General features: G+C 38.1%; 3 protein-coding genes across 3 annotated transcripts; 1 reads left to right on the plus strand and 2 right to left on the minus strand.

Moving 5' to 3' along the window:
- The first annotated feature begins 1,719 nt into the window (after positions 1–1,719).
- On the plus strand, positions 1,720–11,216 carry LOC139742876 (transmembrane protein 11-B, mitochondrial-like). The gene is made up of 2 exons (XM_071653387.1): positions 1,720–1,896; positions 8,223–11,216. The coding sequence occupies exons 1-2, from the start codon at positions 1,880–1,882 to the stop codon at positions 8,734–8,736; spliced, it is 531 nt and encodes a 176-aa protein (XP_071509488.1). The 5' UTR covers positions 1,720–1,879; the 3' UTR covers positions 8,737–11,216.
- Positions 11,217–26,910: 15,694 nt separating this feature from the next.
- Positions 26,911–35,611, minus strand: LOC139742877 (dehydrogenase/reductase SDR family protein 7-like). The gene is given in 8 exon segments (XM_071653389.1): positions 26,911–27,455; positions 28,846–28,998; positions 33,125–33,217; positions 33,625–33,850; positions 34,426–34,446; positions 34,448–34,503; positions 34,506–34,529; positions 35,425–35,611. Coding segments are annotated over 8 exon segments (927 nt in total). The 5' UTR covers positions 35,576–35,611; the 3' UTR covers positions 26,911–27,252.
- An 11,484-nt stretch (positions 35,612–47,095) lies between these two features.
- On the minus strand, positions 47,096–48,088 carry LOC139742866 (galanin receptor 2b-like). Its single transcript, XM_071653379.1, has one exon. The coding sequence runs from the start codon at positions 48,086–48,088 to the stop codon at positions 47,096–47,098; it is 993 nt and encodes a 330-aa protein (XP_071509480.1).
- Between the last annotated feature and the right edge of the window lie 12,887 nt (positions 48,089–60,975).

The raw sequence follows: 60,975 nt of genomic DNA on the forward strand, positions 1-60,975 counted from the left end.
TGTCAATTTTAATGTGCGCTTCGAGAAGAGCAATGGGTAGCAGCACCATTACTTTATGTGGCGCTTTAGGCCTAGTGGATATCTGCGTCAAGTGGTTAAACATGGTCATTTCCATGCATAAGGGTTATAATTTCCTTTGTATAATACAACCCCCGGGGAGGAGTCTCGTCATAAATAAACCACTGTTCGACAGCCTCTATCGCCTATTGACGAGACGGCCAAATAGGCTGCATGAGGATAAAAACTGGCCAGGGGTTTGGGAGCTATTATGAAGTGCATGGCTACTAAAGAGTCACAACTCCTATTGCCAAGATCCCTCTCCCCAAGGGGAGGGATCTTGGCAATATTCTAGGAGTTGTGACTCTTTGTTGTTCCTACAACACTGCCTTTGAAGATCATGTCACCATGCACTCATGACTTTTGGAACTTGGCAAACAGGCTTACTAGAGAAAGAAAAAAAAACCCCGAAGGACCATCATGCCCAACTTATACACCCTAAACCCGACGAGTGAATGCAGCATTCACAGTAGAACACGTATACCGGTACATCAGTTAAAGTTTGAGAGAAATTTATTTGTACCGTTCGAAAGTTATGAACTTTTAAAGCTTTGGTGCCGCCATCGCAGGATTATGAGAAGACTAATACAGTTCAAATTGTGACGTCACGTAGCATGATTATGAAGAAAATTATAACAATTTAACATAATTTTGCATTTATTATTGAAAACAAAACATTTCTTCAACTAATGTCTTGTTACTGATCAAGTGCTCTTTCATTATGCTAGAAAAGTGAGAAAAGTTGAAAATTGATTGAAACTTGTTTAACCAGAATACATTGTAGGCCCTATTAAATTGTCAAATGTTTTTACATCATTACTGTGCACGCACCTCAATGTTTCGTTAATGATGCAGTTATTCGGTTAAACAAACCCCATAATCGCGGCAAGACTTTTAAAAAAAAATCACAGAGCTTTACAGTGACAAAATACTTTAAATAATGCAATATTGTTGTGAAATTCAACAACCTAGCGCATAGGGACATTATCACTTTGTGTTACGCGCTCTGGTAAGAACTGTCAATTATTATTATGATTATTATTATTATCATTATCATTATTAGTTCAGAATCCCTATTGTAAGTGTGGGTTCAACAGTCATGATTAATCACGCACACTATAACTTTTCATACCCTGATCTTACATGGGAGATTATGACTTCAGTGTTCATTGCCAATACAGAGTACATAGTACATGACTATGGAGGACCTGCCCTTGGAGGTGGGAACAGATGTAAGTTGAAGATCAGGGGGAGCCACTGATCTGTTGTTATTATTCATTGCAGACAGAGAGATGGTTATGGGAGCCCCCAGAGATCCTAAATTCAGAGATGCATGTCTGTGGAGCGCACCAGAATGCCGTTTTGTAGCAATGATGGCGCTGTTGCAAGATGTGACGCAGTGCCGTATACGGCACTGATGTGACGCAGTGCCGTACGGCACTGATGTGACGCAAGTGACGCAGTGCCGTACGGCACTGATGTGACGATGCATGCTGTTGCTGCTGTTCAGCTGCATGCGCATGGTCATGGTATGAATGCTTTATCTGCAGGAGCCTATGGCTTGCACGCCAGCAGCAGCAGCCTGCTAGCTGCTGCACAACGAAACCGCTAAGATATCCGTACCACCAGTAGCATTGCATGGTGTGTAGGATCGGAGGGTAGTCGTCGGGACAATTCAAGTCGATCGCTGCTTCAATGGATGGATCCCAATCGGCTCTGACATACATCATTGAATAAGATTTGTTGTGCGTGTTGACTACCGTGTAAAGTGGGTAAAGTGCTAGTATAGTAGTGTGTGATCGTCTAGGATCAACTCACAACCATGGCGGAGACCGAGAGGTAACAAACAGTGTTAATCAAAGATTAACATTTTGTTGTTGAAATTGTAATTTTTGTTCAACAGAAACTCGAGCAGCAGGGAGGTTCGTTACTAGCGTTAGGTCCCTAGTACAGTTCACTATTAAACCGTTAACGTTTAGACACGATAGGTCTTTTTCTACGTGTCGTCGCTATGCCATGCATGGGCATGGCCTTTCAAGTGAGTTTGCATTCCGCAGGTGAGCAGTTGATACACTCATACAGTTGTACGTCGACTCTAACGTTAGACTGAGCTGTCTTAGTTCTAATATTGATAAGGAACATCATAAAAGGCCGCGTGTACTCGTACATATAGAACTACCTCACAACATTTAAAGCGCCAATTACATTCAATAAAGACAAATTGCAAACAACAAATGGCTAGATTTATGTCAGTCCGGGCATGAGGCCGAAGCGAGGGGTGCTCCCGCCGGGATGCTCATGAGGCTCCCTGTTCACTTCTTATCCATCTCACATCTGGATTCTGACATAGGGTGTCTATAAATTGTCGCAATTTCGCTCAGTGATTTCCTGTTACACACACATGTCCACTCTCCATGATGAAAAGAATAAAAGGCTATCCTGGGTGTTAGGGGTAGACTACTAACTAGTAGGCCTAGTTCTTCTGGTGGCGCTTTTTGACAAAAATCAAGTTTTAATTTAATCAACCCGTATTCCACAGCAGCGACCCACCGAAACATGGGTGCCAGTGCAGTGTGGAATTGCAAAATGCAGGGCTGCCACATCCCACACTAATTGAATGATAGAGTAGGTGGGTACTCGAATTTGTCAGCAAACTAATCACTTTGTAGGTACCGGTATTACTGTACTGATTCACTTTCTTCATGAATTCCGCCATCCACCAGCCTTTGGGCGCCTTTTGTACAGGCATGCAAAATATTAAAAAGCCGCTATGTACAGTTGCTGGCTTGGCGGAGGTCTGCTTCCTCCTTTGGAAGTGCTCTTCTTTTTTTTTCAGTTTTTTACCCTGGGTTATCAATAAAAATGGATGAAAGTAGGTTTTAGAGAACTCTGTTTTGAAGAAAATTTTGTCGCAAAGATGAGCTCAGCAGTGCAGTAGCAACAAAATATCAGCACTCTTCACACACACTACATCAATAAGCTCAGTGTCACTTTCAAACAGCAGCATCCCACTACATGTACTGTGTACACATTACCAGTCCACAGAAAATGTAAGATAAATAATCATGGGTCCCGGTTCATGGCTTCAAACAATCTCATTCTGAATTGCTGCTCAAAATTGTAATAACATGTCCTGAGTAAAATTACTTTATAAAAAGTACTTTCATTGTTATGATTGGAAAAGGAAAAAAAAAATGGCCACTGAGATCAATATTGCCAACTTCTCAAATTTGGTCGCCATGAATGATGGCAGTGTGTAACTGCACATCTATGAACACAAGATGGCACTACATAACACGGCACACTGGGATAGGCATAGTGCATCATCATAGATCACAATTAGATTGCAACTGATCTATTTGCTGTAGACCCTGGTTCAGGCTACGTACGGAGAGTCTTTTTCAATCTCTCTTGCACAATCATGCAGCTCGTGTAACCTGTTGAGGACGGGCTCCGCTGGTTTTGCTATGAATTTACTGACACACATATTTTCCATAGGGCCATAGCCACCTGCGTCTGCCCCGGTGAGTACACTCGGGACTGGTCCTCAACACCAACTGTTAAAAGGCCACAAAACTCAACTGTTGGGCCCTCGTGGTCTATACTCTACATCTAGATGTATCACATGTACTAAGCTGGGGTAGATCTACATGTACTTCTTCATGAGATTTACGATTCTAAATAAATTTGAAATTCTTCAATAGTGCACCCAACCCAATAAATGTAATGCGTTCTTGGAGTTGCAACATCACCAATTTACAATAATACTCTGCAAAGAGGACTGTACAGTAACGGAAGAAGGAGAAGGAGAAGAAGAAGAAGAAGGAGGAGGAGGAGGAGGAGGAGGAGGAGGAGGAGGAGGAGGAGGAGGAGAAGAAGAAGAAGAAGAAGAAGGAGGAGGAGGAGGAGGAGGAGGAGGAGAAGAAGGAGAAGAAGAAGAAGAAGGAGGAGGAGGAGGAGAAGAAGGAGAAGAAGAAGGAGGAGGAGGAGAAGAAGGAAAGAAAGAAAATGTGAGGTAACATCAGTGTGAAGAGTGCTGATATTTTGTTCAAAGAAGAAGAAGAAGAAGGAGGAGGAGGAGGAGGAGGAGGAGAAGAAGAAGAAGGAGAAGAAGAAGAAGAAGAAGAAGGAGGAGGAGGAGAAGAAGGAGAAGAAGAAGGAGGAGGAGGAGGAGAAGAAGGAGAAGAAGGAAAGAAAGAAAGAAAATGTGAGGTAACATCAGTGTGAAGAGTGCTGATATTTTGTTGCTACTGCACTGCTGAGCTCATCTTTGCAACAAAATTTTCTTCCAAACAGAGTTCTCTAAAACCTACTTTCACCCATTTTTATTGATAACCCAGGGTACAACACTGAAAAAAAAAAAATAGAAGAGCACTTCCAAAGGAGAGAGCAGACCTCCGCCAAGCCAGCAACTCAATTCCACCCAGACACGCGTGCAATTTCCCAATATAGAAGTCCTTTGTATATGTCATCAGCTTCCAGCTGTGGTGGCGCCTTGCCCGAGCAGAGCGTGCACTTTAGCTTTCATATGTAAACCTCCAGTATGGGCAGCTTGAACTCCCAAATTTATAGACCTTCTATGCCAAAAGATTAAAAAATCCTTCAAAAATCCATAAAAATTCCCGGACCACTACCAGAATTTAATCATCCGTTCCATGTGTAATTATCGGCTTTTCCTGCAAGTTTCATTCAAATCCGTTCACAACTTTTTGAGTTATTTTGCAAACAAACAAACCAACGCTGATGATCACTTAACCTCCTCCTTCCTTGGCAGAGGTAAAAATCAACAAAATGGCAGATTTTATGTTTTGGTACCCCAGGGTAACAAAAACTGTGTCATATCACAATTGGGGGAGAATTTTTGTTTAATAGAAAGGCTAGCCTGCAACAAGTATACCATACTGTATGTTCCCCCCCCCCCAAAAAAAAAAAAAAAAAGAAAAAAAAAATTACAACGGGACCCTCCGCAGTGATAACTTAAAAAATAGTGAACCAAGCCAAATACAATTTCAGGGTATGAAACCGTAAACTCATTGCCCCACATCTTACAGAAAAACCCCATTCGATTTGTTTCAGTGGTCACAGAGAAATGAGGAATTTTGTAGAGCATGTCGGAATCTCTTCCCTCCAAGTTCTGTATAAATATTGTGTTTATAGCACATTAATATGCAGTTCCAAGAACATCCAAATGCTAAACTTGGAAGAATCAGACTCATGACATGCTTTAAAAGAATCCACATTTCTCTGTGACAGCTTAACCAAAGTGAATGGGGTTTTCTGCAAAATTGAGCTAAGGTGTTATATTTTAAGACCCTGAAGTAGCATTTGGACAGTTAAATCATATTGGGTGTTATCAATGCAAAATTCTGATTGTAATTTTTTGGGGGACATACTGTATAGGTCTGTGTGTTGATTTTTAAAGACCTGGCAGTAAGTGATTCATCAATGTGGCATTCTTTACAGATATTCATGGGCATTTCCACGGTAACTCACGTTACATTTTGAACTCAAAATTAGGTCGTTGAGATCAATATCCTTAAAACCTAATTAGTGATATGAGTTACTATATGTGAATGAGTATCATGCACCTCCATCCTACCTCACAGCAACATTACATCCACAGACTCTTATGAGAACTATGAGAAAAAACACTACAAATGTCGGTAACTCACGTTACATAATTTGGACATGCAAAAATTTGGCATGTCTTATATTAAAAAGTTTCCTCAAACAAGAAACAGAGAGACTTTAAAGTCTATTGTGTCAAAGTCATGGACTAATAACATACATCACCGAGTATGGTAAAAATTCAAATTGTCTTACATTCTCTAGGTATCGTCATGTGAAGCGGTAACTCACGTTACGGTAACTCACGTTACAGTTTGTCCACATGATCACAAGACAATTTTTTGTCTTAATAATCCAAAGAAAACTTACCAAGACAACTTTTTTTTCACAAACAAACTCCATGAATAAAGAATCTAAATTGATTTGAACATTGATCTGACAGTAATTAATCCCATCTTATCCATGAGATTACCAACTAGCAGGAAACTTTACATTTAGAATACCAACTTGAAGATTAATTTCATTTTTAATTGAGTCGTTTTCCACGCTTTCATTTGTACTGAGACAAAAATTGTATTCAACAAAATGATATGAAACAGAGTCTATTTCATTAAATTACACTCTTTTCCAGTTAACAAATGCATCAGAAATTGAATATCTAATTGAGAATTTGATTTTATTGTTTTTTTATTTTACTAGATTTAAATGGATTTCAGGCTATCTAGATAAAACAAGTCATCCATATAAACTATTCCATTCACAGGACTAAAGACCTGTGTAGTCTGTGGAGAGTTTAAAGGTTCAGAAATGAATATTTCAATAAATCTTTTAACTTTTAAACAATGCAATTTATATTCCAATTATTTGATAATTGTATGAATTACTCAATAATCAATTGTTTGTATGTTTGATTTGTTTACAAATTCTTATACTAAACTGGTACAGAAATTAGACTTGAATTACAGAAACTGCAGATAAATTTTAGTTATCTGCTACCAGTATTGATCAGTTTAATAAAACATGTTCATAAATGTTTAAGCCTTAAAAAACAATGGCTTTGGTCCATGAAATGTCAAGTAGCCATTATTTAAATTGTACATGCATGTAAAAAGTATACCAGTATTTTCTAGAGTAATCAAGCAGACTGAAGCAGTAAATCCCAATGAAAAACATGAATGGGTGATCAGGAGGCTAACTATTAATATCACAAAATGTTGATAGTTTGCTTTAAGGTACATGACTGTCCAGCTCTTAAAGAAAATGTCTGATAATGAGGTTCACATTCAACAAGTTTTGGGTAATAGATCAGCATGTAAAGTAAATTAAAGTAAACATGGAAAAGTTTCATTGTAGGATTTTGCAATAATTTAGCTAAAACCTCAGCGTAGAATAGTATAAAACACATGTAAGCGTGTCAAATTCACAATGTTCAGTTCTCAAAAATCTCAGAAAAAACAGCAGGAATCGAGCTCCAATCTTAAAATTCTGTTCATACATGTAAATGTTTCAGCCTAATAAACAATGGCTTTGGTCTATGCAGGTAGGTATAAACTATGAAATGTCAAATAGTAATCACTTGAATTACAAAAACAAGAACTTTTCAAGAGTAATCATGCAGTGATTATCCCAATCAGGAGGCTATTAATAGTTATCACAAAATTTTGATAATTTGCTGGAACAAGGTCAATGTAGCTTTAGAAGAAATGTCTTTTAACAACTTTCGTAACTGATCAGTATACATGCACTGTAATATTAAATAGTAAATATGGAACAGTTTCTTTCAGAAGTTAACATGTGATGAACATGTGTAATTAATACATTGTACATGTAGACCAGTTGGTTTGGTGATAGAGAGAGACCAAGAGAATAACAATCTACTGGAAATAGAATCTTAATACAAGAGTTCAGTAATCATGTACTCATTGGTTACTTACAATCACAACCTTCATATCACTTCTTGGTATTAAAGAAAAATCATGTCGGTAACTCACGTTACATTGTGGTAACTCACGTTACATGGTAACTCACGTTACAATTTTAAGACCTCTGTTATGAGAATTTGAAGCAAAGACTATAAGTCCCATTATATTTCTTGGATGTGTGCTGCATAGTTATTTGATAATCCAAAATACCATGTCTCACTTGGGCATAGTAACAGTGCTAGTTTAAAAAGTTCATGTTTCGGTAACTCACGTTACAGCAGCTTCTCGAGCTATGTAAGAGCACGCTGGTGTCCGAAGTACATATCTTATATCGAGGTCTCCACTTTATTTACTGCAAGATTAATATATTTTTGATTTGTAAAACCAAACAAAGTTTGATTTGAGCCTCAAATATAAAAAATAATCACAAAGAGCAACAAAAATGCATTTTTAGGGATTTTCAGGTCAAAAAATGCTTTCTGGTTTCAAAAGGTATAAAAATGCACAAAAGGGAACTTTTCTTCAAGGTAAAGTTGGTTTCACACACTTCAAACTATGGCTAACAAAGTAAGATTATCAGTTGTCCAGAAATATGCGGGTAAAATTTTGGTGGTCATGTCGCACAACTCACGGAAATGCCCTCATATTTTTGTTTGTGCTGATCTTGTCTTGCAGGGACTTGCAGCCAGTTGACTGCGCCATTATCCATGAGATATACGACAATGGGAGTGCCCAGGAACGCTTTGAATATGAGCTTGACCAGGCCTTAGAGGCCAAGCGGAGCATCATCATCATTGAGCCCTCGCGACTTGGGGACGAGACAGCGCGCTGGATCATGGTGGGCAACTGCCTGCACAAGACGTCCGTCCTGTCTGGCATGGCATGCCTGGTGGCACCTGCCATGCTGCCCAGCTCCACAGTGAACTTTGTCATGGTGCCCACGGGGGCCGTCAGCGTGGTGTGTGCCCTCCTATATGGTGTGTCGTGGCAGTTTGATCCCTGCTGTAAGTACCAGGTGGAGTATGACACAAGGAACCTGTCGCGCCTCCCACTCCACTCTCTGACCACAGCCACTCCAGTAGTGCTAGTGCGCAAGGATGATAAGTATAGGAAAGCGCTCCACAACCTGGTTGCAGGTCTCGCAGCCGCCCTACTGGTCTACAAAGTGTACCATTGGAGCACATGTTAGTAACAGTCCTGTGTGAAAATGTCGCTGACTTCACCGACGAACATGTATTTTCAGGGTTTCTATTCCCCTCTGCCTTCAAGAGGAAGATTAGTAGCAGACGGCACATTTCAAGATGGTGGATGATGCCCTCTGAGTGCCAAAATTAAGGAAACAATTTGAAACAATCCTGCCATCAACTGCTATTCGAAGACCAACTTGCCACATTGATATCTATTTGTGAAAGAAGGTGGGGAATCCATTCTTTCTGTGGAGAAGCTGACTGAAAAAAGTTCTTGATGAAAAGTTCTCATATTTGTGCATTTTGTACCATCATACACATGTACTAATGTAAGTGACACAATCAATTGGAACCATATCACTACTGTATACAAATACAATGTAGTTTGACAATGGTATGTGATACACTGTAATATTTGCATTGTTACATCAATCATGCAAAGGGGCAGAACCCAGTATTTGGCTCCAACATGCATTCTCAGAGTGACCTAAACATACAACTTTGTACACACTTTGCCAAATGAAACAGTTTATCTATCTGCCTGGCATGTGCATGTGATAAGTAATGCCAAGCACTGAAACAGTTGGTCAGAGTTTGTAGAGTTAAAAAGGTGTAGGAATTGATGATAATTGTCTGTAGACTTTCAGATATTTCCCTGAATAATACATGAATGCATTGCCTCTACAAAAGCAAAGAAACCCAAGCAAAGATAGCACAGGGCTCCATACCAATTCAGTTTACTCAAGACTGAGTCATCACTATCGATCAATCCATACATTGCACTGTGTGAACAAGTGCTACATGTGTATATGTGGTTGCATCTAGCCAAGAGATCAACTGATCATCACTTTTTATTGTGTGTGTGTGTGTGTCCTTTCTCCTACCCCCCCCCCAAAAAAAAACCCAAACAAAAACAACAAACAAACAAAGAGAGAGAGTAGGTATTACCAGACCACATTTACTGTTGCAGCTTTGATTAAGTGTGTATGGTTTACATATTGTCACTCAGCATGACAGCATAGACTGTGGATTTTTGTTTTACTTCACCCTTTGTGGGAACCAATGAAATGTACAGTGTATCAATGACATAGTACATTAAATGATCCAGATGAAAATAATGTGTTTATGAAAACACAGCTTAGATCTGAAAGGGTTGAAAGTCTTCAATTACATTATTTGATTTGTTTGAAAAGTTTCTGGTTAGAATGCAGTACACCTTGGGGCAGTTTGATTCTATAGGCAGAGTGTGCAGGATTGAAAACCTTTGTGGTTGTTTACTGATTTTGAGAGTATGTGACTTTGCTGTCTATAAAAAGTAATGATTGGGTTGTGCTGAGTGATATTCTCATGGTTGAGTATACGTCACTTCAGGTGTAGCTCGAGTGAAAACAAACAATTAACGTGTGTTCTGTACATGGAGCTAGAGTGTGAATCGGTGTGAATGCTGTGCATGCACAAACAGACAGTGTACGAATCTACATGGTGACACAAACGATACAGTGTTGGCGTCCAGAAACCTCTATCTACCATTGCATTCTTTTATGTAATTTGTCAATAACATTTCTTGTGGCCATCAGAAATGTCAAAGTCAACTGACATTTCAAAGTCAGTCATGGAAGAAAAGTAGATAATTTTGTCTAAAAAAATACACCGATCGTGGGTTTACTTGATACTCAATCAGCCACTAAATACCCGGATATCCGAACATGAAAACTGTGATAACATGGTACACTCACATCAATTTGAATCTTGTAACCATGTCGCCCGAAAGAGGGTTGATCTTATTCGGCACGTTGCATGCTTGTGCCATAGAGATGTGAGTATTGATCCGTTCATTGATTCAGAAGGTCCCATGCATTTTCATTATGCTATGACATGTGGTATGATTAGCTAATCTGTGATTGGGCATGGTGTTCTGCTTTCAAATTGTGCATCATTAACCAACCATAAGAGTAGCTTCTTGATACAAGAAATGGTACTTAGAGCCAAATGATAAAGATATTACAGGGACCTGCAATGTAATTCAACACCTGGATGTATTCTTTCAAAAGGAAAACAACAGTGAACATGATAAGATGGTACATGTACATTTCTGTTGCAATCACCATTGTGCAGCACATGTTATACAGAGACACTTGCATGAGTCTTTTAGTCTTTTATAGAACTTCCCCATCACTCTTTTTCCGTATTTTTTTTCCGTATCTATTATGTCATGTTTGTCTTCCATAAATCTCCCCTCATGACAGAATTGCCAAAGTTGTGTAAGACAGGCAATTGTAAGTCTCAATCGTGTGTGCTTTCTCAGGGCTAGTATCTGTGTAGCTACACTATGCGTCGTACATCATTTTCAGTACATGCAGTACAGTTGTAATTATATTGCCAGTGCTGTGAATAACGTTATGCCTCTTAGCGCCTGACAAAGCAGTATAACGTATATAATTTACATGTATAGGTGTTTCGATCACAGTGCTGTAGTTTATACTTCAAGGAAAAAAGAAGACATTTGTTTGAGCCTTGAGAAGGCTAGATGTTTATGGAATAAGGCAAAATTTTGATGACCGTACTGAATTATTCTGTCTGTAATATTTACTTTTATGTTCTCCATTTTGACTAAAACTGGGAGACAAAAACTACTCTGTGTGTGTGCACTGCCTAGAAAGTTTGTGGTGCAATCTGCATTCAGTGCCATGCTTCATGCTTGACGTAGTTTGCATCGTGTGAATTTAAACCTCAATCAGCTGTGTTGCATGCTTGTTCAGCAGTAGGGAGGTTTTCCAGGTCATGACATGTACAAATGTACAAGCATGTAGCAGTGTACCAGTGTCATTAGTATTGTACACCTGTAGACTACAATTTGTAGGTTGGCAAGTGTTGTCCAACTTACCTAACAACACTAAATTTGGTCACGATTGGATTTTGTGCCAGTGAGTGACATTTGTGACACAGACTTTTCATGATGGATTTTGTGTTAGTCTGCACTTCAGTCAAGAGTTCAGTGTGGTAGACCCATGGTGGGAAGAACTTTTGTCCTGTCTCAAGTGATAGTGTGTCCTAGGGAAGTAGTCCTGTATCACAAGCTCTCTCAGCCTAGAAACATTGTAGATCATTTTGTCGAAATATTTCTTTTTTTTTTTTTTTTTTAAGAGCTCTCCTTGTTAAGAACTATGAAATCAAAATGTGTCTGAAATTAAATTTTTATTTCTTTTAACAATACCTTTCAGCTCAAAAGTTGAACATGGCAGGTTAAAAATTTAAGATAACATTTTGTTGTTGTTTTCATTCAACATTCAACATGATATTTACAATTGTACTACCTTGGATAGCTTTTAGTATATTTTGAATTGAAGCTACTCTTCGGTTCTCTCTTTCTGCCGTGTAATGTACATACATACATTTGTATGTATGTCAAAAGAATTTCACATAATTGCCTGTAGATCATAGGAGCAAGCCATGACATTGTCCTGTCATTGACACTGTGTTGAGGACAGCTACCAGTAGAAATGACATGGCTTGCAGTAACCCTTCCTACCTGCAAGGCAGACTGTTCTGTATTCCACTCGTTGAGGGCCTGTGAGAGCAGCAATGACTTCTGCTGTGAATTCCAGCTTTTTTTATTTTGTTGAATTATGGATGACATTTGTGACGAGAACAATATTTCTTTCCCATGTTTTCACAGGGCTGCCAACACTGGAAACTAGTTGAGAGTGAGACTCCCATAGGCCAATGCTATAATTTAGGAGTCAAAATGAGTGAGATCAATAGAAATGCATGCAAATGAAATAAAGTTTTAGAGTGAGAAAGGACCAAAATGCGTGAGTCTCACGCTCAATGCGTGAGAGTTGGCAGCCCTGTTTTTAAGATTACTGATTCATGGTTTGAGTAGGATCTGCAGGTTGTGGAGGCAGCTGTCATGTTTTGTATAGATCTGTTTGTGTGTGATTTGTGGTACAGTGTAGTCTTCACTATATGGACACAAACTGCTACTTGCGGGCACTGTATAAAGTGTAGGAGAGGAATAATAATCAGTAGTATGGAAGAAAATGGGGGGGGGGGGGGTGTGTAGTACATCTGAGAAACATCGTACACGTACACGCACACTTTTGAATTTTGTGACTTCTGCCTCTTTTGTGTTGTTTGATCAGCATGGTTGTCTTCTCTGTATGGATTTTAGTAACTTATGTGATGTGGTTATCAAATGAAAATTGATGATCCGTAACTTTGAAACATTATGCAGTGAAGGCTGTTCAGTGAAAGTTGTTAACGCCTTGCAATCTGTAATGGTACTGCCCTATAGCGCTGTAAGGCATGGGGCGTTCAATGAGGAAAGAGTAGATTATGAAACATCATTATATATACACGTAAAAGCAAAACAGTAACAGGTAGGGTTTTGTATAATCTCTTGACTTCTGGAGAGGCAAAAGTTTTTCCTGTTGTCTTTTGCTTTTTGTAGTGAATCTGCTGCACACAAGAGCCAATGACCTGTGAAAGTATGACAAAGGCTTTGCTTAGTCCCGTGATGTGTGCGACAAGTTGTTGCAATGGTGCGTAATGCTGTTATTCATGCAGAGCGGCTCACATGTTGCTCGAAGTTGTTGTAGAGAAATAAATGGCTGATCCACAGTGCAGAGAGAAAATAATGACTTGCCACTATCAACCATAGCTATCTGTAAATTCACAAGTGCGGAGTCCTTCTAAAAAGAAGTTGTTACCCCCCCCCCCCCCCCCCCCCCCCCATTAAAAAAACAAAAACAAACTACAAGAATAAAATTGAAGAAAAACCAGAAGAAAAAGAAAGAATCAAAGAGTTTACAAAAGCTAGAACCTTATTATGGTATGCAAGTTTAGAAAAGCTTATCTTTCACTGCATATACTGGGGAGAGCTGCAGGATTGGTGATGAATAATACATGAATGTAACACATGATGAGTCAGATAAACTGTGCCCTTCTCCACCCCCACCCCACCCCCCCCCCACCCCACCCCATCGTGAAGGGGGGAGGGGCAAAGGCAAACTGCTGGTATGTGTCTGACCCTTTGATGCACTCTGTCTAATTATATGTCATAGTGAAAAGTGGCATGCACGGTTCATAGATACACTAGTAAATTGTAACACCACCCAACCAGTATTAATGTGTGCACAGTTTTCTAGTGTATGCACGCTACCTTAATGAAGTACAATGTATCTGTGGACACTACACTGTACTCTGTTTACTGGGTGATCTATATGTTTACATTACATACAACTGTAATGCATGTATGTACTTACACAGAATATTAAACATGAAAAATGTCACCTCATTCAAAATAAAGAAAAAAAAAATCTTAATATTTTTGTTTTCACCACACCTCCAATTACCTGTAAAGAAATTGACATTTATTATGGTGTGACATTATGTATGTCTAAAGACCAACTACATTGTGTGTGCATTTTTTTCCTCTTGTTTCCCCTTGTTAGCAGCCACTGTTGAGACTCTATTAAATGTATGTCTGCATACCAGGTGCTTTTTGTGAAAGAAATTTAGATAAACCCATCGAAGAATGACTTTTCCCTTCTATCAGACCAGCTACTGAATGCTGTCAAAAATCTGGCTTAATTTCTCATTGAGCGAAATAGATTTTCTCATACAGTGAGTGAAAGGTGAAGTAAACTTTTGAATAATGATTCATGTGGCAATTTTTTCTCTTTTTTTTTAAAGGGAAAATCATAGCTGATGTCACCTCTTTTCTTGCATGATGCAGAGAAGAAATTTATGATATGAATTGTGGTTGTTACCTTCACAAAAAAGTGCTTTGTTGATAGTATCAACAAAAAGATGCATTGGAAGATAAGAAAACAAGCAAACATAGTGATATGACTGCTGCATTCAATTCACTTTGAGGCCACAACTTGCACAGAAACGTGTACTACCAAGCTTTAATACATGGTAGAAACACATACAGATACGTTGGTACAGTACAAACTCTAGAGCCACACACAAAAAAAAAAAAGCAAGAAAGTTTAGTAATTATTTTACTCCTGTTTTGTGTAACCTGACTTGTCAAGACACAGTTTTACACCCAAAAGCCTAGAGCTTATACACAAAATGCATGCTTATTACAGCAATCAAAGGCAACAGTGAATTGCTATAGACTGTAACGAAATGAATGCAACCATAACAGCCAGATTATTTCTCAAACATCAGTAATAAAAAAAAAACAAAAAAAAAATGTTGCTTTTTCTCTGATGTTGCGTGCATTGTTGCCGTGATTAAATGACAAGCATACATTTGATATTTTTGTATGTTTTTTGTTTTGTTTTTAATTCACTGACATACAGAGATCAGTAATGTGGGGCTATGAGTATGATAAAACATTTGAGAAACAGAGGAAGCAGTAGTAAGATAGTACGTGTACCTTCCACCAAAGTGCAATATTTGGCCTACTTCTGCTGGACATAAATCTCTTGTGCTCCTAATGTTTGATAAGGTAACAGAGATGAAGATAATTTGGCTAGGCCCCCTTGTTTTTGCAGCAACAATAAAATGCTGAAGTATGATATCACAGTCAAACAAATTTAATCCTTCGTTGTTAGAGTTTTTGTTTTCAATAATCTGATAGTTGATGATGAGGAATGAGTAATTGATGCATTGCTAGTCCACTTGATGATTTATGCAGTGGAAGGGGCTTAAATAGAAATGACTTGGTTTTTGTGAAAAGGGGGTATAAAAGCAAAAAAAGAAAAAAGAAAAGAAAGCATCAACATAATTTTAACATATCCATCTGCTATTTGAAGTAATCAGCAGTAAGGAACAGTAAGAAAGTCAGGCATGCACCAGCACACAGTGTGTGAAGGATTTATCTTCTCCCCTGGCTCATCTTTAGCTTTATAAAAACAACAACAACAATAAACCACCCATATACTTAATAGCATCTCCCGGTGATGTGTCATATTGATGACACATGTTGATGTGAATACTGGAAGAGTTTCTCGGCCACAATGAGCCCAAGCTGTTACTGTCTCTTGTGTATTCCAGTCCTGCTTTCCCTTGATTCATTGTGAACAAGAAAAAGTACTGGGTGTTCCTACAGATGCTAGGTTGACCCATTTGCAAAGGCGCAAATTACTCTTTCTCTGCTAGGGAGCTTTAGACTCCTTTGTCGCACTCAGCAGCCTGTTTGTGGTACATTGTCAATTTAACATTTCAAATACTGTAGTTCTATGATGGTAAAATTCATGAGATTTGAGGGTTTAGCTCGCATGATTCTGTTTCAGTGTTGAGTCACGCCATTGTCATGGATATGTGTACAAGTATTGAACTTACGTCGTGGGGCTGTGACGCCATTAATACAGAAGTATCGTACAGCCAGGGAATCCATTTGGGGATTAAATGCTCAGTGGTGGTGCTGGGGGATAACTGATCTTATCTGTAATTCATCCCTTCATTACTCGCACTCCACTAATTTGAAATATGAAGCTATAAACTCAGTGTATTGGAGCACTTTGATGATTGGAGTAAGGCTGTGATTTTCTGATATCGTTTGAAGTATTTTTCTTTTTTCCCTTTTTCTTTTCTTTTTTATATTACAAATATTCGTACTGTATATTGATGGAGGAATTTCTGGACATACACATTACCTCTCATGTGGTAATGCATTCTTGATGTGAGTGCACTGAATTTGTGGGACAAATAAATTATTCAGGAGTGTAGTGTTAGTGTGTCATTGCTGAATTGTACTAGTATCTTGCATGTAATTTGCAGGGCTGCCAACCTTGAATGAGAGTTTGGACTGAGACACTGCGAGGGAGCGGAGCGACCTCCTTGCTAGTGCCTGGTGGCCTGCTGTGCGGCCGTACGTACACAGTCAGTGTATGTAAAGCGATGTAAAGCACGTATACGTCATAGCCATACATGTACTGTAATTTGCCAAAAGTACAAGCTACGCTCACGTGGTATAGGTAGAAACCAATCGTAATCCAATAGCTCGTCTTTGTGTGCGAACTGAAAACGATTATTATTGGTTAAGCTTTATACCCGCGCGGGAAAATCTCGAAATTTTGGGCTTGGGCTTATTGATTTTCGGAATATCAGAGAATTTAGAGATATATTCATTTTTGTAGTCATGTACATTTTATTTTGGGGGTTTAGCGCGAGATTTCGTTTATCAGAGTGAGACAGTCAAAATTGGTTGAATTGCGTGAGTCTCACGCTCAATGCATGAGAGTTGGCAGCCCTGATTTTGTTGATACCGCATTTTACGATCCACACAGGTTACTAAATTACAATGTGATGAATAGTGAGAAGCTATCAAACCATTGATTATCTTATATCCGTCCCCCCAAAAAACAATGATGCATGGTGCTGAAATTCTTGGCACTATTCTCTGATCGTTCTATTTGTTGTTGTTGTGGAATTCTTTATACCAAGTATGGTGTTTGTATGAACTACGTGTACTTGTAGCAGGAAAGAAAAAAAGACTGCGGTACAACTATGCTGGAAATGCATAGCAACAAACTTGTGGCTGAGCATGGATTTGACCCGCCTGGATAATTGTACAGAGAGTTTTTAGGAAGGAGGGAAATACAAGGTACAAACTGTCATGAGTAATGAGATTTATTTCATGTGTGTGGAAAAAAACATTTGAAAATTCAAATTTGTATTGAAATAGTGAAATATTGAAATACTGAAATGATACAACTACAGTCAACCTTAAGTCGGCCTCTCATATGTCGAATAATGACCTAAGTCGAAGATCTTTTCAAGTCCTCTTCTCTTTATATTCTAATGATGTTAATCCCTCATAAGTCAAATTTTCTCTGAATTGAAGCTGTTTATTCAGTCCAAATAGATTCGACTTAGGCAAGGTTGACTGTAGTTTGAAAAAAAGAAGATTAATGCAAATAATAATTATGTAAATAGCTGTGATGTTGGTTAATAATTGTGTGAGGAATATCAGATATGCACTAGAGTTGAATTGGGGTCTGGCCAGAGTTGATGTTAATCTATACAGTCGACAGAGCCTGCTGTATGTCAACATGGCCTCACTACAGTAATGGTCAAACTGACCAGAATGTGACAAAACCCAGTTTCACAAAGTATTTCAAATCTCTGACTGTTCTAGCTGTAAAATGTAGGGTACAACATATGTATCTGGCAAATCAGTGAATCCTACAGACACAAAGTGATACACGTGTTGGTAAAGGTTGCAGAGAAGGTGTCAAAGAATGTGTAAAGGGAGTAGTGTCAAAACCTGTCGGAAGCCTGCTTGGACAAACCTATTATTGATGTCAGAGTTCTCATGTGAACCCTGTGTAGTGGAAGTATGCATGTGATTGTTAATTAAGTGTTAAATTGTCATTTCTGACGTGTAGTGTTAAAAAGCAGTCCTTTTGTTGATTGGGCTGCTACTACTGTCAAGGGAAGTAAAGTATGATCTCTGTTATGGATGACAATCTATCTCCCCGTTGCTTATACATGTACATCAATGTTAAACCTGCCTTCGGTCGTGGACCTGCTATTAACTACAATGTAAGTCGAAACCTGCCTACTTCTTTCCATCATACTTAAGTGAAGAACAACTTATGCAACCCATAAACTTCATAAGTGGGTAGGTTCTAGTTACATAAGAGTCATACTGTAATGGTGACCTACAATAATAGTAATACTGTGGCAACAAGCAAAGCTCTTTTTGAGCTCCTTTCCTGTTCCTCAGAGTAGGTGACATGGTTAGGTAATTTACTATTATTGTAAGTCTTCCTTGCGAAAACACTCAGTACATAGGCTGGAGGCATGCAGTCATGTAGATTTCTCGTAAGAGGGGTCATGGTCATTGTATGTACACATGAGGCTGCGTGTATCATGTGATAAGTATGTGTATTTGTGTGTGACTCAAGGGTTTAAAACACACAATCAACCAAACAAGCTGATAACCCAGAGAATTGGGTATTTCAGTCTGGCGATCAAATTTTGTAAAATGGTTTCTGTTACGGGAACTCTGTGATGTAATACTGGGATATTTGTGTTACAGGAGTGTTAAGGCAGTGTAAATAAAACACTCTTTTCATCTTCCAGATGCAGTTGAAGTGGTTACAGTTTCTGATCACTTTTTTCAGTTATGGTGCCAGATTTTTGCTACAAAGTAAAGAAATTGGCATTTTGTACTTTCGATGCACGGACTACAATCTTGTGCTGATCATTTTGTTAATCACACATACAGGGCATTTTCACTTATCTGGGTTATTGCATGATGAGGGTTCTTTCCAACTTTCCAAGTCCTGTCAAAATGTGGATTTTGTCTATTTACATATTTCTACCATCCTGTATTTTTTGTTTCTTTTGTCCAACATAATTGCACTCTTACTTCTAGATTACGATCTTGATATCAGACACTCATTCAATAATCTGTTCAGTTTAGGCTTGCATTATTTCATTTGTGAAGTCCCGCTATTCCATGATTAAATCCTCATTACATGTACTGGTATAGCTCACAAGCGACTGTGGTTTAGAAAAGGGTGTACGATGTTTTAACACAGTGTGTTCTTGATGTGCCCACTTCTGTTTGATTACCTTCACACTTCTCTACAGTGCATAATCAATCAAGTTTAACCAGGACAGTCTAACGTATCGCTGAAAATGACAAAACACTAGTTATCAAAATCAAGGTGGTATGTATGCTGAGCAAGTGACCAGTGGAGGGAGGGCAACCTTTTGTCATTCCAAGTAGAGTCAAAATTGTGAAATGTAATGGTTGAGAAAGGTCTGCTTAAGTGTGATAAACCACAAATCCTGCATCAGTCTTTTTAGCACTGCTTCCGAACATCAGGGACAAGCAATTGCTATGTCTTGGCCATACAGTATTTCACCATCAGGCCAGACAGGATTGTAACAAGTTACATGTATGTTAATAGAACTTGTCCCACATGTTGAGGAGTGAGCATTGTACTATTTTTGTTTTTTTTAAAGGATTCGCCGAAAGTTTTCAGGAGGGAATCCTGTAATGATTGCATTTTTTCTTCTGCACAGTAAGTTGCATACTGTAAGATGATGCTCATACGTACATCATTAGTGGAGGTTGGTGTGTGAAAGGTATTAAATTGTGGGTTTAATAAACTGGTACAATATCGTTGTAAAATCTAATTCAGCAGTACTGGGATGTTGACAGTGCTTGTAGGGATTCAAGTACTTTCAAGTTGTACAATGGCAGAAAAGTGAAATTTTGGGCCAACTCAAAATGACTTTAATGAATACAGCAGAAAGAGAAAACGTGCCCTCTCAAAAAAAAAGGAGAAAAAAAAAACAACAACAATGTCAAATGTTCCTTTGAACAATTTGACCAGAGCCCCATTTTATCAAAAGATAAAATTGATTTTAAATTTCCTAACCACACAGGCTGCCATAGACTTACAGTTGAAATCAACTACTGTATATAATCAATTTCAACTCTTCATAAAACATGGCCCAGGAGTTGGAAGGTTCTGGAATTTTACAATTTCATGTGATTTCCCAAGCAATGGTGTTTGTCACAACCACATATGCAAATTAGATGGTGACAATGTTATCACCTCCCCTGAGTTTCCCATTCACCTGCTCACATACACTATACATACACTATACATGTATTTGCTAAATGTTCTCCTTTTATGAAAAGCAATACATTAGACCCTTTGTGTCAGACTGTTTTAAACTATTTCCAGGGAGAGGGATGTTTAGCTGCCAAATTGTTGAGTGAAGCGTGTAGCTAATATGTTTTTTACACCTATCGACATAGACATGATCACTTCATTTAGTTTGCATAAACTAGTATGCATGTGTGATAACTGGTATTGCTTTGAGGAAAACATGAACGACATGTATTACACTTCTATGACTTTCTGATTTTTTTGTTTGATGTTGATGAAAGTGAATACCATTCAGTCTCTTTCATGCAAGTCTTTTCCTCAATGTGGCTATGAACATGAAACAGCTTTTTACTCTGAAGAAAACTTCATCAATCTTGCTTCGGTGGTCTCGTATCATAAAATTTGAATGAGCTCAGTGGTGTAAGGTGCTGTGATATTCTCAAGGGGCTCGATAAGGATAGTAAGCCAAAAAAAGAAAAAGAAAAAGAAAAAAGAACTTTTGAGAGTTCGCTGTTGCCCTTTGACTGATAACATGTAATTATTCGTTAATATTGACATATCATATTATACATTGTTGGATTTGCTTAATGAATTTAAACACAATTATCTTTCTTATAAAGCAGAGATACAAATTAATCTGTCACTTTGTACAGAGAGGAGGCAAGTGAGACTTGAAACAAGATTAAAATGAAAACATTTGAAAACAATTATTCACAATGACTCATTTTTGTTGTTTTTGTGTCTCAAGTATTTTAAAGGGGATGGCTAGTAATTGATCAGTGGGAATCAGTGGGAATGCTGGTGGATGATTGTTCCAATCCTTGTGGGATTCATTTAAGAGTACATTATATATCTATGGTTGTGTGAAAATTATTTGCTTCAGAACGATCTCATATTCAAGTAATGTGCGGTTTAATGCCCTGTCACTGTACAGGCATGCTAGCCTGGAACCGTAAGACTGCACATTACTTGAATATGAGACCATTCTGAAGCAAATAATTTTCACTCAACAATAGATAGATAATGTACTCTAAAATGAATCCCACAAGAATTGGAACAATCATCCCCCAGCATTCCCACTGATCAGTTACTCGCCATCCCCTTTAAGTGAATTCAGTAGCAGTGGACTATTGGTATAATAAATTCTGATAGAGTGTACTCTCACCATAAAGTAATTTTTCTCTGTGCTTTTGTCAAACCCTAATGGAATAAAATTTTCACGTAACAAAGTGTTCTATCATACTAGGTGTTTCAAAAAATATTTCCCACTTTTGATTCTTAATTATTCAAAAACTATATATCAAATAACACTGTCATTGACATGAGTGATAGCTGAATAGTGTACAATTTGGTTGAAGGTGGTTTAAATATGAAAGCATAAATCAGTTTCATGAAATTCGTGATTAATTTCACAGTAAGGCTCCAGATTTTGCTCTATTTTCAACCCTCTGTACAAAATTTCACTTCGCACAGGGGTCAATGGGTATGTATGGGAGTGTGTGGTTAACACCCTGACAATGGTCCTGAACAATGGCCAAGGTTTGAATGCTTCATTTTTATTCATGAGAAATTCCACTTCACAACTAGTCTTTAATCAGCCTCTGGCAGTATCTGTGTAAAGTCTATGCCTGCCGATACTGTCGTTGAGTCGCGACAGTGCTCTCCCTACTTCTGAAAAACGAAATTACAATGAATACCTTCTGCTCCATCGTAAACATGGTGACAGGAAGCAAAGTAAATCAATTAAAGTATGCACTTGTGTGAATGGAGCCTTAGTGATATGTGAAGCAAAATTTGAAAATGATCGCCAGCTGGTATGAAATGTGGTGTTTGCAAGCACATGGAAACATGTGCTTACTTTTTCCATGTGCATACATTTTACCCTTTACCATGCATGAATTCAGACTAGCAGTGCCACATGAATTATTGATTAAGCATTCATGCGCCAGGGAGCGCGGTAGACTGTCGCCTAGTCAACAGGTGGTTCAGGCATGTCCATTGCTCAGGGCCATTGTCAGCACACACTCACATACACATCATTGGTTCCTGTGCAAAGTTCAATTTTTGTACAGAGGGTTAAATTTGACCAAAATCTGAAACCTTACTTCAAAATCAATCTTAGATCTAATGAAACTGATTTATGCTTTCACATTCAAATTACCTTCAACAAAATTGTACACTATTCAGCTTTTACTCACATCAATGACAGTTTTATCAGATGAATAGTTTTTGAACTATTAATGATCAAAAGTGGGAAATGTTTTTTGAAACACCTAGTACCAAGGAGTTTACAATAGGTTGGATCCACTGTATACTGTTCATATATTAATATGAAAATGTGTATGTAGATGTATGTATGTGTGTATGTATGCATGCATATTACATATATATATATATATATATATATATATATATATATATATATATATATAATATGCTATTTGGGGGCATAGGGGGAATTACATAATTTGTCAATATTTTTTTATAATTCGGTAATTAGGGCGAATTTTATAAAAAAAGACAAAAACAAACATTTTAATGAAACAATTGATCCCATAATTGATGAATGAAAACTAGTAGCCTATCTAGACTATACTGTATAACAACAGGATATCATTTTCCTTGTTTTATGTGATTGATATTGCATAATAGATTTTTTGTACATTAACAATTGCCCTTAGTGCATTAAAATGTGCTAAGGTGAATTATATGACAAATCCATGTGGCAAAATACACTGTATAGGACACATTAGGAGAACTCTCCTATAGTGCGATATTCTCTGCTGCCCTATGCGTTTCATTTCGCGCAGTTTCAAGAGTTTAGAGGTACAGGAAAACTCGTAAACAAGCTTGAAAACACCAAGGGGAATTGAATATTTCGCCCGAAGGACGGATTCCCCTTAGGATACCTGGTTTTCACACGGAAATTTTATTCAAAATCTAACCCCCTTTTTTAATTTCTCAGGAGTCTCGGCCACAGAGAAGAGACACAAAACATCCCATGTCTGCGGGCAACAAATCACAATACACTGTATTATATACAATGTACGCCCCTATTTCCAATGCTTGGGCCAGATTTCATCTCGCAAAAGTGCCCCTGTGATGGTCAGGGGTCAAAGCTCCCCTCCCCTCATTAATGGAAGAATCTCAAATCTTCAGTTAACCATGCCAGATCATGTACACTGTACATCATTCAACAGTCAAAGCTTTGTTCAGGTTTTCACTGAACTGTGTTTTGGTGACAACTTTCAAGCAATACAAACTTGGTCCTGGAATTCATTCTGCAAGGAGAGTTTCCGCCTCTCCTGTTCTACATACATGTTCACATACATTGTATACATTTGATATTTATTTACTCAAATTGATAATTGATCACAGTGTAGCAAAATGACATTAAGGAGCTCTTGCAGTGCAGTAGACTTTATAGACAATTTCTTCACTCAACAAATGATTACGATTATTTTATGTGTATATTTGAGTAAATAAGAATCTGCTTTATTTACGACGGCACCATGCTAATACAGAGTATTACCAACCTCGTGACCTATAGAACATGCGGCAATCTCATTATAATTGTATTAAATACACATCCAGATTGACTATTATTTCATGCTGAATGGAATTCTAATCAACCTTGACTGTGTGACACACATGCTATAACAATCTGTTTTCTGTATTTCCTTCCCTATAAAACTTCTTATTGCACATTGCAATTCAGAGAAAATTAAATAAAAAGGCAGCATTCAAACAAAATTTTGCATAAGATATGCCTAACAGACTGCTTTTGCATACTACTGCAAAGTCACCACCTATTTAGACCCTGCACCTTTTACACACAATTTGCATGATACACATGATTATACCTTTAAACAACTTCTGTACACTTGGCACAAAATGCCTTGTCAGTTCCCAACCTTACTTCCTGATCACATGGAGTTTCTGTCACTTAAATCTAATGAGAAAACATGGACATTTGATACATTGTATTGCATTTTTTCCAGGGAAGGTGCACTAGCCACCAAATGAGTTCTTTCTATGATGATATGGCATGCAGTGTTTGTCACAAACATTAAATAAAAAACCTCTACACTGGTTCCTAACCCATCATGATTGTCATGATTAAGAACACAATACACTGTAACCCTCCCCCTAGCACCCTAGAAGTTGTTTTGTTCGTTGTTTCGTTTGTTTGTTTGTTTTTTCAATGTTGACATCTACTTACTGAATGACGCATCAAATTTCCACATAATGTTGCACAGATTGAGATGGAGTGATTGCATATCTATGATAATCTTAAAAAAATGTAAATTTATATTGCGCAGTGTCTAAAGCAGCATACTCAACTGTGCACAACAATACATGCATAGTCAAAAATACAGTGAGAACACAGAAAAGTGAAAGTACTGGTAATAGCATGTTATAATGAAATGATGGAGATAAACGGGCAAAGCAGAGCAACACACATTGGTACAATGCTATATGTATGTGCCTACAAGACTGTAGTAAAGAAACACAAATTTTCACCCACAAGGCTCCCCCCCCCCCCCCCACACACACACACTCACAGACACATACATTGTCTATGCACACAGACACACATAATATATGCGCAAGGGTGACCCCGCAGGCAATTCAGTAATTCTGGAGAGAGGCAGCCTGGGTAGGTCAGTGCCAAAAGACTTGACATCCCCACCAGGTCTCTGATAATCAGACTTGTCTCACTTTGGTCTTCCTTTGTCATACATTAGACACGACACACATATACAGTTAAACTCGCATAAGTCGATCTTCTCGGGACTGAGCAAAACATATCGACTTAGGCGATTTTCGACTTGTGCGTAAGTCGAAAAAAATCGACTTAACAACAGTTACACCACACGTACATTATGTATAAATGTACATGTATGTTGTCTACTCTGGAGCCGAGAGCTGGAGAGGTGTGCCGCAGCACGGGTCGCCCGGCAGGGCCGCGGCTAACTTTGCATGGACAGTGCATTAGTATTGGCACAGGTCCGATTACTTTACACCCTTGTTAAACCTTGGGGAAGTGAATATATGAACGATATTTGAGCAGTGATTGATTCCAGTTTACCATACCGTGGCTTGAAATGCGTGTAGAGTTGTAATTCTGATTTACCCGTGCCCGTAACTTTCCCCCTACTTTCCGCTTTGAAAACTCGGCAGCTTCATCCATCCACTGCACAGCGCAGACTGCAAACATACACAGACTATACACAGCCCAGTCGCTGTACGCACAACTATACATAGCCCAGTCGCTGTACGTACGTAGCGCGACAGGGCTATTAGTACCAGCGGACCTCCAAACACGAAGAGAGTTCAACAATCGCATGCGATCGCTTTGAATTTTGATACTTTAGATCATTTTTTGTCACCTGTCTGGTCGGGCTAGGTCTTATGTAAACAAAAACTGATGTCTCGTGATTTTGACAGTGATTTATTGCACAATAAAATCTTATTCGACTTAGGCACAGTGAATTTAATGGTTTTTCCGTGAAAGTGTTCTTGGAATTTCATCGAATTAGGCGAGTATTCGACTTACAAAATTCGACTTGTGAGTGAATTAATACACGTAAGTCAATGGGGAAAAATCAGGACTTTTTAGAATCATCGACTTGCGCGATTATTCGACATAGTGCGATGTCGACTTAGGCGAGTTTAACTGTACATTAATCACCAATACACACAGGAATGTGACAAGTGTTACACCCCTAAATTTTGTACAATGATAGCTGAAAAATATGGCATATCTTCAATAAAATGCAGCTGTAATGTATGTCATATGGGTCCGAATTCACAAAGATGGTATAAATTAAGCTATGGTTTATGTAAATTTCTTCTGCATAAATACAATTGATAGATTGCGAACACCAACAGATGTCTAGTAACAAACGTATGTTGTTACGTGCATATCAAAGGTACGCCTATTTCACGCTTATTTTAGACCATGGTCTAAATTTGTACCATGGTCTAAGTTTAAACAACCTTCATGAATTAGGGCCATAAAGTCCGCATCATCATCTCATGAATAAATACATATTACTCGGGATATCTCTTTTATTCCCTATCACAAGGTTTCCCTGTAACTCTTTGTTACCTGTTAAATCTGTATCTGAAGAAGATACTATATAATCATTAATGCCCTGGAAAATGGGCGGCAAGGTGGCTCAGTCCATAGCAAGTCCACCATGCAATCAAAAATGGCTCCTGTTTTGAGTCCCATCGAGGTTGCTGAGCAATGTCGTGCGTTATCATGCTGTCCCCACTGAGGCAAAACACTCTGTACCTTGGATAGGACATTAAATGAAGCTCCTGAAAGTGAGGGGGTCACAAGTCACACATGTCAAAGATCCAACTTCACTCTTCATTGCAGAGAGCGGGGTGCAAACCTGGTGATGTGGCCCCCCAATATACCCACAGGAAAACGGGCAGAAGATGCCAACCTCATGTTGTCTACACCAGGGGACTAGCAATAGTCTTCTAACATTCTCAACCTGGCATGTGATGCGACATAAGATGAGAGAAATAAGATGAGAAATACAAAACTTACAGTGGCTTATATAATCTAACACAAATTGCTGGAAGAGCACTAAAAAATCCTAATACCAATTCACTACCTCCAGAGGATCTTTAACCTCGATAAGAAATTGATATCGAAAACACACAAGTTGCTGATGGTAAGAACAGAATTAATGCTTTACTAATTCCATCTGAGTAGGAAAATGCGATGCCCATTATCATTCTCAGTCTCTTGCCCTTTTTGTTAAATCAAGGGCACCGTCATCTTGTTCCCATCATTATTGTTGAAAGAAGCATCAACTTGTTACGAGATCGACTGACATACAATCGTAATATCTGGTGAAAATGGAAAGCTCAACTTTTACTCTGGCAAGAGTTGTAAGCCTATCAATCCTCCCCAGAAGGCCCTTTCTTTGCTTTCATTTTCATGATCCAGAAGAGAATGTTGGGTAGAAGGGAGCGCAGCAACACCGCCGCTTTGTGATGGAAGGGTCCCACGAGGACATCTTTTTGTTGCCAAGCAACTGCATCCACAACCCTGTCTGCCATGTATGATGCCGACATTCCTTTGGCAATGGTAGAGTCCATTTCTACATAACACAAAGTGACGCAATGAAATCATGTATCACAGTTTTCATGGCGTTTTTGATATGATGCTGCAAACATACTTTTCCACTCGATGCAAACTTAGGAGCATATGAATTGAATTACCCTTCAAGTATGGTTAACAAAGAGGGGAATACAAAGAACACAGCACTGCAATAATGAGTGAAAATCGACCAACATTGCAAAGAGTTTTAGTCATTTTAATGTCACTTGATGATCACACTTGGAACAAGCAAGAGTAGACAGCTATGACATGAAGCTTAAAGTAGACAGATCTGACATGTGGCTGTGGGCCAGCTTGTAAAGATTTCATGCATAGTTATCAGTGCATCTTTCATTTCACATTTCCAAGACAGGTAAATCTGCTTTCCATAAAAATGGAAGGCTATCTTTTAAATTGTGTACAAAAAGTTACTCAAAGTCGGAAGGGACTTTTTTTGGGAAAGAGAAGAATTATTGCACTTATCTACTTTGTTCACAAAACAAATGAGACAGTCTGTTGTGTGCATAAGTACAAAATGTATGGTCATGCAGAATTCAGACATTGCTGGCTGGTAAACCTCCTGACATATGAGACAATGTGAAAACACTGAGAAGAACTTTCCCACTTGTTCATTATCATTGTGTAGGTTTCCCTGAAATATCTGTGACCAAGTCAGACATACAGAGCACTCCTGTTAAGCCAACACATTTCTCACAAAACTATCGTTACAACAAAGCAGGGTGCTACATAAACACTTGCCCGATTGCCCAGGACAAGTGAAAATCAAATTTGGGCAGGTATTTTTGAACAATAACACCAAATGCTTGCCCAAATTGGGCAAGAGCAAAAATTTTTGATGCCACCATTTGTTCACTTATTCCCCCAACAAACCCACAAAGTCAACCACACAAAAGTTTAGTGATATTTCATTTCAGCAACTTTCCAACACTACGCGAAAAAGCTCCAATGCAATACACAGGCAAAACTTGACCGGACCAAGTTTGTTACTCCATTGTGTTAAAGCATGCAAATCAATGTGTGCTGTTTATTCATACGATTGTGTTTGATTAAGCCCTGGACTATGTGTAAACACATGATTTTCTATTTCATTTCCTTGTATTTTGGACTTTCTTTTCAGGCAAGTAAAATTAATGTTCAGGTAAGTATTTTGCAGCAAACTTTAAAATCTGTTTGCCCGACCGGGCAAGTGGTAAAATAAAGTTACGTAGCACCCTGCAAAGTAAAGATTCAGGTCCTACAATCATTTTCAGTACCGTATATCTTTGCATATTTTAGTGTTTGGCTATAAAGAAATTTGAATACAATGAAAGAAAACGGCTGGTCCCAAGGACTTTGTTATAATGGGAATAGCCTTTAATGTGACAGCTTACTTGCATGGGCAGAGCCATCACCATCCAGAGCATTAAGGGACAGGCTGGTCCTGATGTAGCTGGGACTGAGCACTGAGACGTGGACGTTGTGGCAGGCCACCTCCGCTCTAAGGGAGTCACAGAAGGCTTGCAAGGCGTGTTTAGAAGCTGCATCTAAACCCAAGGACCAATAAGCTGTTTGTGTCAAAATCCACCATATTTTTCAAATTTCCTTCATGGGCTTCATCATAATATTAAAGCCAAACTAAGGAAGGGGTGTAAACTACCACTGTATTCAAAATCCAATATTCAATAGCAAATCTTTGTTCACAAGTTTGTGCATGTCTATCATCTGAATGTATAAAATCTGTACTGCTATCTATATCAAGTTCTCATATTGAAATCATTCTCTAAACATTTATATTAAGTGGGGTACTTAGATTCGAGAATTTAGTAGACCCTACAGCAGCTTCAGCTCATCTTTATTCTCCAGGATTGAAATAGAACAGGTGAGAGTGATAGAGAATGCTCAATGTAAAATCATACAAATCTGGCCATTTACTGGCCCTGACAGCTCATGCAATCTGATAACATTAGGGTCCTGTAAGCTGTTGCTTTCCCTACCCCTCCAAGGCCCCAGAAAATCAAACACAACAACACAAACACATAATAAACATGCAAACACACACACACACACCCACACACACACACACACACACACACAGACAAATGCCTTATATGGCCTTACAAACTGGGATTCAAGCTTGACTTGTCATAATAAGAGTTATGAGCATATGGCCCAGTGAAGAAAAAAAATGACAGCAACGCTAATTCTTTTTTTTTTTTTTCTAATTGGGCTCAACACATATGTCGGTGAATAGCTGTAAGTCATAACTTGGCACAAACAGGGTAGCAACAAAGGCTACACCATTTTGAACAAATGCACAGGCTCTTCAAGTACAATGTATTATGATGTTATGCCTTCTTTGGCTGATGTCCTACCAGCATTTTTCACTCTGCTAACATTTGTTTGATATGACTGGGATGTGAAACAAGGCCGACATCATTCATATGGAGATTGGTAATTTGAGAGACTGCATAGTGCTAGGTACATGTACCTGATGAGTGACGACAATTCAATATTACTATTAAGCACCAACTGTCTGGTTACTGCACTGAATCGTATTACATTTATTTCAAACCGTGTAAATTGTATACCATAATCCTTTGAAGACAAAAAGATACTGTAAAACAAGAAATTTTCATATGCATGAAACTTCCACAAATTTCACAAGCAACTATGATTCGCGAAAGTAAATTGCATGCTAAATGTGAAAAAGGCTGGCGGATCTAATTCCCCAAAGTTTCATGCTGTGAATATTTCTTTTAAACAGATTTCTGAAAGTTCAAAGTGCCATATTCATGATTAAATATTCATTCGTTCTACTCTTGTAAATGAATGAGCATTCCATCAAACTATAATCGATAAGGTCTATGGTAGATCTAGTCACAAAAGATAAACTTACTGGTTTCAACCACATTTTGCAGAGTTTGCAATTTCAGAGAATGAGGAATTATCAGTGGAACACTATTGTCAATCTTTGGTAGCATCAAAACAGTGCTTGGACAGAGGAAAGCTCAATTGGAATCCCATTTCAAATATGAGAAGTGATGACCCTTCCACACATTAAAACAGTGAACTTGCTTTGACTGCCCTCACATCTGTCACTTGCACTAGAAGTACATATTTGTAAAAACATCAACTTAACCAAAATAATTTAGACAACCATATCGTCGCTGGGGTGACAAGACCTCGTATCTGCAATTTTGGTGAAAATGACTTTTTTGGATTAATGGTCAAATAATGGGTTAAGTGATGTCCTGTCCAAATCCCAACTGTCTTACTCCAAAAATGAAGCCACCACGGCATGTCAAAGGAAAGGCTATCCCATTCACCACAGTGCTTTGGCCGCCATGTTTTTTGGCTCTCCTGAACATTTGACATTTTGTAGATACGAGGTCTTGTCGCCCCAGCAACGATATGCTTTGAATAATTTGTGGTTTGAGACAAGAGATATGACATTCTTAAGTACACTCCATTTTCCCGTTGGTTTTCTCATTATTATAATGAATAAATGTGGTAATGTATTCACATATCCAGAAAAGCAGAAAATTTTTCACCATGTACAGTTGAACCTCTCGTATCCGGAAAAGTCGGGACCGGGGCTCGTCCGGATAAGGGATTTGGCCGGATACGGGCGACTCAATGCTTTATACATACATATACATACACATGTACTGATGTAGCCCATTGTAGTACCACATGTAGTAATGTGTATACTGCAACCTTTTCATTGTTACACTCAGTAACAGATCCCAAAATAGAGGTTCGTGTTTGCAAGAATCAAATCATTTTCTTTTATAAATTCTTGGGATGATTTACCTAAATAATTATTAAGAAACGCATCAAGTAGATCTTGAAAATAAACAGTACGAGTCGACGAAACTACGCTTCAAAATTCGATCATCACGGCTCGGCAAAGTCGACTGTAGGTCGCCATTGTTAGATGGTCTCCCTCTCTCTCTCTTTGTGTGTGTACTGTGTGTGAACAATTTTTGAGTGTTCAATATCATTCGCTGCTCAGCCAATGACTCGAAACAATGCATTTCTATCTAGTCATATCGACGGCTATATGGACCTATATGTGGCAATGCGATATGAGAGGACTCGAGCGCATTATCTGCCCATGTTCTTGCGATGATTTGGGGATGTTAAAATGTCTGAAGGTGAGCAATTTGGAAGGAAATTTGATGTAATTTATGTTAATCATGTTGGAAGTAATATGTAATTCATGTGTGTTAGTGTAGGAGTTCTCAAGGAGTTGGGAATCCCCCTTTCCTCCCATAATTATTTTTAAAAAAAATCATGGCGAGATTGCGTCCGTATAATAGAGAGATCCGGATAAAGGGAGGCCAGATAAGAGAGGTTCAACTGTAGCTGGTGCTTCTTTCACACGGTGTCATGGGGGAAAGAGTATGAGGATCAAGGTCAAATACCAGGAAACCAATTTGGATAAAAAATAGACCCCCTTGAAAACAAAGTTTAGAGGGACTGTACAGTACTGGTTGAGGTGGGGATTGATGTTTTGAACATTCCTAAGTGAGATAATGAGAAACCTCTTATGAAATATGAAAGAGCATGTGATTTTAAGAAGGATTCAACATTTGATGAAAATTGGTTTTCAAATGGCCGAGATATCCAAAAAGTGATAATAATAAAAGGCGGCAGGCCACGCCTTTTATTAGGATCTCTTTGTTTCACCTTGTTTTTGGATATCTCAGCCATTTCAAAACCGATTTTCATCAAATAAACTTTTGATACCCTTTAGAATTGCATGCTCTTTGACCTCTCATAGAGTGGTTTCTGAATATCTCGCAAAATGTTAAAAGCTAAATCCTCACCTCAACCAGAACTGTACATACCCTTTAATGCCTGAAAACCACTATCTACCAGTGTGCCATTGACTTCCCTTGCTCTGAATCTAAAAAGGCTGACAGCAGTTTATAACTCTAATCTATTTGTATAATCTATCACACTGGCAATAATACCTGCCAAGTTTGTAGAAAAATTGGCCATGCGTTTTCAACATGAAGATCAAATTGTGAAAACTAGCCCCCAATTTGGTCATCCATGGATTTGCCTGAAAGAAACTTAAAAGCAGACTCACTAATGTATGCTAAATTTACTCAGAGTATTTCTGCTTTTAGAAAAGAAGATTCACCCCTTTTTTTTTTCTTTAAAAATTCGGTATTTGAGGGTTCTGTGACCCTGGGCGGCCCTAAATGGGGCATAGTGCCCATTTGTGCAAATAAAATACTTCACATCATAGCAATAGCACCTGCCAAGCTTGGTGAAAATTTAACAATGCATTTTTAAGAAGATAAAATTGTTTAAATTGGGCCTCAATTTGAAACTAAAGTTACCAGTGCACTTACTCATGGCACTAACTTAGCTCTATCACTTCTGGTTCTAGAGGAAAAGACTTTTAGAGATGAATAATTTAGGAGCTACCTGCCAAGTTTGGTGAAGAACTGCTGTGAGGTTTTCAAGAAGCTGATAATGTAAAAAGTTTATGGATGACGCATGCCAGACGTCAGAAGATGAAATATAGCAGTAGCTCTCTCTGGCTCAGGTGAGCTGAAAACAGATGGCAGTGGTGAATTAATAAGAACTCCATAAAACTAATGTGTATGAGAGATAGGAACCAGAAGACAGGTACTATCTTCACAGCATACTCACAGGCACTCCTGAAGGGGATGGCCATCCGACCCTGGATACTGCTGACAGCCACTATATGTCCACATCCTCTGGATATCATGCTGGGTAACAGAGCTGTCCAGTGGTGGTGGTGGTGGTGGTGGAGGGAGGAGGGGGAAGGGGGGAGGGGAGGTTACAGAAAGCAATTAGAGTTGGATACCAAGAACCTACCGGTTGTCTGGCTGGTAGAGCCTGAGAAATGCAGTAATGGCCTAGAATCATTTCATTTGACACGCCTTTTAAAAGGAGCCATTCCAAAACATTTTGCCCAACTGTTCTTCAAACTCTTCCAAATAAGCTTGGGACATACTTTCTTCTGACATTTACTTGAAAAAGATATCTTTTCCTTGCAATGTTATTTTACAGGTATTCATTGACTAAACATAATTATCTACCACATGAAAACATTTATGTCTGCTGCAGTCTTGTCTTGCAAGGCACCTTGTTCATGGTCACACACATTGGTTATCAAATGAACACACCTGTCGTTAAGACAAGTGAGCCGAAGTAGTTCACATTCATAATCTTCTGATGGACAGGCAGCAGCGTGTCTGACACGCCCCCTCGCATGCTGAGACCACCGTTGTTGATGAGAATGTCTACATGGCCGTGTACATCCAGGGCCTGTTTTGCCTTGGCGGGAAGTTCATCCAACTTCTCCAAGTCTAGGGGTACGATGTGCGGGGTGTGAGCCTCCACGCCTTGCTTCTATGTGTTTGGATGTGAGATACGGTATTGTTATAGTTGTCTATTTTTTTTTGGGGGGGGGGGGGTAATGGCATCATAGGGAAGTCAGGACAACTTTGAAAACTGTCTCACTATGGTAAAGTTGAGAAATTGACTGTCATGGTCTAAAATATGAACATTGATATCATAATTTTTTTCACTGCACGAGAGTGACATATTTTGATGTCATATGAAAAGAATGAGTAGCAGAGAAAGAGAACAAAGAGAGGGGAGCTAGAGAGGGACAGAGACTATAGGAAATATTGAACATACACAAAACACGACTTGGATATCAAAATATACTTTCTTGTATTGACTTGAATACATGTATACAATTTCTCAAATAGGTAATCAGAAGAAATCTAAGCAAAATAAACACTGATACAGAGTGTACATCTTATATTTGGCAAAAGAATTTATAGATTAACTCTCCAACTTTACCTATATCATTAGCATTCTATGACTATCTTTTATTATTCTTTGATTGCAACTTTCTTGTGTACTGATTATTTCTCAGAAGAGGGTTTGCAGCATTGAGGATCATGACTGTATCTTACCAGCTTCAGGGTCATGAGATCATTTTTTTACTCTTTCCAATTCAGACACTCTCCTGGCACAGAGGATAACTTTGCACCAAGCCTGTGGAATGCTCTCGCACATTCTGAAAGTCAAAAACAGCCAATTTACTGTCAGGTAGAATAATATGGTTTTTAGTTAATATTCCATGTGAATTTGAGAATGATGCTGCTATATGGCTGCTACACTGTTTATGCACACTTCACTGATAGCTTATTCCCCATCATTACAAAGTAGGCCTAGATTCTACTATTCAATGCCATATTGGCATGTTTTCTGTGGATTTTCTTTGTCTATTAAAAAGTTTTTTAAAAAGAAACATTGCATATGAACATATACTCAATGATTTTGAAACTTCAGTGGTTTTCTTGATATTATATTCATCTTTCAATGGCTACTGCACAAAAGTAGTGTAGTGCAAATGAGAATGAAAACGCATACTTTATGGATTACACAGTTCATTTATGCAGAATCTCTCTATATTACCAATGTATGGGATAGAATAATAAGCAGAGATAGACACAAATAGAGAGTTAATGCAAGGGCTTTGCAAAATAGTGAATATTTTAGGAGAGAGTATCAAAACACAGAGCTACTGACACTGTATAACTTATTCACATCCTTAGAGACCTTATCAAATCAGATGTCAAGAGTCTACATCATAATACTGTAAAAAATGGAAATTGAAGGCAATTAATCTTCCAAAATAGCACTGTTTTTATTTTGCATTGAGTGTAATGACTTGTACTTCAAATATTTCCTGTTCATTGTAGATTTCTTTGCTATTATCAGTGAAATGGAAAACCTTTTCAAAACACTTTACAGACAATGTCATAGAGATAGAGTATCAGGCTTCCACATCTGACATACATCACAACCTTGTTTCTCCATTTGATTTTAGTTGCTGAATTGGATTTAATATACGGTACTTTACTAGAATCTATATTTCTTTTAATGTGTCAGCACTTATAGCTTCATACCTTCGCCTACACCAGAGCTCGCTCCTGTGATGAGCACCACTTTGCCCTGAAGAGCCGCCCTCCTCTGCTGGGAGCGTAGCCGCCGACAGAGCCACAGCAACCCCATGCTCCCGACGATAGCCGCCGTGGCAATGCCAACAGAGTTCATCATGATGTTGATGATGGCAACAGGATAGGATACGACACTTCGTACTCAGGTAAATCTGGCTTGGTGGATAACTTTGAACCAGCCCAAGTAAGAGGAGAACAACAAGTGAGAAAAGAGCAAAGGTTTTGTAAAGGTTCAAATATTTCATACAAGGAAAAATTCAATAATTTTTCTTATCGGAAATCACATCAGACATGAACTTGTGAAGGGCATTTCTCATAACGTATTTTATAACGTATGGGACTGATACGTAAAGATAACCGCCGACGGACAGAAGTGTAGGCCTAGATCTAACGTTGGGTTAACATAATACCACGGTAGTTGTTCATTTTTCTCTGACTGAATTCGACTCAGCATGCTCTGGGAAAATCTTACCAAGGTTGCTGCTTCTGATGACAGCTGAGACCTCGACCTGTCAGGGAGGTGAGACGAAGGGATTACAAGTCTCCGCAGCCGATGGTCGAACCATACTCCAAACTGAACAAGCGAGCACGAAAGGATTTTCTGATGATCGATGATGAATGATCGTATCGTCGAAGCAAAGATCGTGTGAGTGTATGAGTACGATCTTTGGTCGAAGTGCTGCGCGGATCCGCGGCGCCGAAGCAAAGATCCTAGGATCTTTCTTTTGGCGGAAGCATCGGATGTTCACAGGTTACCATGGTCACAAACCATCTGTGCTAAATTTATAACACCTGCAACCATCCAGGGGTTTGTTGAATGAGCTGTTTGACTGCACGCATCATCCACCACACCCCTTTCTCTGCTCCTTGACGTACTGTACATTGATTAAACTAGGGCCTATAGATTTGAATTGGCTTTTAAACACTTATTTGTGTCGGTCTAAGAAAGAAAGGGGGGGGGGCTTCCACGTACACAATAAGAAGAAAATATGATTCAATGGGTTGTGCATTGAGTCAGGTGCCTTAACTTGTAAGTGCATAAATCAACTTTTAGTATAAAGGGTGTTGCTAGAAACTTGCAATTAATTGCAAGTCCCCAAAATCTATTGCAAATCCTGAAATACATTGAAAATTTGCAATTAATTGCAAGCTCCCTTCTTGCCACAGCAACTTGCGATTGATTGCTAGTTGCAATAGATCTATCTATTGCAAAGTTGCAATAGATATTTGCAATTAATCGCAACTCGACTTTCTTGCAACACCACTGAAAATTCTCTATCGCTCCCTCTCTCTTTCCCTAACCCTTATTCCACGAGACTCCCTTCATTGTGTTAATGTTATTCATTATCGGTTGCCAAACAGTCAAGCTTTGTGCATATTCTTTAGGCAATCGTTCTGTTTGCAAATGAAAGATGTTGACCTAACTCGTGTGATTATATTACAGACCGCGGTTGACGATAATTGTTGAAAATAGACATATTATGCCCTATTGTTATTTTGAATCGATGTAGGACCTACTTGTAAAAAAAGGGGGAAAAAAGCATAGAGAATAGATAAAATAAAATAAACATCAAATATAGATGTTTATTGAAATTCTTTATATATATCTAAATCTATATAGGCCTTTATATCCAAATACATACATGTATGGACCTATACCTGCGTACTTACATAGGCCCTTCATTGTAAATTTTAGGGCCTATATCCACACCGCAATATGACCCTTGAGTAACCTATGATATAGGCCTAATTCGATCTCAGTGCTATTCCCATTAATTTTAATCAATCCGAATGTGACTATAGTTGTCCCCTCTCATAGCTCTTGAGTTTATTTTTTATGCCTCCGCCACGAAGTGGTGCCGGAGGCATTATGTTTTCGGGTTGTCCGTCCGTCCGTACGTCCGTACGTCCGTACTACGTACGTCCGCTTTCGTTTACGCGATAACTTGAGTAATATCGACTGGAATTTTACCAAACTTGGTCCAAGTATGAAGTATGATGGGGCAATTATTCGATCAGATTTTGGGTGAAATCAGCCAAAGGTCAAAGGTCAAAGGTCAAGGTCAAATCATGAAATTGTATCCGTTTACGCGATAACTCAAGACTGGATCGAACAAATTTCACCAAACTTTGTCGGAGGATGATGCATGATGGGGCAATTACTTGATTAGTTTTTTAGTGAAATCGGACAGAGGTCAAAGGTCAAAGATCAAGGTCAAATCCTAAAATTTATCTGTTTACGTGATAACTCAAAACTGGATGAAGCAGCTTTCACCAAACTTGGTCCAAGGATGATGTATGATGGGACAATTAGTTGAGTAGATTTTAGTGACATTGGCTAGAGGTCAAAGGTCAAAAGGTCAAGGTCAAATTCTAAAAATGTTGCTATTTCCCCCATATCTATGCAATGCCCAAAGGTATTTTCTTCAAACTTAGTGTAGACATGTACTACTGCGTAAATATTCTCCAGAGAGAGTTTCATGTCATAAGGTCAAAGGTCAAAAGGTCAAAGGTTAGGTGAAAATGTTGCGATATCACTTTTCTCGCAAATGGTTCAATGTATCTCATACAGATAGTAATTCATTTTTGGATAATTTTGATGTCTTATTAGAGCTGATTAATCAAGAAAACAAAGATGTATATATTATGGGTGATTTTAACATTGATCTTCTGAGAGAAGAGCACATTCTTAGAAATGAATTTTGCAATATTTTGCAAGCAAATTTTTGTAATATTACAATTGATAAGCCCTCGAGAATTACGGTCGACTCATCAACGTTGATCGATAATATTTTTACGAATATTGACACAGATTATTCGAAATCTGGTCTTTTGTATAGTGATATTTCTGACCATTTACCTATATTTTTCATTTGTGGCGACACACGGAATTCTTATGTTAAGCAAAAACAACGTAAGAAAAAGCGGAAATTCACACTAGAAAATATATCATTACTGAACGATGATTTAATTACGGAAACGTGGGATGATGTATTTATACTTTCTGCAGACCCAAACATTGCTTATGACAACTTCTGGAATATATTCCTTTCTTATTTTGACAAACGTATCCCCACAATTGAAAAGAAAAACAATAAAAAAATCAACAATCCGTGGATAACAAAGGGAATTTTTCGTTCCATTAAGAAAAGAAATGTTTTATATAAAAGTAGTTTACGGTATCCTGATAATGATAATGTTAATCGATATAAAACATATAGAAATAAACTTACACAGATTATCAGGCTCTCCCGCAGAATGTATTATACGGAAGCTTTTGAAAATGCTACTGGAAATATATCAGCCACCTGGAAGGTTATTAATGACGTCATTGGTAAGCAAAAGAAGGTGCCAACATCTCAAATTACGAATAATGGACAAACGTTTTGTAATCTTAAAGATGTAGCATGCTGTTTTAATGAGTACTTTGTTAATGTAGGTCCTAGTCAAGCTTCTAAGATTGATCATACACAGACAGATTTCTCGCAGTACTTGGGCACGTCAAACGATAATTCATTATTTTTCAAACCAACAGATTTTAGTGAGATCCTTGATATTGTGCATTCTTTAAAATCAAGTCATACATGTGGTCATGATGAAATGAGCACGTCTCTTTTAAAACAAATTGTTGGGAGTATATTGACACCTTTAGTACATATTTGTTATTTATCATTGTCAACTGGTGTATTTCCGAACGCATGTAAAATTGCAAAAGTTATTCCAATATACAAAAAAGATGACTCTTCTTTTGTTTCGAATTACCGACATATCTCTATTCTTCCTAGTCTTTCTAAAGTCATAGAAAGACTCGTTTATAACAGACTGTATGATTTTTTGTTACAAAATGATATACTGAACCAAGACCAATATGGTTTCAAGAAATTTCATTCTACTGATATGGCACTAGCCCAATTGTATGACAGAGTGTCGACTGCCTTAGCTGAACAAAAACATGTCATTGGTGTTTTCATGGACCTAAGCAAGGTATTCGACACTCTTGACCACACTATCCTTTTACGCAAATTACATTGTTATGGAGTTCGTGGCATTCCACTTGAATGGTTTGATGATTATTTATCGAATAGACAGCAATATGAATCGGTAAATTCTGAAGTTTTACCTATACATTGTGGCGTCCCACAAGGATCCATATTGGGACCACTACTATTTCTAGTGTATATGAATGATATCACAAATTCTTCTAAGTTACTGCAATATATTCTGTACGCCGATGACACCAATGCATTTTGTTCCAATTCTGATTTTCAGTCGCTTTTAAGAACTCTTAATACTGAATTGCCGAAATTATCTACATGGTTTAAGAGCAATAGATTGTCTCTCAACTTAAAAAAGACAAATTTTATTCATTTTCACAACAAGAAGCATAAAAATGAAATGCACCATTTGAATATTATGGTGGATGGTATATCATTGGAACAAAAAGAAAGTGTTAAATTCCTTGGAATACATATCAATGAAAATTTGAAATGGAATGCTCATGTGCAATATATCTCAGATAAAGTGTCTCGTAATGTTGGTATACTCTGTAAGCTTAAGTATTATGTCCCAAAGAATATTTTACTCATGCTTTATAATTCCTTGATATTATCGAACATCTCATATTGTAACATTGTTTGGGCAACTGCAAAAAGTCACATTGACAGTATATTGCTTCTACAAAAGAAAGCTATACGTATATGCACCAATTCAGGTTATCGAGACCATTCAGATCCTTTGTTCGTAGAATTAAAAAACACTTAAGGTAAATGATATTAATTTTTTGCAAAATTCACTTTTTATGTTTCGTTTGTATAACGGTCAGTTGCCATCTTCTTTTTTCTCATTATTTCATTTAAACAAGGATATACATTCTTATCCCACAAGGCAATCTGATAAATTTCATTTACAAAATCCTAAAACGGTGATGGCTCTGAAATCTATCAGACACACTGGACCTGATATTTGGAACTCTCTTCCTTCAGAAATTCGAACTTTAAAGTCTATGTATTCTTTCAAGAAAGCTGTAAAGGCAATGCTGCTCTCTGGATATCAGTGATCTTATAATGTCAGTGCAATTGTATTGTATATGAAATTCCCTCGTGGAATTATCGTTGTTCTGAATTTATTGCGTAATGTTATGTAACCGACCATGACCTGTAACTGTTCACCTGTCCCTCGGTGAGAAAATACTTTGCCATGCTTTACTATTTAGTGATCCAGGTGATCTAACTTTGTGTATTAGTGAAAGCAGACAGACCTCTCCTCTCTCCTTTCTCCTATCCTATCTCTATGCAAGTCATCCCTCCCCCTATTTTCCTATATGTATTATGTACGAGGGCTGCATGCAAATCAAGCAATGCTTAAGCTGTAGCCCTTCTGCGTTATTCATTGCATCACTGTTCTGTTGGACATTGTACAGGCAATGAAGAAATGTATTGCTGTATGTTCTAAAAGTAATGAAAAAACCTCACTTTGTTAGCAACTAATGTTCATGTATCCATTTATATGTATGGTACCATTAATGTATATAATGGTATGTTTGTATCTGCATGAGCAATGATATAATGCAGGAACCAATAAAATCAAATCAAATCAAATCAAATCAAATCAAATCTTCATGGAACTTGGTACATACGCATGTACTGACTGGCAGGGATTATCTAGGGAAATAGGGGTCATGGGTCAATAGTCAGGGGGTCAAAGGTCAAGGTCAACTCCTCAAAATTTTACTATGATATTTCCCTCATATACTAGTATATGCAATGCTTGCATTATTAGTTTAAAAACTTAATATATACATTCATTACCAGGTACCTAATGGAGATTCTCCGGGAAATTTCCAGCCAGAAGGTCAAAGGTCAAAGGTTAAGGGTCAAAGGCCAGGTTTCAATGTCCCCAAGAAATATATTTTGTACTGTAATTACACTCTTTCTTCATACCTTTGAAATTACTCAATGCATAAACTTATAAAAGGGTCTGTCAGAGGTCAAGCAAAATTGAGCACTCTTAGACAATTATAGCAAACCCAGTTCAAGGAAAGTGAACATTCAAGATATTTCTGACAAACCTGTCATTTCGATATTTTGCCAGTTATGTGAAACTGTCATCACACATTGTGAAGACATTGTACTATACACCTATTGGGAGAATCATGCATTATGGCGGAGGCATCAGTCGCCATAGCGACATTTCTAGTTTATTATTCATTTATTCATTTATTTTCATTTTCTTGTTCATCTATACCGATATATTTATTTATCAGTTATCGTCTTCCGGAGTATAATTTATTATGTGTCAACATGGTCTATACCATCTTGATCGCACTCATGGTAACTACAAACCTCTGATGTATATTATACACACTACAGTTGAATCCAATCCAGATAACCCTTTTCTGCTTAAACTGAATGAATATCACACGATCTCATTTACTTATCTAATCAAAAACACAGTAGGCCCTATAGTACACAAAATAATTGAACTTGTAACAGTGAGACCATGAATGATTGACTGTAGCCGGCAATAAAAGCATGCTATTTTCTCAATTGCCCATAAAAAGGATTCACACATTTTGATGGCGCACATGACATTAAAATGGATACTGATCAGTGGCGGATCCAGAGGGGGGCGCAACCGGCGCACGCGCCCCCTTTAATTTTCGTAAAAAACAAAAGAAATAAGAAGAAAAACAATGAAATGAAACCCGGAAGTGGCACTAGAAATATTAGTCACGCCCCCCCCTTTTTTTTACAGAATTCCTGGATCCGCCCCTGCTGATTCGTCATTGCAGCATCGCTCTAAAAAAAGAAAGCAAAAACCTGTTAGCTACCGTGGCAGCTGGAATGACGGGTCGTTAGAATAATAACGAAGGAGGTTGACAGGTGAACAGCCCAAAATAGTGTCGCCATTAATCACCATCAGTCGAGGCATGGTTTAGAATATTACCTCCGTAATAAACATGAAGACATTAGATTTTCTCCTGTTTTTAGATAGATCGCATCTGTATTTTCTCTTTGCTCAGTGTCATCAAATATATCCCAAATTACGAAGAAAAAAATGTCTTTCCGGAGCACATTCTGACTATTTTATATTCTATACTGATTTGATATCAATGCGAATACCTGAAGTGTGTTTTATTTGAGAAGATATCATTTGGCAATGGGTCACGTCAAAGTGTTTGAATGGTTTTCAATTATTTTGTGTACTCTATTGTGAAAATTTGATTAATATCAGTGTCATTCTACCATTACAGTGTTACCATGGCAACGGCGACAGTTTAATTTGCACGCAATCTCCAGCTCGTGATTGATCGTGTAAGTAATCAATAAAAATCAGAGGTCTTTATTAAACGTGCTGTCACTCACAAGTCAAGGGTCTAAAAGCAAACATAATTCCTCTGTATCAGGATACACACGACTTCTTTGTTGTCGTTGTTGAAATAGAAATTTATGATATGGCGTCAAAAGATGAGCTCTGCTGTATCATTTTCCGGCATGAATTCTCACCATGATGTCATGTTGCCAACAGTAGACGGATGCTGAATAAAATCTAAATGAAAATGTTCATAATACCTCCAAGGTGATACGACAATTCAGTGTATTGAGGATATTACATGTCAAAATTTGAGAATGATATGCATTATCATGGACCCCAAGACCCCTCAATATTATGAAAGAGATAATTTAGAATGATGATACGTATTTGATTAGATCATATCTGTATTACGTTTGATGAATCATGTATACATCTATTATATATATATATATGTATATATATATATATATATATATATATATATACACATTAAGTATCCCTATATACAATTACTGTATCATTATATAATTGTGTCATATAATCATCATATGACACGATGCAAATATACATTAATTTATCAATTGTCTTGGATGGCTGACAGCTGATTAGAATCATATTGACTTGAGGTATTTCCCTAAACTTTCGATTAAGCTCTTCGTTTATGATCCACCAGTCATAATACAGGCATGCACGCTTGATTTATGATAATGTATAATAGGGAAGGGCGAGTGGGGGGGGGGGGGGCAGAGCAGATTTACCCAGAATCCCGAAATGTCTGAATTCCTTGACAGTCCTTTGAATGGGCGTTGGAAGCTACGGAAGCTCATTCGTGCCACGCAGGATAAGACTTTCAGTGGAGCTAACTGGCGGCCGCCACTTGATTATCTGGCGGCCGCCACATAATTATCGATATCGCTAAACGATAATTAAGTGGCGGCATCACTTAATTATCTGGCTGCCGCCACATAATTATCTGGCGGCCGCCACTTAATTATCGTTTAGCGATATCGATATCGATACTTATGTGGCGGCCGCCAGATAATTAAGTGGCGGCCGCCAGGTAGCTCCATCGATCCACTGAAAATTTTATCCTTGCGTGGCACGAATGGGCTTCCATAGTACGGAAGCGGTCTACATTAGATCATGTTTCATTTACACTCGATCCATTAAGGTTTCTGCAACCTTGGCTAGATTCTATCAAATCTTTATGAATCTGATTAGTCAAAAAAAAAAGAAAATAATGTCGCTATGGCGACAAGTATCGCATTAAGTCTGTTGTACACATTGGTAGTGTGAGACGACAGTTTCACACGATTGGTAAAAAACTTAAATGGCATGTATGAAATTTTGATGGCACAACCCCATTTTTGTTGTTGTTGTTGTTGTTGTGTTCATACATTCCTTGAACCACATTCCAATTGGATGATAAAGTGTTTCAGAGCGGCAGGCAGCCTATTCGGTAATTTGAGCATATTCGCTAGACATTTGTCTTTGACCATTGCCCTTAGACCCGCACATCTTTATTCAAATAATCACCAACTGCCGTGGTATCCAATTTTCATGACAATATTTTGATCCTTTTTTTTTCTCAAAATACGGGGAAAATTGTGACATTTCAACATGATCCACTAACCTTTGACTCCATGACCCAACTTTTCCTTACAGAATGATTGCGCATAATACAGGAGTAATTTCATTAAGTGTATGCACAGAGTAATTTGCGAGGTTTGGAGAACATGTGTGTAACATCAGAAGTATTTATAGCAGATTTTCGGACTTTCACCTGTCCTTTGATCCTTGACTTTTGACCTCATGACCCAAGATTTCTCAAGAGAATCATTGTCAAATAACCTTAGCCGTTTCCAAGATATGGAGAAAATAGCGAAATATTATATTTTTCACTTGACCTTTGACCTTTGAACTTTGACCCCCGTGGTCTAAAACTTGCCAGAGAGAATCTTTACCGGGGGTCCGTTTCATGAAGTCATCACATAAAAGCCTTTACGTGAATCTTAGAATGGCAAAAGTCGCTCCTATGTATAGCTATGAGAGATTTTCAAAGAGCAGTAAAATCCATTTCACGAAGTCTCTCAAAAGTGTGTCTTATGAGCGAAGAGTCTCTCATAAGACTTTCATGAAACGGACCCCTGTGATACATGACATGCACTAAGTTTACCTCCAGGTATGGCAGAGATATGGGGGGAAAGGTGATATCTTAAGAATTTGGCCTTAAGCGTGTGCATCCAAACGTTGGCAGCAACAATTTCGTCGATTCGTAGATACAAATCATGTGCCAAATTTCCTTTGAATGTCTTTAAAAAGGATTATTAAGTTACGCTATAGGACTGAGGGTTATAAACACAATAGGGAAGTAACTTCTAATATTTGCATTCAACGCTGCTGCTTTAGATACGCTATAATCTTCAAAGACGTCAGTCGACAGATGTTTTTTTCACTATCAAGTAGTACTTGTCTCGATATAAACAGTAGGTGTTTAAGTTTCATGAAAAGTTGGTGGCAGACATTTGAATGTGTCAATAGATACAATACACAAATGTATAAGTGCGAGAAGAATATATATTTATTTGATATTTGACTTATTTTGACAGAATAATATTTACATGAAAATTAAAAACAAAGAGGTAACAACAACATCAACAAAATACATAGCTCACAAAACAGAAAAATCCAAATGTTGACATGCATCATTAACCTGTACCATTCCTAATGGAACGTACCTGAAAAATTCAATTTTCTAACGAGTAAACACCTACAAACAATGAAGTGTATGTATTATAAATATTAACGAAGTTGACCGTGATGCACTCGTTTTGTTCCTAAGAACTAGTAAGTTTATAGAATTAACTCCTTAATATATTGTGATGTTTGAATATATGGTTCGATACATGCATGTATGTACAAAAGTGAAGTTGTTTTAAGAGAACCAAAAGTTAGCGCGAAAGCTAGTACATGCATAACAATGCGTATAAACCTATTGCATTTGTTATTCACCAAATATTTCTACCTTGTATTCTTGTGAATGAAAATATAATGTGTATGTCATGCATTTCATGACAGGCTCTCTGTGTATTGGCTTTTTGGTTAATGTCCCTCGGCAAGAACTTCCTGAATTCAACTCCAGTACAAAATAGGATGTTGACAGTTACAGTAACCTACCATCATTTTACATTTAGGCAAATAAAGTAAGCCGTCCGTTCTTTCATCTCTTGTTGCATAAGAGTGTTGAATACACACTGACAATATTCTACCATAATCATGTCGTTTTAGATAGCCTGTCAGCAAAACAAACATAAATCGTTCAAGTGGAATATCTATCTTCATTCGAAAACACTCATGACGGCCAGTTTCGTGAAGATGGCTTTGGTCTTGTTCGTAACGGACTAAAAATAAATAGACGATCGCTCTCGTTGTCATTTTTTTTTTTTGGGGGGGGGGGGGGGTTTGACAACGGTGAAATGCAATTCAAACTAAATTTGCATAAAGTTCCCCACACCCCAGTTCCAGACATGTTATCAGGGGCGGATCTAGCTTTTTATAAAGGGGGGGGGGGTTGGGGCGGTATGCGAGGGAGCGTAGCGACCGAGCCCGAGCGAGCGGAGCGAGCGAGGGGGGGGGGGGGGAAGGGTGTGGGAGGGGGGGGGGGTGTCCCCCCTCCCATAGTAGGGAGAATTTTTGAAAATCCGTGTGTGAAAATGGCGTTTTCTTGCATTCAAAACACCACTATTTTTGGTAAAATGGTCCCGGGATTTTTTTTGGACATCTTTTGTCACCCCCCCCCCCCCCCCCCCCTCTAGATCCGCTTCTGGTTATGTTACTGAATGAATGTTTGTAAAGCAAATTAGAATTTGCAGTGGGACAATAACTCGTAGTCAGAAATTACGCCAACTTTTCCTTTTACACAAGATTTCATTCCATCATGGATGTGGTTCTTCCATGTAAAATAACTGTTCATGTAAATAAAAAAAAAAGATGCCCCTCCACCTTTCTAATCTAACTACCTGAATTCATTCTCCCTTCGATAACATCCTGTCACCTTTGAACTTTTTATAATCACATGTCATTTGTTTTCTTAATTTTTTACTGTTTGGAAATCTGATGAACGCCGCAGAAAAAGGAACGACACTTCGTCAGTGTTTTCGTCCTGACAAAAGATGTCATATCCCATAAATATTCGTACAATGTATGAAAGAAAGTGGTAGCTTCACAAGAAAGGCTTGCAGACCTACAAGCTCGTTATGAGAGTCAAGTCTAAGACGTTTCCGTTTGGACCTATAGTATTATAGATCTATGCCGATTGGGTCGTCTCTACGGCATACATGTCCGTCGTATTTGATTGTTGCGAACTTCGGCGACAATGACACATATACTTCAATCCTTGCTGGAATTTGCGATACTGGAATGTGTACACGAAGGGGTTGATCCAAACATTGATAAATGCGATGCAAACGGTCAATGTGTATACTAGCCCATTTAGGTCTACGTCTCCTCCAAAGCAGAAGAACACGAATATGGTGACATTCGGCGTGTAGAACACGCAATAGCAAACGCTGACGGTGAAAATCGTCCGGATAACATTTCGGCGGGCTCGGCCCCGGTAGTCAGCTTTCTGATGAGTCGAGTTCATCTCGTCTTTACCCCCCATCGGCGTTTGGCGAAGCGTGCGAACAATTTTGATGTAAGCGGCAGTGATTATGCCGAAGGGGCCGCTGTATAGCATGACAAAAGTGAAAATTCCAATGGCGGGTTGCATAATTTCGTTAGGCCAGTGAAACCGATAGCATATTCCATCTTCAACTCTGGCTATCGTCATAAGATAGGTCATGTGAAGACAGCCGTAGACCCATGGTATCAATGCGAGTACTCGCATCACCTTCGAAGAGACTCGTCTGTATGGTATGGGGTAGACAACCGCCAGGTACCGTTCAAGGGCCATCAGGGTCAGGTTTACCACAGACGCTGCGTAAGTCACCCAGTACAGAAACTGGGTGTGCCAGAAGGTGCACACAAACCTTGCGAAAACCGTGTTGGTCGGCAGTGGTGGCATCGGCACCACAAAAATCGCTACGAGCAGGACTGAGGAAGTGAAATCGATTAGAGACTGGTTGACAAACAAGATGTTTGTCATATCGTGCAGCGATTTGACGCTAGCAATAACGAACAAAACCATCCCATTCCCCGTTATCCCCAGCAGACCAAACGCAATGTATACAATGTTGGTCAGAAGTGACCAGTTTCTATTTTCGAAAATTTCAAGAGACGAAGTATTTGAAGAATTCATTCTTTCAGAAATTAAGTCGAAAAATTACAGATCAGCAAAGCGGCAATAAAACTATCGTCACGAGCTGCTAGATTATAATGCCCTACTCATCCCGCTCCCGGCTGGATGACAGCACGCAATAAAAAAAAATTGCACAAGGCATCCTTGCTATTGTGATTGACAACTCGTACTTGTATACTCAACGAGTGTCACGATTTCCCTCCCCTTATTCTATATATTGCACGACTATTTTATGGGGGGGGGGGGGGGGCTGATTTACTCTCATGACGCGTTTCAATCGTGATGAAATGGATCGTGTCTTTTTATCTAAGTACTCAATCAAGCCATCAAATTAAATGGTGGGGGAGGTACATTGTGTGTGTCGATCATACTACCTATCAAAGAGAGCTAACAAAACAGACAGTGAAAAGTGGAATCAAGTGTAATTCACTAATTATAATTCAAAGAAATTTGAAAATAATGTCATTTCGAAGTTTAGTAGACATATCACATCAGTGAATTATCATATACCAAACACCAATGTGGTCTGTGGTATACGCCATGTACGTTATAATTTCGTGATCATGTCGGATCTCAAGAGTGTATGGTTGGGTCTTTGGTTTTGGACAACAGAGAGAAGTTTGGGGTATACATTATGAAGCTTTATTATGCTATCTCTATTACTGCTTTTATGATCCGTATCCCCTTTTTTTCACTTTTGATGACCGGCGTTTTTGAAAAAAAAATAAATTCTTTAAATGTTTCGTATCTGGGAATGAAATTCGCTAGGATAGTCCTCTTGAATAATGCAGACGATAAGAACTTTTCAGTCATTGTCTTGCTGCAGAGAGGTGAAAGAATCTACAAACACTGCTTTTTAGTGGACCTCTCAGTTCTCTTTTTTTTCTCCTCTAAACATAACTTTGTATTTTCCCGTATGTACACATAATTTATTTTTATTAGTTTGTTAACTATATTTATCCTTCGTACTCTGTAATGTATATGATATGCTTGTGATGGATTTTCTGATTTACCTTGTGTTATGTTCTGTTGGAGGAAAAATGAGAATGAAATAAATGAATTGAACTGAATTGAATTGAATTGAACGCATGTGAAGATGTATTAGATTATGAAGGATTCACTTTCACTATTGATCTCTAGTATATACCCTTTCTCGAAGAGTAATCGTACCTTTAAGTCGGACACCTCTTTGAACTGAGCTGCAAGAATTAAGGAAGTACCGGTATATGGCTGGGGAATGAGTGAATTCATGACTGTGCCTATACCGTATGGTAGTACGCAGTCATTCTATAGAATAGATTCTATAGATTTCACGTGGATTTATGATACATTCTCGACATGCTCGAAGTATATGGCCCCATTTCACAAACTACCTCCATGCCTGAGACTTAGATCGTACAATAAAAGCAATAGGACATCGAATACCATTCAGGATGTCAAACCTTGAAAATCGAAAAGACAATATCATACTAGTATCAATTTTCTTCCTTTATAGTTAATGTTATATAGAAAGGTTTATTCATTCGTATCTTTTCCGATATATAGGCCCTACCTGGTAGCCCAAGGTATATTCACGCAAGTCCTTCACTTGAATGCCGAGAACCTAAACACTACGCGCCTAGAGTATTGACAAGGACATCTCTCAAAATATTTACAGAAGTTTGCCTGCCTAAAGTTGGTAATGACAAGAGGTGGAACAGTATATAGTGCACAATCAAGCAAAAAATATGTAATGATTATTTTGTTGAAACTCATCGGATGTTATTCGATTAAGAATGTTGCACTGTTCATTTATAGTGTAGCATCACATGTATTAACATACTAGATGCACAGGACAGAGTGGATCGGTGAGAAATGGATGCGCGAGTTTAACTCTGGAACTGTTTAAACCCACGAGCGCAGCGAGTGGGTTTTAGACGGTTCCCAAAGTTAAACGAGAGCATTCAATTTTCACCGATTCTCGAAATAGGCCTGTGCATTATCTGTTTTATACTAGGTGTTTCAAAAAACATTTTCCACTTTTGATCGTAAATATTTCAAAAACTATTCATTTGATAAAACTGTCATTGATATGAGTAATAGCTGGATAGTGTACAATTTGGTTAGAGGTAATTTGCACGTGAAAGCATAAACCAGTTTCATTAAATCTAAGATTGATTTTAAAGTAAGGTTTCAGATTTTGGTCAAATTTTAACCCTCTGTACAAAAATTGAACTGCGCACAGGAACCAATGATGTGTATGTGAGTGTGTGCTGACAATGGCCCTGAACAATGGACATGCCTGAACCACCTGTTGACATGCGTCAGTCTGGTGCTCCCTGTCACATGAATGCTTAATCAATAATTCATGTGGATTGCCCTGGGCACTACTAGTCTGAATTCATGTACGGTAAAGTGCTTGCAAACACCACATTTTATTCCAGCTGGCAATCATTTTCAAATTCTGCTTCACATATCACTAAATTTGGGATATAAATAAGCATAAATGATCTAAAGTTCCTAATTTTAATACAACTGTCTACTAATTAAATAGTCTGACAAATTTTTCGCTTTTTCGATAAAAAGAAATCATTTTTGGTAAAGAGTTCGGCAGCATTTATCATTGGGGCGATTTGTTTCAGAGTAGATTTATTTAAGGCTCCATATACACAAGTGTACTCTAATCGATTTTCTTCACTTCCTGTCACCACGTTTACGATAGAACAGAAGGTATTCATTGTAATTTTGTTTTTCAGAAGTAGGGAGAGCACTGACGGGACTCAACGACAGTATCGGCAGGCGTTTGACTTTACACAGATACTGCCAGAGGCTGAATAAAGACTAGCTGTGATAGTGGAATTTCTCATGAATGAATAATGAAGCATTCAAACCCTGGCCATTGTTCAGGACCATTGTCAGGGTGTTAACCACACACTCCTATACACACCCATTGACCCCGTGCAAAGTGAAATTTTGTACAGAGGGTTGAAAATAGAGCAAAGTCTGGAACCTAACTGTGAAATTAATCATGAATTTCATGAAACTTATTTATGCTTTCATATTCAAACTACCTTCAACCAAATTGTACACTATTCAGCTACCACTCATATCAATGGCAGTGTTATTTGATATATAGTTTTTGAATTATTAAGAATCGAAGGTGGGAAATGTTTTTTGAAACACCTAGTAGAATGGGCCCGTAATTTTTTCCCCATTATGCGTCGGTACACGCGCACCTATACTATACAATTAAGGTTTGAGTCATGCGTTTGGATTTTACCGGACGCATGGCCATTCATTCGGATTTTACCGGACGCATAGCTCAGTGTGAATAAGTAAGAATCAATGCATGATAATTTACCGATCAGATTGCGAACATTCTAAAGCCCATTTTATAGAGTAAGATATTAATTCAATTGGTAAATGATTCATTGCCGCTGTTGCTGTAGCTTTTGTGATAGCTGAGTCTTCTTCAGTAAATACATAACGTCAAAATGAAAATGAGCATAAATACTAATGGTGTACTCAGGCCCGTAGCCAGGATTTTTCAAGGGGGGGTGCGGTCACTAAAAAAATGGACCTTCGGTACCAATACCAATGATGACACACACACACACACACACACACACACACACAATTATATATATATATATTCTTTGGACGACCGAACTACAAAAGTTGTATAAGAATTTGCGCGCGAAGCGCGCCGCAAATTGTGAATTTTGACTGTTTTAATGACGTTTTAAAGTATCGAGGAAATTTGTATTTTTGTCTGTTGCATGCAATCGCGTTACGGTATTTCATCTAGGAAATAGTAAAAACTCATTTTGCCAGGAAGTTGCAAAGTTTAATTGTGTTCGAGACTCTGCGCGCGTAGCGCGCCGCAAAATTGAGAATAGTGATTTTCCTGGTGTTGTTTTAACTTTTATTTTTTCTATTGTATACCCGCGTTAGCAGGCCTGAAGCCAGGATTTTTAAAGGAAGGGGGGATTGCGTTAATTAACAAAACGGTCCTTTGATACTGTCCCGGGAGGGGTAGCGACAATTAAAAGGAGGACACCATGCTCATACATGGACTTTCAAAATGGCCCCTAAACGAGTAATGATCATATGATTTTTTTGGGCCTTAAAAACAAGTATTCCTTAAATGTTTCCTGCACCCTAAAGAAGTACTTCATCATGATTGAACAATATACCATTTTCCCAAATTTCGGCCTTTTTGATACCCTTTGATTATATACGCTCGTACATCACACTTTCCATCTAATCCGTGAGAAAAAACGACCCCTATTACGCGTTTTCTTTAGCGAGTATGGTCACGGTGTCCACCTTTCAGTTGGAGTTTTCCATCCCATTGGATGCTGTTTGGAAGATGAAACATTCACTTTACTATACAGTATATTAGCCGTTGGTATGCGAGTTTGTCAAAAACGAAAATAAATAAGAAAATTTTTAAAACAAAATGAATTGTAAATGTGAACCATTTATATTTTGCCTCCTTGTGGTAGGATATTTCCAGCATTTCCGAACTTTCAAATAATCATTTTAGATTTAATAATATTAAAGGTAGTAGATCCGATTCGCAAACATCTCCAATATCAGTCAAATGTCATATTAACCATCATGCTAAGAAGGTTTTCTTTGTGAAATTTGGAGGTCAGTGAAATTCAAAAATTAAACATCCGTTAGCCATTGGAAGAAGTTAGGTGCAAATTCAGACCTCAGGCTTAGTGCTCAGATGTTATCCTATTTGATTTGATCTGTCTTACTGTGCACACTAAGATACATACTGGAATGGTTAGTTCTTATTTATTAAAGTAATTATAGTAGCATATTTGGTTACTAGCTGTCTCTAAGCATTTTCGAATTTGGGCTGCAAAGAGATCCACTACCTTTAAGTTAGAAGAGAGATAAGTAAATAATGATAAAATAAACAAACAAAAAAGAATGAGTTTCTTTTGTAATACTATCTGACAAACTTTTTACTTTACCATTTTACTTCATAGCTCAGCACTTTCCATTCTCTCTCATACCCTCTTACCCATTACATTTAAATGAAATACAACTAAAATGAGTTTGCGTGCCTGCATAATACTCTTTGGAAATTATAAGTGAGAATGTTCTTAGGTTTTGGCTCACTTTAAAATGAGAACCAATAGAACTGTCACAACATGAGAAAATGTATAAGTAATAATCAACAGTACATTTCCGAATTTGGCCTGCAAAGAAATCCGCTACCTGTAAGTTAGAAAAGAGATTAGTAAATAATGATAAAATAAACAACAAAAAAGAATGAGTTTCTACCGCCGTATCCAGAACAGAGCCTGAAACGGTGCAGGCTCAAGAAATCGTTTGTACTAATACGTCTTGAAGTACTGTGTGATACTGTTGACTCAGACTTCTACAAAGCTGTAAGTAAGAATTTTAACCCAATCCGGCTCATTACCTGTGTTTTTTATGAAAGAGATGAATAAAGAATGTAAATTAAATAACGACGCGTCACAATGCAGTCTAACGCTCTCACAATGTTATCATACATAGGGTTTTTCCCTGACTGTTTTTACTCCGGAGCTCTTGCAATATTCAGGCTTTTGTAATACTATCTGACAAACTTTTTACTTTACCATTTTACTTCATAGCTCAGCATTCTCTCTCATACCCTCTTACCCATTACATTTAAATGAAATACAACTAAATTGAGTTTGCGTGCCTGCATAATACTCTTTGGAAATTATAAGTGAGAATGTTCTTAGGTTTTGGCTCACTTCAAAATGAGAACCAATCGAACTGTCACAACATGAGAAAATGTATAACTAATAGAGAACTGGAGTAAGACAGGCCTTTCATTTTGTTTCGTCTCTCCTGATCGTTCGTAAGAAATGCTAATTCATGACCACCTTTTCACAATTTGATTGGAGCATGCATTCATAATGGAAAATAGTTGACATAATAATCTATCCCCAGGCATTATCATGCCAACATGTACTTATATGTACATGTACTATATCTTTGTGAGACGTAGATATAAAATGTCTCAGGTTTTCGATTATAGTAATTTCGAGGAATTTCTTAAATTTTTATCATAGCATATGTAAACTTGAGGCTATTAAATTTTCATCCACTTACCTCTGTACCTGTGAAAAAATGCAAGTGTCAACCTCAATGTCATCCACAAATCGCACGTACTCGGGCGGCCAGTGGAAAAAAAAAAAACACCGGTCACACGCGCCAAGGGCCATGGCATGCAGTGCCAATATAATAATAGCTCGCACAACTTGATACATAACATTTGTGTTTGTGTGCATGGGGACGATCCGATGGTTCATACAACAAAAGGGTTTCGTACAATTATTTTTAACATTGTTAAACGTACTCTTCCACATTTACGTAGCATATAATGTGTCTTTATATTTATTTGGATTGTTATCTTGAGAATTGCTAAAAACCGTTATTATGAAAAAGTGGACCTTTCAGAATTTGGGGGGGGGGGGGGTGCGTACGCACCCGACGCAACCCCCCCCCCCCCCCCCCCCCTGGCTACGGGCCTGTGTACTTGTGTAAAGTCAACAAACGAACATCAAAACAGGAAGGACCATTCATGTTTCAAGAGCCTATACACCCCTCAAATATTACATGCTATAGTGCATTCCCGTTAAAGCGAACATAGTTAAAACGAAACTCTCGTTACAACGTAGTCGAACTTCAGGTCCAAAATTTATTGTCTACATATCTTTATAATTATATTCAATTGTTCGGCACATACAACGATATTTCGATATCTAACGAAAGAAAACTGGCGATTCCGAGGACCATTCACTTGTCGTTTTTGCTTGACTGAAATATTTCCTACCATCAAAACAAGAAGTCCAATTGAAACATCATTACATGCAGAGTTACACTGTTAATGTTATCATTTGTTAGTCACATTAACAACAGGGAAACATGAAACTATGCTCAGTCGATTATAAGGTGCATTCCATCCTAAGACATATTAGTAATTATAAGCAATGATTGACAGATGAGGTCACATGCAAAATATTGGTTAGGAACGTTGTTGTTGTTGTTGTTGTTGTTGTTGTTGTTGTTGTTGTTGTTGTTGTTTTGTGGTGTGTGTGTTTTCTTTTTTTTTTTGGGGGGGGGGGTGTATCGAGTAACCTGAAGAAAAAGTGGAGAAAATTATCGTAAAATAGATCGAACGATGTCGAATGCAATGTATCTCCAGTTTCGCACCACAAGTGATGTTGAGGGTATCATGAATCAACACAGATTAACATGCATTTGCATTACTAGTCCATTACGTTAACCTATGTGTCTGTTCAAGGAAGGTCTCAAGAGATTGTGTAACAACAGTATTATTCCCTTTTAACTACAGTTCGATGTCTCCAGTCAAAAATAGTTGAAATGAATTATGCGATGTTGTACAGATAGGAATGCATGATTCATGTCTCATTGCATAATATCACTAGCTACTCTTTGAGGGAGATATGTGTTCGCTATGATGGCAACTACTTTTCGCCATCGCTACTTAATTAACCCGTTCCATACAGAATAATTCTGAAATCCCCATCCGTTGTAGACTTGATACACAGGCCACCAGGTTCCCGTATGGAGCAAGTTGATAACAGATGAGTGGTGTAGCGCTATACACCATCCTCATTCTTAGCAGATTTACACGTTGGGCATTGATTATATACGGCACATCATATGCCGTATTGACAAAGTGTGTAACCCAAAACTATGACTGTCCATGACCAGTTCATGATTAAAGGGATGGTACAGTATTGGTGGAGATGAGAATTGGGCTTTTAACTTTTTGCGAGATACCAAGAAAACACTTATGATATAGTACAGGGCATACCATTTTTAGAGGAATTCAAAATTTATTTGATGAAAATCGGGTTTGGAATGACTGAAACATCCAAAAACAAAGTAAAACCGAGCGATCGTAATAAAGTGTGGGTCCCACACTTATTAGAATCGCTCTTTTTTGGATATCTCAGCCATTACAAAACCAATTTTCATCAAATAAACGTTGAATTTCTCATAGAATTACATGCTCTTTCATATTCTATAAGAGATTTCTCGGCTTCTCATTATCTCACCAAAAAAAAAAAAAAAAAAATTATAGAAACCTGAAATTAGGTCTCAACCAAAACTGTACGATCCCTTTAATGGCAAATGACATTCCTCTTTCTTATTTGGCTATAGGCTCTTCACTTGTTGTCAAAGCAACATAATGTATGACCTTGCTCAATGTAGCAACTTATTGAATTTGTTTTTCAAACAAAGAATCAACCTTTGTACAACAGCTAACCAAACTGACTCGCCAATTAACACTGCGGAAGCATCTATTTTGTTGTGTTTGCATTGAATGCACATGCATCGACAAACCTTTTGTGTCAATGTTGCCAATTAAATACTATAGGCATTAACAATAAACATTTTGTTGCTGTCAGGTATGGCTAACACCATTACAAGGATTACATGAATAACCATTACATCTCTGGACGGTTGCTTGTCAGTGAATTTAAGAACCATGATGCCTATTATCACAAATCACCTTTTTCTGCTTATTCGCAAAGTGGTACAAACTGGTGTATAGGCCTACAGACAAGCCCTATGCGTGCTACCGTATGCCCCCCCCAAAAAAAAAAAATACAACGGGACCCTCTGCAACGATAAGTTTAAAAACAGTGAATAAATCCAAATATAATTTCAGGGTATGAAACTTACTTCTCACATCTTTCAGAAAACTCCATCCGATTTGCTTCAGTGGTCAAAGAGAAATGAGGATCTTTGTAGAGCATGTCAGAAATCTCTTCCCTCCAAGTTTTGTCCGTTGTGTTCACACATTAACATGCAGTTCCAACAGCATAGTGCTAACATTGGAAGAAACAGACCCATGACATGCTTTACAACGATCCATATTTCTCTGTGACCACTAACCAAATTGAATGGAGTTTTCTGAAAAATACAGGAAGTTGTTATATATTTTGGACCCTTGAATAGCATTTAAACAGTTTAATCATATATTCATGCGGAAATCCGATTGTTTGTTTGTTTGTTTGTTGTTGTTGTTGTTGTTATTGGGTGTTTTTTTTTTTGGGGGGGGGGATAATTGTTGGAAAAACACGGAAAAGGAACATCGCCAGTGACTTATCATGTTGTATCAATGCACAATTAAACATTGCTTCGGTAGTACAGAGCATATTGCAAAATATCTTTATCAAAAAGAGAAATTTAAAAATGTCAGACTAGCTAAAACATGTGCTATGTTTGATGAAATGAAATGAAACATAAACGTAATGATCATGATAACTACGGTATCATAAATCATCCGTGCAAAATACAGATCCAGAAAATGAATACAATTTGTTTCCAAACATATTCTAAAAGACAAGGCTGGATAGTAGAAAAGCATTTTTCCTTTTTTTTACTTATTTTTTACTGATAATTTGCTTCATATTTTGCTTCTTTGCAAATGTCATTGATCTCTCAGAATATTAACCGTATGAAAAGTAGATTTGATCTTATTACATTAATTAACTAATTTTCATATTTTTGCATGGCTCTACTTATATTCCAGCATGGTGTATACAATTAAGTGATTCTTTTTTCATCGTATTGAGAAAACGGTCAGAAGGGAGTTTGGTCTGTCTCTGCTGTTCACAAGGTTTACATCTAATATATATCTATTCGATTTATATTTAAAAGAAACAAAATGAAATTGTCTGAGCAATGACAAAATACCTTCACAATAGACAAATTTCGATCTCTTGATGGCAGTGACATTTGATTAAATAAGGGAAAAAATGGTGTCGAGGAATTTGGAATGAGAGCCACTGCAGAACTCTTGCGAGTTCATAGGGAAACGTTGACACAATAATGAAAACATTAGCAACAGTGGTTAGCCTCTAGAGATTCACACCGAAAACAAATAATATAATACAAAGTCATCGTCTGATCATAAGGAATGCTTCAATAATTACGATAAGTCCTGCTTATTTGGCCTTCTACGAAGAAGGCTGTTCCCCTGGAACAATCTGTCTCACCTCTGTTCCGGTACTTACTGTGGTGGCGTGGTGAACTCCTGGAGGATTCTGGCGCCATCCAAAAGCAGTCGCCAGTCCCAGCTGGAATTTCCGATACTGCAGCGTGTAGATAAAAGGGTTTGTCCACATGTTGATGAAACCGACGCACACCGTCACGTAATAGACCAACCCATTGAAGTCGACATAGCCGCCAAGGCAGTAGAAGAGGTATAGAATTTGATTTGGTGCCCAGCAGACGGCGTACGATATGCAGAGAAGCATCATGGTCTTGATGATGTTTCTGCGGGCGACGTTCCGGTAGTCTCTGGACTGATGAACCCCTCCTTTGAGCTTGCTCGAAAAGGCGGCGTCTTGTTTACGAAGCGCCACCACGATATGGCCGTACATGGTGATCATCGCGACAAATGGCAGAAAGAAAAAGATCACAAATGTGCAGATGCCGACCACTGGCTGCATGATCTCGCTCAGCCAGAGAAACTGGAAACAAAGAAAGTCGTCCACCCGCGTCAGGAAGGGGAGGTAGCTCATATACAGGAAGCCAGAAATCCATGGGATTAAGAAGACGAGGACAGCGTTGCGCGGTTTCATCTTAAAGCGGTAACGCAAAGGTTTGACCACCGCCAGGTACCGCTCTGTCGTCAGAATCGCCAGGTTGATGACCGTCGCCGGGAACGTGGCCCAGAAGGGATACTGCGTGTACCAGAAGCCGCAGAGAAAGCTGGCGAGAAGATGGTTGTGTCTCGGCAGAGGAGGCAGCGGCGCCACGAACAAGGCCATGAGCAGGAGTGACGACGTGAAATCGATGAGGGATTGGTTGGCGATGAGGAGGTTGGTGGTATCGCGGAGCTCTTTGACTCGCGCGATGACGAAGAGCACAATCCCGTTACCGACCACGCCTAGTATACCGAAACAAATGTAAATGATGAAAGTTGGTCGCGAAAGCTCGATTTCGACGACGTTGATATCACTCGCAGTGGTTGTCGAATCGTTCATTTTTTAGATTCAATCGTGAGCCACGATTTCGTGTAAATGAAACAGGATAACGCTGTATATCTAAAGCTCTAACTCTGGCTGTATGCACTCGCGCCGACACAACCGTGGTCACAAAAGTCCAAAGTTCAAAAAGCACTGATATTAGTGACTTAGCAATTAACCGAAGTGTTACTTATATAAGAAATCACTTTCCATCAATCCCCAGTGACTTGGCTTGCTATATATATATGTATTTAATATTAAACGTAACGAAGAAAAGCTCTCCTCTCCTCCTATTGGCTAGAATTCGACGGTTCTAAAACGTTTATCTAATGCAATCATTTAAATTAACATGTTGAATGATGTCATGAAGAAAACCCTCACTCGCAAATATGCGTTGACTAAAGAAAAAACCAAAAAAAAATCTCTTTTCTTATATTTTATTTGACCATTTGAACCTATTTTTAAATTGCCGTTAAAGCACTTTTGATTCACCCTTGTACGTACGTGACATATTCTATCCTTTACTGTACTAACAATCTCTCTGAAAAAAAAAGTTATTTAATAAGATATTTCATCGATTCACCATTTCTTTAAATTCACCTTGAGAAAGCAACTGTGTGCAAGGAGTTAGTTTAAACTTGGACGATGCATGGGAGTAAAAACGAAGATATCAAAAAAAAAACTAACAATAAACCTTTGAACAATTGCCACGATGGCCTATCGGTGTGTTTTCCATGTACTCATTTTGAGGATAGCCATTTCTATAAAGCAACTGAAAGCTTGCAGCCATATACTGGCAATTCGTCTTGGCCATAAAAAGCACACTCAGAGAGAAGGCAAAAGTTAAAACGAATATATCGAATGTCATCTTTATCTTTTAAAATTTAATACCCCTTGCATCACATTTTTTTCATAGGTATCTATGGCTTTTGTGGAAGTTTCTCTAGTCTGTATGCCATGATCACTTCAGCATTGCTTTTGTACATCAGCTCAGATCAATAAAAATTATCGACCCATCGCTCGATACGCGTTTTGAAAGAGATAATGGAAAATACCCATTCTGGAGTGATGACTTCAAATCAGTAAGTGGTTCTTTGAAACCGACAGGAAAGAGATGAAAGTAGTTCTACTTTAATATCTCTTAAACTGTTTCTCCTTTCCCTCTTTTTTTTTACTGCGCTTTCCTTTCTTCTACTGTATTTCCAATGTTTTCAATGAAGCCAAATAGCCGCATTGCCTCACTTTTATTTTTATTTTTTTGTGTGGCTATGGTCACGTAAGTGGTATTTTGTTCAGTTTAACAACATATCAATTTACAAAAAAAAAAACTCCATGGAAAATTGTAAATGCACGATGTTTTCATATCATATACTGATATAGACCTATCGGTCGTTTTACTTCAATCAATGTCATCCACTGCAGTTTCGCTCGCTGAAATTGTACTTTTGACACGTGAGGCTCGTGGGACTTCAGCCTCTTGAGCGTTGAGTGCTAAGCACTGCTAAATGTGCACAGATTTCTTGCAAGGTCTACTAGAGTCCAGTCTAGGTCTCCGATAATCTAATCTGTATGTCAACATGCTCAAGATTGATTCGCTGACTAATTTCGCAGAAGAAAATCAGTCAAAACATTTTATGTTTTATCAAGAAGGTTACGAATTAAGAAAATTGCAAAATAATGAACATTCTTCAATCATTTCTTCTTATTTCGTTTTCGTTTAAGCTACCAATAATTTTATTTGCGGGACATCTTCAATTCTTACAGTTACTCTCAAGCTTCTCAATCTTTACGGTTCTGTGTTCTTGTGAAGACAAAGTAGAAATATATTCAACTCAAATCAAATCAAATCAGATGGGTTTAACGATCCATCACTGAAAGTAA

Source organism: Diadema antillarum, unplaced genomic scaffold (genome assembly GCF_040938485.1).
Source record: "Diadema antillarum isolate AM-2024a unplaced genomic scaffold, OU_Dant_1.0 seq00001028_RagTag, whole genome shotgun sequence".
In the NCBI taxonomy this organism is placed as follows: Eukaryota; Metazoa; Echinodermata; class Echinoidea; order Diadematoida; family Diadematidae; genus Diadema; species Diadema antillarum.

Excerpts from the sequence above, each read along its gene's own strand:
- LOC139742866 (XM_071653379.1), bottom strand. The coding sequence starts at position 48,088 with ATGAATTCTTCAAATACTTCGTCTCTTGAAATTTTCGAAAATAGAAAC.